Genomic DNA, 72,089 nt, shown 5'->3' on the forward strand with positions numbered 1-72,089 from the left:
AAAATGCTTCTTCAGTACTCCATTTGAGCGGTGGTGTTTTGCTTTTGGCGCCACCGGAACTGTTGGTTTTTCTTCGTTGGTATTCTTGAACGGTATTTGCGGCAGTGCCCCCACTCGGCACTGTGCTGCAACTACACTTAGAGTGCAGCCTAAGGATGAAAATAAACACTGCATCAGGGGAGCTTTTTCTCATGCATATTGAAAAAGTCAAGGTATGCAGGGGCCATTTTGATGTATTTTTATTTAATAGAAAAATGCTAGAAAAAATATATTTATTTAAAGACAACACTTTATCAGCGTTGAGCTATAAGTGACAAATGATAATATTATTAATAATTAGTATCAACATGTCATCTTTTTCACATTGCATTGCATCTTTTTGTGTTTTTCCAATTATATGTTGTGAGCCTTTTCCTGTAAGAATACAACATAATAATGTTAATAACAATATTTTAATTGTGTAACCAAACTAAAAATCACTTAGAAATGAAAATTAACCACAATACTAGTGTTCAGTTATAATGTTAAAATTGTCGTAATGTAAGTTCTTCAAAATTCATTATGTCATTAGTAATAGTATTCTTTTGTGTATCACATTTTTTAAATGTATGCTTGTGTGATAATGTTATTTTGTTAGCAGCGCTATGGTCACATATCTCAGACATTATATGGCAGTAATGACACACTTTTGCAACAATAACTTAGACTTAGATAAACGTTATTGATACACAATGATACATATTTACACATATATATGCATCATATATACATACAGATAAACATTGATTACATGCTATGGTATGATTTTATTGCATGATTTTTGTGTATCCCTATAATTTAGGTAGCCAGGGACTGCAGATGGAAATGAGCTATTTAGCTATAATCTGGCACAGAACATATCTGTCTTTGAGCTTAATGTTTCTCTGCATTGTCCCTTCAAATAAAGTGTAAACAATACATACACAAACAGATATACATATGCACACACACACACACACACACACACACACACACACACACACACACACACACACACACACACACACACATATATATAGACATACATACTGTATATACACACATACATATATATACAACGGGGTTCTATTAACACTGACACGATTGTATATACGGCGGATACTGCCCTCCAAAATACTTTCTCTCGTTTTGAGGAAATAACATTAGAGGAATTGTTACAACGTGTAAATGGAATAAAACAGACAACATGTTTACTTGACCCTCTTCCTGGGAAACTGATCAAGGAGCTCTTTGTATTATTAGGTCCATCAGTGCTAAATATTATAAACTTATCACTCTCCTCGGGCACTGTTCCCCTAGCATTCAAAAAAGCGGTTATTCATCCTCTTCTTAAAAGACCTAACCTCGATCCTGACCTCATGGTAAACTACCGACCGGTGTCTCACCTTCCCTTTATTTCAAAAATCCTTGAAAAAATTGTTGCGGAGCAGTTAAATGAACACTTAGCGTCTAACAATCTATGTGAAACCTTTCAATCCGGTTTCAGGGCAAATCACTCCACGGAGACAGCCCTCGCAAAAATGACTAATGATCTATTGCTAACGATGGATTCTGATGCGTCATCTATGTTGCTGCTCCTCGATCTTAGCGCTGCTTTCGATACCGTCGATCATAATATTTTATTAGAACGTATCAAAACACGAATTGGTATGTCAGACTTAGCCCTGTCTTGGTTTAACTCTTATCTTACTGATAGGATGCAGTGTGTCTCCCATAACAATGTGACCTCGGACTACGTTAAGGTAACGTGTGGAGTTCCCCAGGGTTCGGTCCTTGGCCCTGCACTCTTCAGCATCTACATGCTGCCGCTAGGTGACATCATACGCAAATACGGTATTAGCTTTCACTGTTATGCTGATGACACCCAACTCTACATGCCCCTAAAGCTGACCAACACGCCGGATTGTAGTCAGCTGGAGGCGTGTCTTAATGAAATTAAACAATGGATGTCCGCTAACTTTTTGCAACTCAACGCCAAAAAAACGGAAATGCTGATTATCGGTCCTGCTAGACACCGAACTCTATTTAATAATACAACTCTAACATTTGACAACCAAACAATTAAACAAGGCGACACGGTAAAGAATCTGGGTATTATCTTCGACCCAACTCTCTCCTTTGAGGCACACATTAAAAGCGTTACTAAAACGGCCTTCTTTCATCTCCGTAATATCGCTAAAATTCGCTCCATTCTGTCCACTAAAGACGCTGAGATCATTATCCATGCGTTTGTTACGTCTCGCCTCGACTACTGTAACGTATTATTTTCGGGTCTCCCCATGTCTAGCATTAAAAGATTACAGTTGGTACAAAATGCGGCTGCTAGACTTTTGACAAGAACAAGAAAGTTTGATCACATTACGCCTGTACTGGCTCACCTGCACTGGCTTCCTGTGCACTTAAGATGTGACTTTAAGGTTTTACTACTTACGTATAAAATACTACACGGTCTAGCTCCATCTTATCTTGCCGATTGTATTGTACCATATGTCCCGGCAAGAAATCTGCGTTCAAAGGACTCCGGCTTATTAGTGATTCCCAAAGCCCAAAAAAAGTCTGCGGGCTATAGAGCATTTTCCGTTCGGGCTCCAGTACTCTGGAATGCCCTCCCGGTAACAGTTCGCGATGCCACCTCAGTAGAAGCATTTAAGTCTCACCTTAAAACTCATTTGTATACTCTAGCCTTTAAATAGACTCCCTTTTTAGACCAGTTGATCTGCCGTTTCTTTTCTTTTTCTTCTATGTCCCACTCTCCCGTGTGGAGGGGGTCCGGTCCGATCCGGTGGCCATGTACTGCTCGCCTGTGTATCGGCTGGGGACATCTCTGCGCTGCTGGTCCGCCTACGCTTGGGATGGTTTCCTGCTGGCTCCGCTGTGAACGGGACTCTCGCTGCTGTGTCTTGGATCCTCTTTGGACTGGACTCTCGCGACTGTGTTGTATCCATTGTGGATTGAACTTTCACAGTATCATGTTAGACCCGCTCGACATCCATTGCTTTCCTCCTCTCTAAGGTTCTCATAGTCATCATTGTCACCGACGTCCCACTGGGTCATTATTGTCACCAATGTCATTATTGTCACCAATGTCCCACTGGGTGTGAGTTTTCCTACCGAGGATGTCGTGGTGGTTTGTGCAGCCCTTTGAGACACTAGTGATTTAGGGCTATATAAGTAAACATTGATTGATTGATTGATATAAACACATACATACATACATATGCATACAGATATACATATACATATGTACATACATATACATACAAACATACATATTATATATATATATATATATATATATATAATATAAAAATTAAGAACACATTTTTAAAAAATGTTTTTAGGCCATCGCCATGCTTATTTTATGTGTGTTTACTTCCTATGTCAGCAACCAAAAGGAGGTTCTAAATATTTTTTTTTACCATTCCCAAATGCACCAAATCAATTAATTTCAATAAAGAAAGTGTTTCAATGTTGTTTGTATCCAACATGATGTGTTATAATAACTGATATTTTTTGTCATGAACTGTACTTTTGTAATATTGCCCTATATGTCTACACAATATGGTGACACCAGAATATGGAGTGAATGATTACATTTGAAGTGTGTTTAATCAAAATGAACCCACAGCCAAAAACAAAAACAGCAACAATAAAGACAAAAAGTGGGAATTTATATGTTTATATACATTTTATATTAAATATAAATATAATATATTTATATACATATACTTTATTTTCTTTGAATTGCCGCAGGGCATATAGTATGTGCCTGCCTTGAATTACTGCCGGGTCAAACTCGTGACGTCACAAGTGACACTTCCCCTGTCATCATTTTCAAAATGGAGGAGGCTGATTTCAATACGGTAATTGGAAATCGCATAAAGGGAAGAAGATTAAGAGCTAGGTGGCTAGGCTTCACGGTGGCAGAGGGGTTAGTGCGTCTGCCTCACAATACGAAGGTCCTGCAGTCCTGGGTTCAAATCCAGGCTTGGGATCTTTCTGTGTGGAGTTTGCATGTTCTCCCCGTGAATGTGTGGGTTCCCTCCGGGTACTCCGGCTTCCTCCCACTTCCAAAGACATGCACCTGGGGATAGGTTGATTGGCAACACTAAATTGGCCCTAGTGTGTGAATGTGAGTGTGAATGTTGTCTGTCTATCTGTGTTGGCCCTGCGATGAGGTGGCGACTTGTCCAGGGTGTACCCCGCCTTCCGCCCGATTGTAGCTGAGATAGGCGTCAGCGCCCCCCGCGACCCCGAAAGGGAATAAGCGGTAGAAAATGGATGGATAGATTAAGAGCTATTCGGTAGGATTCAAGGTGCAAGCTTACATCACACTCAAATTTTTACTGCATACCTTTGGTAAGTGCCGGAGTGAGAAGAGGTTTTAAAATAATTAGCTCATGCTTACTTTTACCGCATGCCTTTGGTAAGTGCAGGAGTGAGAGGAGGTTTTAAATGAATTAGCGCCCCGGCGGCAATTCAAGGAAATACGGTAAATATATTTTTATATTTATATGTATATAGTTTTAGTATACGTGGGGGAAAATAAGTATTTCCGGTTTTTAAAACACAGCTTTCTCTGTATTTGTACGCGTGGACGCGCAGTAGTCTGTGTGCGCCTTTAAGAGCATCCTCCTCCTCTGTCGTGCACGCGCCTCCATCATCAGAGAATCACGCCAAAGCCTCGCTTTTTTTCCTCCTCCCGCTTCGGTCGACACCAGCTGACATTGCGCCAACACGCCTCGCGTTATCGGACACTTGAATTTTTCTCCCACGGGACATTGATGCATTTTCCCGCACGGGCGCCCTCGTCCTCGTGATTGTCGTCCCGCGCGCATCCCGATCCTGCTGCTCCACGCTGCAAGATGGCCGAGCTCAATCTGGGGAAGGGGCTGACCGCGGGGAAGGTGGCGAGCAACGTCCAGAAGAAGCTGACCAGAGCCCAGGAGAAGGTAAGGAGGCATGAGGCCCGCAGGTGGCAAGTGGCGCACCCCCCCGGCCCGGCCTCCCCACCCCCCCCCACCGCCGAGGCGCAATGACGCGTCACGACCTCCTCGCAGCTCCGATGATGCGTTCAAGGAGGACTCGTCAATTTCCGTGCTCTTCAACATAGGCAACAATGTTATCATCGTGAAAATAATGTAGTAGTAGTAGTTAGTAGTAGTAGTTAGTAATAGTAGTTAGTAGTAGTAGGCCGCTTCTCACGTACTCTGCGTGTGAGGGATGCCGTGGATGTACACCAGAGGGCGCCATAATGTCTCCACTACTATTTACAGCACTGAATACTGTTTTTTTGCTGTTGTTTCAGTGTGCATATTCCACATATTACATGTTGTTATGAAGGTGTCTGTTACTACACTATATATATACTTGCAGTGTGTATATTGTACATATTACATGTTGTTATGAAGGTGTCTGTTACTACACTACATATATACTTGCAGTGTGTATATTGCACATATTGCATGTTGTTATGAAGGTGTCTGTTACTACACTATATATATACTTGCAGTGTGTATATTGTACATATTACATCTTGTTATGAAGGTGTCTGTTACTACACTATATATATACTTGCAGTGTGTATATTGTACATATTACATGTTGTTATGAAGGTGTCTGTTACTACACTATATATATACTTGCAGTGTGTATATTGTACATATTACATCTTGTTATGAAGGTGTCTGTTACTACATTATATATATACTTGCAGTGTGCATATTGTACATATTACATCTTGTTATGAAGGTGTCTGTTACTACACTATATATATACTTGCAATGTGTATATTGCACATATTACATGTTGTTATGAAGGTGTCTGTTACTACACTATATATATACTTGCAGTGTGTAAATTGCACATATTACATGTTGTTATGAAGGTGTCTGTTACTACACTATATATATACTTGCAGTGTGCATATTGCACATATTACATGTTGTTATGAAGGTGTCTGTTACTACACTATATATATACTTGCAGTGTGTATATTGTACATATTACATGTTGTTATGAAGGTGTCTGTTACTACACTATAAACATACTTGCAGTGTGTATATTGTACATATTACATGTTGTTATGAAGGTGTCTGTTACTACACTATATATATACTTGCAGTGTGTATATTGTACATATTACATGTTGTTATGAAGGTGTCTGTTACTACACTATATATATACTTGCAGTGTGTATATTGTACATATTACATGTTGTTATGAAGGTGTCTGTTACTACACTATATATATACTTGCAGTGTGTATATTGTACATATTACATGTTGTTATGAAGGTGTCTGTTACTACACTATATATATACTTGCAGTGTGTATATTGTACATATTACATGTTGTTATGAAGGTGTCTGTTACTACACTATATATATACTTGCAGTGTGTATATTGTACATATTACATGTTGTTATGAAGGTGTCTGTTACTACATGATATATATACTTGCAGTGTGTATATTGTACATATTACATGTTGTTATGAAGGTGTCTGTTACTACACTATATATATACTTGCAGTGTGTATATTGTACATATTACATGTTGTTATGAAGGTGTCTGTTACTACACTACATATATACTTGCAGTGTGTATATTGTACATATTACATGTTGTTATGAAGGTGTCTGTTACTACACTATATATATACTTGCAGTGTGTATATTGTACATATTACATGTTGTTATGAAGGTGTCTGTTACTACACTATATATATACTTGCAGTGTGTATATTGTACATATTACATGTTGTTATGAAGGTGTCTGTTACTACACTACATATATACTTGCAGTGTGTATATTGTACATATTACATGTTGTTATTAGGTGTCTGCTACTGCATTATAAACATACTTGCAGTGTGTATATTGTACATAATACATGTTGTTATGAAGGTGTCTGTTACTATACTATATATATATACTTGCAGTGTGTATATTGTACATATTACATGTTGTTATGAAGGTGTCTGTTACTACACTATATATCTACTTGCTGTGTGTATATTGTACATATTACATATTGTTATGAAGGTGTCTGTTACTACATTGTGTGTGTGTATATATATATATATATATATATATATATTATATATATATATATATATATATATATATACATATACATATACTTGCAGTGTGTATATTCTACATATTACATATTGTTATGAAGATGTCTGTTACTACAATATATACAATATGTACTTGCAGTGTGTATATAAAACATACTACAAATTGTTATGAAGGTGTCTATTACTACATTATATATATACTTGCAGTGTGTATATTGTACATATTACATATTGTTATGAAGGTGTCTGTCACCACATTTTATATATATGTATATATATATATATATATATATATATATATATATATATATATATATATATATATACACACACACACACATATATATATAAATATATATATACACACACACACACATATATATATAAATATATATATAACCACATTATATATATATATATATATATATATATATATATATATATATATAATGTGGTTATATATATATTTATATATATGTGTGTGTGTGTGTATATATATATATATATATATACATATATATATATATATATATATATATATATATATACTTACAGTGTGTATATAAAACATAAACAACGTAAAAGACGTATACAATGAATACTATGCATCGATGAGAGAACTTTCTCCGACTATTATTCATGTCGTGTTGTGTTGTACTTGACAGGTTCTACAGAAGCTTGGCAAAGCTGACGAGACCAAAGACGTTGCTTTCGAGGAGGGAGTCATTAACTTCAACAAGCAATATGTGAGGATCCAGCGAAGGATATCACCTCATTCCCAACATGTGGCACTCGGAGCTGATCCATCAGTCTTCTCATCCTTCTGTTATTTTTCAGACTGAAGGCAGCAAACTCCAGCGGGACCTCAGGGCTTACCTGGAGGCCGTGAAAGGTGAGGAACACACACAACTCATGCGCACCTTGTCCCATCCTCGCTGACGTGTGACGTTTGTGTCCTCAGCCATGCACGAGTCCTCCAAGAACGTGCAGTCCTGTTTGGCCGACATGTACGAGCCAGAGTGGTACGGCAAGAACGAAGTCGATTCCATCGTGGAGGTCAGACACATCTTTCAGTATTGGTATCTTTGAAGTGCTCTTATTGGCAACTGCATGAGATACCAAGTTCCCAGTCACACCAGAACCAATGTAAAGGTTCTGTTTTATGTTCCGTACTTAGGCTAAGAGCGTACAAGAACATTTACATCGCGTTGGACTGGGACGTATTTCTCCTCCAGGCTAGTTAATGAAGAGATGAATGTGTTTCCATGGCTGTAGTCGCCTTGTCCACAAACGGGGCATTGCAAGTTTGTCACTTCAATCAATGATTTGTTGTTCATTATTCTCTTGTAGTAGTAGTGGGGCAGCACGGTGAAACAGGGCTTAGTGCATTTGCCTCACAATACGAAGGTCCTGAGTTCGATCCCGGGCTCAGGGTCTTTCTGTGTAGAGTTTGTATGTTCTCCCCGTGACTGCGTGGGTTCCCTTCGGGTACTCCGGCTTCCTCCCACCTCCAAAGACATGCACCTGGGGATAGGCCCCTCCCACCTCCAGAGACATGCACCTGGGGATAGGTTGATTGGCAACACTAAATGGTTCCTAGTGTGTGAATGTGAGTGTGAATGTTGTCTGTCTATCAGTGTTGGCCCTGTGATGAGGTGGTGACTTGTCCAGGGTGTACCCCGCCTTCTGCCCAAATGCACTCCCCCTCCCCCTCCCCGTCTCCGGTCAACCAGAAAGGGACAAGCGGTAGGAAATGGATGGATGGATAGTTCGTCACCTGAACTCATGACTTAGTCGTTCTAGAGTAGGGAAGGGACTCATATGGCTCCATTCCTGGGTGTATCTCGCGAAAGAGGAAGAGGGGGGTTCATCATTTTGTAGCGCAGTCTGCTAAAACATGCCACTCAACATACCAAAGTCGGAATTGCCACAAAACCCGTTTTAAGATATTTAACATTCACCTTTACATCCGAACTTTATCCATCCAGCCATCCGAGTCTGGGTCGCGGGGGCAGCAGTCTAAGCAGGGAAGTCCCGTCGACCCTGTCCCCGGCCACCTCCTCTAGTTCCACAGGGGGGACACCGAGGCGTTCCCGGGCCAGCTGTCAGACATAGTCCCTCCAGCGTGTCCTAGGTCTGGACAGACCCGAAATACCTCACCAGGGAGGAGTCCAGGAGGCTTCCGTAGTAGATGCCCAAGCCACCAAGGCGTGATGGAACAGCGGCCCTACTCTGAGCCTCTCCCGGGTGACCGAGGTTCTCACTGTATTTCTGAGGGAGATCCCAGACATCCTGCGGAGAAATCTAATTTCTCCCGCTTGTATTCACGACCTTGTCTTTCGTTCATTATCCAAATTCTGTGACCATATATAAGTGTAGGAAAGTAGACTGACCTGTAAATCGAGAGATTCGCCTTCTAGCTCAGCTTTCTCTGCCGATAATGCACCACTCCCTTTGTCAATCCCGCGTTCCATTCTTCCCTCACTCGTGAACAAGACCCTGAGATACTTGAACTCCTCCACTTGAGGCAGAACTTCACTCCCGACCCGGGGGGTGCAGTCCACTGTGGTCTCAGCTTCACACTCGGCTGCAAACCGCCCCAGTAGAACTTGATCCAGCCATCCATTCAAAGCAGTCCAAAGTCTCGTCGACCCTGTCCCCAGCCACCTTCTCTAGTTCCACAGGGGGAAAAACCGAGGCATTCCTGGGCCAGCTGTCAGACATAGTCCCGCCAGCGTGTCCTAGGTCTGGACAGGCCCAAAACACCTCACCAGGGAGGCACCCAACAGGCATCCGTAGTAGATGCCCGGACCACCTAGTTTGGCTCCTCTCCACTCTACTCTGACCGAGCTCCTCACCTTATCTCTGAGGGTGATCCCAGACATCCTGTGGAGAAATCTCATTTCTCCCCCTTGTATTCATGACCTTGTCCTTAGTCATTACCCGGTCACTAAATCTTGTGACCATAAGTAAGGGTAGGAACGTAGACTGACCTGTAAATCGAGAGCTTCGCCTTTCGGCTTAGCTCCCTCTTCACCACAACAGACCAGTACGGTGACCGCATCCCTGCACCAATCTCTCTGTCAATCCCGCATTCCAGTCCTCCCTCACTCGTGAATAAGACCCTGAGATATTTGAACTCCTCCACTTGAGGCAGAACTTCACTCCCGACCCAGGGGGTGCAGTCCACTGTGGTCTCAGCTTCACACTCGGCTGCAAACCGCCCCAGTAGAACTTGATCCAGCCATCCATCCAAAGCAGTCCAAAGTCTCGTCGACCCTGTCCCCAGCCACCTTCTCTAGTTCCACAGGGGGAAAAACCGAGGCGTTCCCCGGCCAGCTGTCAGACATAGTCCCGCCAGCGTGTCCTAGGTCTGGACAGGCCCAAAACACCTCACCAGGGAGGCACCCAACAGGCATCCGTAGTAGATGCCCGGACCACCTAGTTTGGCTCCTCTCCACTCTACTCTGACCGAGCTCCTCACCTTATCTCTGAGGGTGATCCCAGACATCCTGTGGAGAAATCTAATTTCTCTTCCTTGTATTCGTGACCTTGTCCTTAGTCATTACCCGGTCATTAAATCTTGTGACCATAGGTAAGGGTAGGAACGTAGACTGACCTGTAAATCGAGAGCTTCGCCTTTCGGCTTGGCTCCCTCTTCACCACAACAGACCAGTACGGTGACCGCATCCCTGCACCAATCTCTCTGTCAATCCCGCATTCCAGTCCTCCCTCACTCTTAATACTTGAAATCATCCACTTGAGACTGAACCGACCCGGGAGGTGCAGTCCCACATGGCTTCAGCTTCACACTCGGCTGAAAACCGCCCCGGTAGAACTTGATCTCCAAGAATATCTCCAGAAGTTCGACAAAGCTGCCATGAACTCAGCAAAAGTATTTTCACTTTGTATAAGTATAGCATGTTATGACTACAGGCTTGCTTTATGTTCCAGGACTGTGACGAGCTCTGGACTGACTACCACCAGAAGTTGGTCGATCATGCTCTCATCTCCATGGATACATACTTAGGACAGTTTCCTGATATCAAAGTACCTGGCCTGCTCAGTATTGTAGGATGAAATGAAATGACACAAACGCTTATCCGCCATCTCGGTTGTGGCTTTGTTGTTCAGGCTCGTATCGCCAAGAGGGACAGGAAGTTGGTGGATTTTGACAGTGCTAGACACAACTACGCCACTACTCATAAGTCGAAGAAAAAGGACGGCGGTATTAAGATCACCAAGGTAATTGCTTCACAATATTGCACATTCTGTGCCAAACGGTTGTGTTTCTTACTGGCAGCCCTCGTCTTTGTTGGAGAGAGCAACCCCCGGCTGGGCTCAAGGCATCCTGTCTGCACACAACGTTGCCCAGAGCAGCTTGTCCCGGAGCCAGGTACGCCACGCGTGTGTACTTCGAGATGCTTGCAAACATTGAAATATTGGGTGAAAATGTCTGCATCTTTACTTTAGGCCGAAGAGGAGTTGGAGAGAGCTCAGAAGGTGTTTGAGGAAATAAATATTGACTTACAGGAGGAATTACCTTCACTCTGGAACAGGTATTGGGCTTCATTCACAATCCTTCTTAAATACCGACCAGAGAACTGCATGAAACAAATATGCAAAGAGAGTTGTTAGAAGTGTATCACAAAGATGGAATGGAAGAACTTCATTGTCATTGCACCTGAAAAGTACCACCAAACTTTGTTTACAGTACATCCCGTCCAAGGGCGTATATGCAACATGTCCTTGTACTTGGGCAATGACAAGAAAGATCCATCCACACAGTGACAGGGTAGACAGAACAGGGAAGCCTCGTGACAAAGGGTAGTAAAATAGGTAAAGGAGGTGGAAAAAAGCAAAACCCCAACTAAGCTCCTACGGGGACAAGGGGCTCAGTTTGAGACCAGGAAAAAAAAAAACCTTGAACAAAGCATATTAACATATTGCGACCAATGTTCCCTCTGGTTTTTCATGTGTCTGAGCAAACACAAAAACTTCCAGATCCCAGTGTGAACAGACTGTGGCCACACCAGCGTCACACCTGTCCCATAACTAGTTCAATCTTTTATCAGAATAATCTAATAACAGCCGTCATTGTCATTAGATTATTTTCTAATTTAAATGATTTACAATGAAAAAAAAAAAAAAATCTTGTTTTTCATGACCTACAGTATAGGCCAAAAGTTTGGAAACACCTTCTTATTCAATGTTTTGTCTTTATTTCCATGACTATTTACCTTGTAGATTGTCACATCAAAACTATGAATGAACTCAAGTGGAGTTATGTACTACACCAAAAAAGGTGAAATAACTGAAAACAAGTTTTATATTCTACTTTCTTCAAAATAGCCACCCTTTGCTCGGATTACTTTTTTTGCACACTCTTGGCATTCTCTCCATGAGCTTCAAGAGGTAGTCACCTGAAATGGTTTTCACTTCACAGGTGTGCTTGAAGCTCATGAAGAGAATGCCAAGAGTGTAGCATTTTGTGATTAATATCCATAAATGAACATTCTTCATAAATGACAGTAGAATTATCACACTTCCGATTGAGGAGTTTTACTGTAACGAGCTTGCATTTACACTTTGTGTGTAGTGTCGGAGTTGTCCCACTTTTTGTGTGGCCCTAAACGCATCGGTGACAGACGACTAAGAGTTGGTCTTGGCCCAGTTTGTACCACACAAAATGACCAGTTTTGCTAGACGGATGTTTTTTTCTGCTGATGTTTTTGTTGTGGTTACGGCCGAAAATAAAAACGTGTTTTGCTCCGTAAAAGTGATCGATGGAATCGATGTCCTCTTGAAAGCTCTGGAAAGACGTTACGATGAACAGTGTTGAGGATCATTGTTTCATCTGTCACAGGATGGGCGGGGGTGTGTACGTGTGCGGTTTTGTGTAGACGTAGTCCACGGGTGCGTTTGTCCATTGTTCTGGAAGTTGCTCCATTTTTCATCAGCAGAGTGGGTGTTCCAGGTGTCTTTGAAAAGGGGGAAGCGATTCTGTCATTTTCAAACACCGAACTATCTATTAAACAAGACAAGGAGCAAGGAATCAAACAGAGATATGATTTAGTTTAGCTCATGAGGAGAGCGCTTGGTCCCGCACCCTAGTACGGTGTCACCCCACCGCTCTAAGGATGGAGCTCCACGCCTTCTCTTTTATTTGGGCATTTCCTGATTACATAGCAGCAGCTAACGGGAGAGAACTCATTAAGAGCAGTTGCATTGGGTCATAAACAGTTTTTTAAAAAAGTGCTTGGAGCGGTGTCAGGTTTGCCCCCTCTCTGCTCGTAGATTTCGGATCATGATAAGGTCCTTCCTGTGGCTGTCCAAGATCTGAGAAACCGACAAGCCGTCTACCTTTTGCTTAATAAGATCAAAGACAGCTTTTGTCTTCACGCAGGGCAACCTGAACTCATAGCAAACAAGTTGTGTGATAACTTATATACAATTATTCTGACAGATTCAGAGCGTCTTTCGCTGCAATGGTCTCACTGGGGTGTTCCCTGCATGACCAAGCCACGACCATTGCAGAGGGAGCCGAACTGTAGATAAGAACTGTTTTGGTTAGGGTGCGCAAACACGTTCTAATGATTTATGTGCTCTAGTTGTCCCTTCTGGCTGTAAAATTGATCATAATTTCGCCTTGTAGAGCGGAAAGCTTTTCCAAGATGTATTCCAGTTTGCGATTTTGTCCAGAAACCACAGAAAGTCTGCGAGCCCCACATCTTTGCCTGCCCTTCAATCATTGGTAGCAGCTTTAGGGTACCTTGAACGGCTGTCGGCGTCTTCCAATTTGCCCGTACACCAGGGCAACACTTATTCCAAACAACAGGTGTCCAGGTGTAATACCCTAAACCAGGGGTAGGGAACCTATGGCTCGTGAGCCAGATGTGGCTCTTTTGATGACTGCATCTGGCTCTCGGATAAATCTGAGCTGACATTGCTTAACATGATAAGTAATGAATAATTCCACTTGTAATAAGTGTTAAAAATAATGTTCAAAACATAAAACATTCTCATGCATTTTTACTCCATCCATCCGTTTACTACCGCACCTGTTCAAGAAGTTGCGTTAAGAAGTTATTTATTTATTAAACGTTAGTGCGGGGCTTGTCCTCCTGGGGGTTCTTCAGACCACCAAGCACCGACATGAGAGCCCGTTTCAGGGTTACAATATTGTTTTTTTTTCTATAAGTCTCTCAGTTGCTTTCCAGCAATTGTATTTTTCTCTTTTGTTCTCGCTCGCGCTCTGGCTCCAGCCCCAACCCCGTCTCTCCTCCTGGCTGCTGCATATAACAGAGCGACAGGTGATTAGATAACAAGGCTCAGGTGGAGCATCTACGCAGCTCTCGCTGATTTCGAGGCCGGTCCTGGCACATCCCAGCTTGCTGCAGGCCCGCGGGCCACGCCCCCGCCACAGTTAGCTTCAGAATAACAATGTTATTACAAAGAATAAGAGACCCATTATACTCTAGAAATGTTGGTCATACTTAAAAATGCACGTGTTTAGTTGTGTTCAGTGTTAAAGAAAATATTATATGGCTCTTACGGAAATACATTTTAAAATATTTGGCTTTTTGGCTCTCTCAGCCAAAAAGGTTCCCGACCCCTGCCCTAAACCTTTGGAACTGGAGGAAGAAAATACATTCATCATTTATTTTGCCCACACAAGTAAATATGTGTGCTGTCGTGCTAGCTGAGAGGACGCAGAGAAAATGATGACAATTTCAAATGTGACAAAGGCTTATTGTCTTCAAATCTATTCTTGGCAGGGAACAAAATCTGCAATTGCATTGAATTTCCAACTTTTTCTCTCCTTATCTCTGTTGTGCAGTCGTGTGGGGTTTTATGTCAGCACTTTCCAGAGTTTGGCGGGTTTTGAGGAGAAATTTCACAAGGAAATGAGCCGGGTGAGTACCTGTTCCAAAGTACACATGCAACGCAAGTTTTAGTACACACATTAATTGGAAAAATAATTGATCGGCTATTCGTTTGGGCTTACTCAAACCTACCATCCCCTGCTTTCACACTCTTCTGCTGTTTTACTGCAATTTCCTAGACTTTTTCCAGTCGTTAGTATCATTTATTTACAGCATGTGTATTGTCCATGACTCTCAATACCTTCACAATAACAACGTGGGTGTCAACTCTAACGTCTGCCTTTTCCCCCGCTCTGGGCAGTTGGATCAGGATCTACACGACGTCTTGGAGAAACTCGAAGAAACGGACACGGACACGAGCAGGTTAGTGAGAAAAGCAGTTTTTCCCCCCTTTCTGAGTGTCTCCTACTACCAAAGATGTACAGTAGGAAGGGGATTCATACAGCCCTATGCGTGGCAATTTACCTGACACATGAAACGTGATGTATTTTCGCCGCCAAATGGCAGTAGAGTGTTGAAAATCTTAACCTGTCTTTTGTGGGTATTAAAAGCTCGGACCACAGCGTCAGTTAGACTCGGTGTGGTTAATTAATTACCTGAGAAGGGGCGTGTCTCGGCGCGCTGCCAACGGAGGTGCTGGCAGACCCAGCTGCCGGAGAAAAGCGGGTGCCAGCCCTTGCCGTGATGAATAAGTTAAGAATGGTAACTTTTAGATTGACTAAGGTCTGACATGTTTAGTAACTTTACCAGTGGCGGAAGCCAGACCAAGATGGCGGTGCGTAACTGACAAGCTGGATGTAACACACTCCCGGACTTTGTAATTGGTCAAAACAGTGGAAGGCGGGGCTTCGAAATAAAAACAATAACAAGATTTCGGGGCTGTAAATGTAATTTTGAAATGATGATATCCTGGCTGATCTACCGTTATCAGTTATAGAGGTACTGGAAAAGAAGATGATTTATTCATGCCTTTTGACATATCAGGGCCATTTAATGATGACTTGACATGAAATTAATACATATGGCTCCTTTAAAGTATACTGTACAATCTTTCAATTAGACATAGTAATGATACTGTACATTTTACATTATTTGTAAGCTTGTGTTTGCAAATGCATTGTAATTGTTTATTATTTTCAGCATAAAGTCCTGTGTTTTCTACGTATTACAACCATAGTTATTTAGGTTATCTACCGATTTTTGTGGTTTGTACTGCATTTGCTACTGTGATCAACTGTTTTTCATTTTACGCTGTTTTTTAACAATTGCATGTCGTGGTTTTTACGCTGATTTCATACAAATCCCTTCCCTACTGTACTATAATGGATTTGTACCGAAGGTCTTCATCTATATTTGATGCATAAGTACATTTGAATAATGAGATAGTTTAGTTTTTCCACTTTGAAGCACATTTCTTTCCCCAAATCAGGTTTTGTCTCTTTATTTATGATGGCCGGACCAATACACCACATTTTACAAAAGGTGTTCGGCGTATTTGCAAACCCAGTGACATGCATGAATTAATCTGAGGCCACCCCTGAACCTCCGTTGCAGAAAGACAGGTAGCAGCTTATCGGCAGCGGCAAATAGGAGGTAACCAGCAAGGAAGGTGGTAACCATGGTGACATGTCTGTTGTCTGTCTGTCCACATGTCTGTACTGTATGTCAGGTTCTGACAGAATCCTGGCTTGGTTCACACACACCTGCTTGTTGGAAAGAGCGTGGCGCACTCAGAGCTGTAAATATCAACAAGTTGGACATGGACTTACATCATTTTGGTGGAATTCCTTCAAAAAGCAACTAAAGTGACGTTATACACACACACACACACACACACACACACACACACACACACACACACACACACACACATATACATATATATACACACATATATATATATACACACACATGTATACATATATACCCACATGTATATGCACACATATATATACACACGTATATATATATACACACACACACGCATATAAATACACACACACACACACACACACATATATATATATATACACATATATACACATAAACACACACACATATATACATGTATACACACATATATACACACATGTATATGTATGTATATACATACACTCATAAGTACACCCATATATACATATATATATAGATATACACATATACTGTATATACACACATATATACATGTATACACACATATATACACACATACATATATATACATATATACACACATATATATGTATACACACACATATATACATATATACACACACATATATACACACATACATATATATACATATATACACACATATATATGTATACACACATATATATACACACACATATATGTATATGTATACATATATATATACATATATATTTACACATACACACATAAATACACCCATATATACATATATACACACACATATATATACCCATATATACATACATATACTGTATATACACACATATGTACATGTATACACACACAATAATACACACACCTATTCTGTATATACACATATATACATATATACACACATATATAAACACACATATATATATATATATATATATATATATACACACACATATACACATATATACACACACATGTATGTATATATATATATTCATATATACACACACACATATATATGCACACACACACACACACACACACAAACACACACACACACACACACACACACACACACACACAAACACACACACACACACACACACACAGATATATATATATACACATACTGTATATACACACAATTTTTCATATATACACACATATACTGTATATACAAACATATATACATATACACACACATATATACATACACATAATTATACGTATATACACATTAACACACATATATACACACATGTTTTTATATACATATACACACACATATACTGTATATACACACATATATGCATATATATGTACACACACATAAATACATATATACACACATATATATACATATATACACATATGCTGTATATATATACACACATATATATAATATATATATTATATATATTATATAAATATATATACAATATATTATGTTAAGCCGTTGCTGTAGCTTGTTTACTCGTGGTGTTCCTCAAGGCTCCTTTTAAATCCCATTTTTGTTCTTCTATTTAATTCTAAAGGGGACCTGCACTTGTAATTTTATTTTTTGGAATTGTGTCCATCATACACAAACCTTATGTGAGACAAGAACACATGTTTTTCTTATTTTTTTTTGAGAACTTCTTACTTGTACTTAAACGCTAGCAAACGTCAGGTAACAAGGGAGCTAATTGGATTCACTCTATTCTGCCTACTCAGATCTAGACTATGAAATACACATATTTTCAAATAATTACTTGCTTGTAACGCAGGTGACAAAGTCAACTGTTTATCTGCACCAGGTAGCTCATTTTGACCGGAATTTAACTTGACAAAATGTTCAGTGCATGCTCAGTGGCGCTGGGTATGCCGAGCGTGCTAGCTACCGAGCTAAAAGCCCAGGCTATAGAAATGAATGAATTAATTTATATTATGTTCTACATATGGTGAATGTTTACATTCACCTTGGAGAAAGCAAACCACCAGGTTTAGTTAAATAATGGTTGAGCTCATATTTGAGTTGAGCTCCAGAGATTCGGCAATAAATTCAGACTTCGGAATGCAAAAGTGATAGCTCTATCCTGGAGGAGAGAGTCCGTGCTTATCTTAACGTCAACTTCCAAGTTATGGTATACATCTGTTGTCATCCAAGCCCCCTACACACAAACATCTCTTTACACGGTCAGGTTGTACTCTCCTGAATTAACACACACCCAGACAGAGAAAGAAGGAATATAAGCCTGTGGTTCGGCTCCTCCAAGTTAGGAGTGCCTCATTTTTTTTGTACCTGACCTCCTCCAGGTACTGCAGTCCTGTATAAGGACACTAGCTTGTAATAAAGCAACTTTTGGATCTGTAAAGCGTTCAAAGAGTAAAGCGTTCGAAAGAGACGTTCTCCGACATCTCTTTTGATCCAGCTGCACTGCCGTGTCGCCCTTTTGTCCGGACGAGGATGACAAGACCAGAAATATACATCACTTATCAACCCGATGTAGAGATTTATGTCGACCACAATGGAGTATTTTAAACGTAGATCAGAGTCATAAGTTAGGAGTGCCTCATTATTTTTGACCTGACCTCCTCCAGGTACTGCAGTCCTGTATAATGACACTCGCTTGTAATAAAGCAACTTTTGGTTGCCGTGTCACCCTTCTGTCCAGACGAGGATGACAAGACCAGAAATATACATCACTTATCAACCCGATGTAGAGATTTATGTCGACCACAATGGAGTATTTTAAACGTAGATCAGAGTCATAAGCTAGGAGTGCCTCATTATTTTTGACCTGACCTCCTCCAGGTACTGCAGTCCTGTATAATGACACTCGCTTGTAATAAAGCAACTTTTGGTTGCCGTGTCACCCTTCTGTCCGGACGAGGATGACAAGACCAGAAATATACATCACTTATCAACCCGATGTAGAGATTTATGTCGACCACAATGGAGTATTTTAAACGTAGATCAGAGTCATAAGTTAGGAGTGCCTCATTATTTTTGACCTGACCTCCTCCAGGTACTGCAGTCCTGTGTAATGACACTCGCTTGTAATAAAGCAACTTTTGGTTGCCGTGTCACCCTTCTGTCCAGACAAGGATGACAAGACCAGAAATATACATCACTTATCACCCCGATGTAGAGATTTATGTCGACCACAATGGAGTATTTTAAACGTAGATCAGAGTCATAAGTTAGGAGTGCCTCATTATTTTTGACCTGACCTCCTCCAGGTACTGCAGTCCTGTATAATGACACTCGCTTGTAATAAAGCAACTTTTGGATCAGTAAAGCGTTCAAAGAGTAAAGCATTCAAAAGAGACGATCTCCGACATATCTTCTGATCCAGCTACACTGCCGTGTCGCCCTTCTGTCCGGACGAGGATGACAAGACCAGAAATATACATCACTTATCAACCCAATGTAGAGATTTATGTCGACCACAATGGAGTATTTTAAACGTAGATCAGAGTCATAAGTTAGGAGTGCCTCATTATTTTTGACCTGACCTCCTCCAGGTACTGCAGTCCTGTATAATGACACTCGCTTGTAATAAAGCAACTTTTGGATCAGTAAAGCGTTCAAAGAGTAAAGCGTTCGAAAGAGACGTTCTCCGACATCTCTTTTGATCCAGCTGCACTGCCGTGTCACCCTTCTGTCCGGACGAGGATGACAAAACTAGAAATATACATCACTTATCAACCCGATGCAGAGATTTATGTCGACCACAATGGAGTATTTTAAACGTAAATCGGAGTCATAAGTTAGGAGTGCCTCATTATTTTTGACCTGACCTCCTCCAGGTACTGCAGTCCTGTATAATGACACTCGCTTGTAATAAAGCAACTTTTGGATCAGTAAAGCGTTCAAAGAGTAAAGCATTCAAAAGAGACGATCTCCGACATATCTTCTGATCCAGCTACACTGCCGTGTCGCCCTTCTGTCCGGACGAGGATGACAAGACCAGAAATATACATCACTTATCAACCCGATGTAGAGATTTATGTCGACCACAATGGAGTATTTTAAACGTAGATCACAGTCATAAGTTAGGAGTGCCTCATTATTTTTGACCTGACCTCCTCCAGGTACTGCAGTCCTGTGTAATGACACTCGCTTGTAATAAAGCAACTTTTGGTTGCCGTGTCACCCTTCTGTCCGGACGAGGATGACAAGACCAGAAATACACATCACTATCAACCCGATGTCGAGATTTATGTCGACCACAATGGAGTATTTTAAACACAGATCAGTGTCATAAGTTAGGAGTGCCTCATTATTTTGACCTGACCTCCTCCAGGTACTGCAGTCCTGTATAATGACACTCGCTTGTAATAAAGCAACTTTTGGTTGCCGTGTCACCCTTCTGTCCGGACGAGGATGACAATCAATCAATCAATCAATGTTTATTTATATATCCCCAAATCACAAATGTCTCAAAGGACTGCACAAATCATTACGACTACAACATCCTCGGAAGAACCCACAAAAGGGCAAGGAAAACTCACACCCAGTGGGCAGGGAGAATTCACATTCAGTGGGACGCCAGCGACAATGCTGACTATGAGAAACCTTGGAGAGGACCTCAGATGTGGGCAACCCCCCCCCTCTAGGGGACCGAAAGCAATGGATGTCGAGCGGGTCTAACATGATACTGTGAAAGTTCAATCCATAGTGGCTCCAAGACAGCAGTGAGAGTCCCGTCCACAGGAAACCATCTCAAGCGGATCAGCAGCGTAGAGATGTCCCCAACCGATACAGGCGAGCGGTCCATCCTGGGTCCCGACGAGCGGTCCATCCTGGGTCTCGACTCTGGACAGTCAGTACTTCATCCATGGTCATCGGACCGGACCCCCTCCACAAGGGAGGGGGGGACATAGGAGGAAGAAAAGAAGCGGCAGATCAACTGGTCTAAAAAGGAGGTCTATTTAAAGGCTAGAGTATACAGATGAGTTTTAAGATGAGACTTAAATGCACAGAAATACACATCACTATCAACCCGATGTCGAGATTTATGTCGACCACAATGGAGTTTTTGAAACGCAGATCAGAGTCATTTTAACAGTTGGTTTGTTTGGACCTAGCTTTGGTTTGGGATGGTTACATTATTCATGTTCCCAGTGCGTGTGAACAGTACGTCCATCTCTTTCAATATCTGCAGCTCTGAGGCGTCTGTCCGCTTTCTGTGTTCTTTACGACGGATTATGCCGCTCACGCTGCACTTTTTGCGCGGATTAACCGCGGCACGCGCGTAGCCTGCTTGCATGGGAGGGCGAGAATGGAGGAAGGGACGGAGGCTCACTTCTCTTGCATGCCAGCTCTCGCGGGAACAGCCTCATGCATGCGTGGCAACTCTCTCGGTGGCTTTTCGCTCACTTGCGTCTCACTCTGTGATCTGTTTCTCTCCTCTGCCCGCCCAGTGGCGCCGATGACTCCAACCACACTCTCAAACCAGGACCGCCCCCGATTCCGAAATCCCCGTCCAAAGTAAAACATTTTTTTCGTGTTGCCAATACTCAAGAGTTGCAAAGGAATGTGTTTAAAATGTTTTCCTTGCAGCTAAGGCCGGCGGTGCCTCCTCCACCCAAGGTCACCCCGTCCAAGGAGATGAAGACGGAGAACATCATCGGCCTGTTCGGTTCTGCAGCAAACCCTGATATTAGCGTCACATCCCCGACAGAGGTTTGTGTCTATTGTGTCAACAAAGTGCTTCGATTTGACTGACGTCACGTCCCGCCCATTGAATGCGTGTGGTGGTCAAGCTAGCTCTGTTCTCAATGGGTACTTGGCGCCATTTATGTCATGAACCGTTGCCCGGAACATGTTTTCTTTAGTTTTGGACTCCCTCAGTTCCTGTTTTGGTTTGTGTTTTAGTTGCCATGACTGTAGATTTTTTTCACCTGCCTCTGATTATTGTTCGGGACGCTCACCTGCTCCCGGGCACTAATCCATTGCACCAGTCGCCCACATCTGCGGTCCTATGCAAGGTTTCTCATTGTCCCATTGGGTGGAGTTTTTCCTTGTCCTGATGTGGGATCTGAGCCGAGGACGTGGAGGATGGTCTTTGTGGCTTGTGCAGCCCTTTGAGACAGTCGTGATTTAGGGCTATATAAGTAAACATCGATTGATTGATTGATTGATAATCAGAGAGCTACTTATTCCCGTTGTTCGTGCAACACATCACGTTGCGTATTCCTGATTCCTGATCTAAGCTTTGCCTTTTGTTTTCTCGCTCATATGCTTAGTGTTCAAGGGCCTCACGGTGGCAGAGGGGTTAGTGCGTCTGCCTCACAATACGAAGTTCCTGCAGTCCTGGGTTCAAATCCAGGCTCGGGATCTTTCTGTGTGGAGTTTGCATGTTCTCCCCGTGAATCCGTGGGTTCCCTCCGGGTACTCCGGCTTCCTCTCACCTCCAAAGACATGCACCTGGGGATAGGCTCCTCCCACCTGCAAAGACATGCACCTGGGGATAGGCCCCTCCCACCTCCAAAGACATGCACCTGGGGATAGGTTGATTGGCAACACTAAATTGGCCCTAGTGTGTGAATGTTGTCTGTCTATCTGTGTTGGCCCTGTGATGAGGTGGTGACTTGTCCAGGGTGTACCCCGCCTTCCGCCCGATTGTAGCTGAGATAGGCGCCAGCGCCCCCCGCGACCCCAAAAGGGAATAAGCGGTAGAAAATGGATGGATGGATGCTTAGCGTTCCTTGTTAGCTATTCCGTTAGCTTCCCGTGCTATAGGCACGCTTGTTTTATTTGTATCCCGCGCGATTTATGGAAAATAAACCACCTTGCCTTAGGGAGTTCCGTCTGCATCCTGGGAGAACTATCCCAATCGGGAAAATGTAGCCTTTCTTACAGAAAAAAATGCCAAATGCCCATGTTTTTTGGGGCCGTACGATTCGTTCAAAACGAGAAAAGGATAAACATTTCTTCAGAGTTCTTTGAGAGGTAATCGAAAAGGGCGTTAAGAGTGCAAGATTTTACCAGACGACGACAAGAAAATCATGCAACTCACAATCCGGAGTCAACGAACGCACGAGTTTGCAGTGATCACTCCGTTAAAAAGTTTGTTTGACATACTTTTTACTATCTTTTATCTTGATATTATTTGTATTTCTTAAACAAGTGTTTGCTTCGAATGTTTCGAAAAGCACCAACACGCCGAGTCTAAATAAAATAAATCGAATGTGAGCAAAACCTAAAAGGGTTAAGTTTTTACCAAAGTCAACCAATGATCCGTTCAGCACGTACACAATATTTGACTATAGTTTGGTTTTTATTGTCATCTATAGTTATATTTTGATTTAAAATAAATCATAAATGAATTTTCAGCATGTACACAATGTTGGCATTTTTAATTATATTTTGATAATTGAACTAAATGAAACCTTCAGCACATACACAATGTGAACATATGTAGGTATATTTTGATAAACAATCATAAATAAATCTTTCCGCACAAACACAATGATGACATCAATAGTCAAATTTTTGTTGACATCTAAAGTTATATTTTGATAATTGAACCAAATGAAACCTTCAGCACATACACAATGATAAATAAATGATAAATGGGTTGTACTTGTATGGCGCTTTTCTACCTTCAAGGTACTCAAAGCGCTTTGACACTACTTCCACATTTACCCATTCACACACTGATGGAGGGAGCTGCCATGCAAGGCGCCAACCAGCACCCATCAGGAGCAAGGGTGAAGTGTCTTGCTCAGGACACAACGGACGTGACGAGGTTGGTACTAGGTGGGATTTGATGCAGGGACCCTCGGGTTGCACACGGCCACTCCCCCACTGCGCCACGCCGTGTATGATGACATCTATAGTCAAATTTTTGTTGACATCTAAAGTTATATTTTGATAAACAATCATAAATGAATCTTTCAGCACGTACACAATGTTGACATCTATAGTTATATTTTGATAATTGAACCAAATGAAACCTTCAGCACATACAAAATGTGAACATATACAGTTTTATTTTGATAAACAATCATAAATGAATCTTTCAGCACGTACACAATGTTCAATCAATCAATCAATGTTTATTTATATAGCCCTAAATCACAAGTGTCTCAAAGGGCTGCACAAGCCACAACGACATCCGCGGTACAGAGCGCACATTAGAGCAAGGAAAAACTCACCCCAGTGGGACGTCGATGTGAATGACTAAGAGAAACCTTGGAGAGGACCGCATACGTGAGACCGTACGCAATGGACGTCGAGTGGGTCTGACATAATATTGTGTTGTTGACATCTATAGTTACATTTTGATAAACAATCATAAAAGAATCTTTCAGCACGTACACAATGTTGACATCTATTGTTATATTTTGATAAATAATCATAAAATAATCTTTCAGCACGTACACAATGTTGACATCTATAGGATCAATTGGATGATGTCTTCTCACGCTGTCTCTCTCTTTTCTGTTTCCCCTGCAGCCGACCAACTGGGACTCCTGGGTAAGCCAATCAACTCCAACAACAACAACTGCATATTAATGTTAAAGAGTGGCCATTTTGTTTTGTACCCATTGTGTAAGCGCCATTGCCATACTTTTACCCAGCATGTTTCCCCCGAGCATGATGCCATATTGCTCCATATTTCTTTAGTTTTCATTTGCGTTTCCCAAATCTCTTTGTGCATTATCTGCAATGTTTGATGTCCGAGCACTAAAACCATTGCGTATTTCCTTGAATTGCCGCCGGGGCGTTAATTCATTTATAACCTCTTCTCACTCCGGCGCTTACCAAAGGCATGCGGTAAATTTAGGCCTGCCCTTATAAATTTGAGTGTGATGTAAGGATACCATCATGAAAAGCACATTTAATAAAAAAAACATTATTATGGTCTTACCTTTACTTATAAATGAAGTCCATGCGCAGCTCCTTCTGATCAAAAGCATCCATAACTTGTTTATAGAAGTCTTCCTTATCTTTCTTCAGTTTTAAAAGTCTCTCTGTCTCGATGGAGATCTTCCTTTATTACCTCCTGCTTCCATTGAAAGTCCAGTTTAGAAAACTGTTTTATTTTAGATATGTAATCCTCCATGTTAAAAGTGCAAGCGAGAGGAAAAACTAAAGGATCGCTGCTCACTCTTGCTGCTTGTTGTCACTTCTTCTGCAGCCGAGTAGTCGCAAGAAGGATCACTAGCGCCCTCTACCACCAGGAGGCGGGAGTCATTTAATGACTCATATTTGACACACGCAGCTACGGTATATTAATAAAACATAGCTGCTTACTGTTCTTTTTAGCATATTCAATAGCTCTTAATCTTCTTCCCTTTATGCGATTTCAAATGATTGAAATCGGCCTCCTCCATTTTGAAAATGATGACAGGTGAAGTGTCACTCGTGACGTGACGAGTTTGACCCGGCGGAAATTCTAGACGTGCTAATTATTTGGCGAAACGAGTTTGATCCGGTGGAAATTCTAGACATGCGTCAATAAAAATAATATTTTGCGAAACGAGTTTGACCCGGCGTTAATCCTGAGCCGGCGGTAATGCTAAGCATGCGCTAATTAATTCTAGGCAGGTGCATACTATATACCCGGCGGCAATTCAAGGAAATACGGTAGCACAAATAGAGCTTGGGAATAAGTCAATTCAGTTTCAAACATTTAGTTTTTTATCATTGAGTGTACTATTCAGCTATAAATGTCCACAAATGCAAATATTTGGAACTGAATTGAGCTTATGTTTGAGTCCCTGTTGGTTACGCTGAGGTAGCACACAGGGAACGGTTGCAATCAAGGGAAGTTGCTCATCTTTTTCGGGCCATGAAAGGAGAACATTGTGGGCAGCTTCACCGAGCCTTGCTTGCAACGCAGCCCGACTGTCACTTCTGTAAGAGCCATGTGTCTCCAAGACCTTCTCCAGGCAAACATTTCACCATGGAATGACACCTCTGCTCTTACAAAGTCCCGCCCCCGCCCCCGTCCTCCATGTGACCATAGAATAGAACCATGCCGATCTCACGCAGAAGAGCCAGCATCCAGCTTCTGATGAAAAAAGTCTTCCTCTTCCTTTGCTTTTTTTCCTAACCTCTTCAACCCTCGACCTGTTTTTCACAAGTTTACAACACATTTAAATTTTGGGTAAAATAGCTTTGTTGGATCTTTTTGTACATCATATGCATTAAAAAGTCCCACGTAGGCCACCAGAGATCCTAGCTATGGGAAATGAGCCAAACACGTTAAGCTTGGTCTTGACCACAGGATGCAGAGAGAGGAGGCGATGTGCTGGTTAAATAAAATATTTTAAGGGGGACTACACTTTAAAAAAAAAAACGTTTGCCTATCATTCACAATCCTTATGTGAGATGAGAACACATATGTTTTTCTTCTTTTTTGAAATAAATTCTAACGTGTAAATTAATGCTAGCAAAGTTCAAGGAACAATGTAGTGAAGGGGATTCGCTCTATAAATTGCTCTTTTTTATATACACGCTGTAAGTATATATGTCATGTAGTAACATTCATAATAACATGTAATATATACATAATGTAAGTATATATGTCATGTAGTAACATTCATAATAACATGTAATATATACATGATGTAAGTACAGTATATATTTCATTTAGTCACATTAATAATAACATGTAATATATACATGATGTAAGTATATATGTAGTATCTAGTAACATTCATAATAACATGTAATATATACATGATGTAAGTATATATGTCATGAAGTAACATTCATAATAACATGTAATATATACATGATGTAAGTACTGTATATATGTAGTATCTAGTAACATTCATAATAACATGTAATATATACATGATGTAAGTATATATGTCATGTAGTAACATTCACAATAACATGTAATATATTCATGATGTAAGTAAATATGTAGTATCTAGTAACATTCATAATAACATGTAATATATACATGATGTAAGTATATATGTAGTATCTAGTAACATTCATAATAACATGTAATATATACATGATGTAAGTATATATGTCATGTAGTAACATTCATAATAACATGTAATATATACATGATGTAAGTATATATGTCATGTAGTAACATTCACAATAACATGTAATATATTCATGATGTAAGTAAATATGTAGTATCTAGTAACATTCATAATAACATGTAATATATACATGATGTAAGTATATATGTCATGTAGTAACATTCATAATAACATGTAATATATACATGATGTAAGTATATATGTAGTATCTAGTAACATTCATAATAACATGTAATATATACATGATGTAAGTATATATGTAGTATCTAGTAACATTCATAATAACATGTAATATATACATGATGTACTATAACAGAAAAAAATTCATAGATTTTTGCTGTTTTTGAATCGATTAATAATCGTTTCAAATAAAAATCGCGATTAATCTGAAAATCCTTTTTTTTTTTTTACACCCAGCATACCTTAACTACATTGCTTTATTCTTTAACATTACCCTAATCATTTCACAACAACATTCGATTTAATTATAAGACTTAAGCCAGGGGTCCCCAAACTCTTTGACTCGGGGGCCGCATTGGGTTAAAAAAATTTGGCTGGGGTCGAGCTATATATATATATATACATATATATATATATATATATATACATATACATACATACATATATATATATATATATATGTATGTATATATATATATATATACATACATACATACATATATATATATATATATATATATATATATATATATATATATATAATCTGGCAAGCTTCTGACCACTCTTCTTTACAAAATTAGTGCAGTTCAGCCAAATGTGTTGGTTTTCTGACATGAACTTGTTTCTTCAGCATTGTCCACACGTTTAAGTCAGGACTTTGGGAAGGCCATTCTAAAACCTTCATTCTAGCCTGATTTAGCCATTCCTTTATCACTTTTGACCTGTGTTTGGGGGTCATTGTCCTGTTGTAAAATAAAAAATAATGAAAAAATAAATAAATAAAATTAAATAAAAAAGTAATCTAATTTTTTTTTTTTAACTTGGGACTTCCCGCAGGCCGGGTTTTGGACGCTGGCGGGCCGTATGCGTATTTTGGGGACCCCTGATCTACATCAACAATAGGATTTGTCTGAGTGGCGGGACAGGAAAGATAAAAAAAAAAAAAGTAAAAAAAATTACGTAGAATTTAGCTTTTTTTGAATCGATGAAAATTCATTCAAAATAAAAATCGGCATTGATCTGAAAATCTTTTTGTTTGACACCCAGCATACTCTACCTAGTTTGCTTTACTCTTTAACATTCCCCTAATGATTTACCAACCCAGCCTCGAGGTACAAAAATGTCTAATGACCTCTGACCCCTCAAAACCCGACCCCCGCCCCTTAGCCAGAGGACGGCAGTGCCCAGGAAGAAGAGCCCGCCCAGGTGCGCTATGACCCCGTGGCGGCCGCTACGGAGGCCTGGGATGACGACGGCGCCGAGCCCGTCCGCTACGACCCCATAGCCGCAGCCTCGGAGGGCTGGGGCGACGACGGAAGCCAAGCGGCCCCCTACCACCACCACCACGAGGAATGGGGCGATGACGAGGTCCGTGACCACCGGGAGGGCGCGGTGGAGGACGGGGGTACGCCCGTGGCGGAGGACGAGCCTAGCGAGAGTCCCGCGGAGGCTCCGGTCGACGCTGGCGAAGAGGAAGCGCCCCCGGCTAATGAAGAGGATCAGGTAACCCGGGAGATGCATCTGGATGGATGAAGGAGGGCGGATGCATCAGATCTGGAGGAGGTTTGGGGCGGTAACAAAAAGGCAAAAAAATGCGAGCGGTGCCAACGTCGACTTTGTCTGACAGCTAAGCACACCTTGCTATTGAAAATGCTTATTCTGCATCCTCTGCTTGTCTCGTCGTCTGTCTCGTCTCTCGCCTAATCTTCCGGAAAGAATAAAATGAAAGAAATAAATCTTCCGTGGGCTGGGATCACGTGTGAACTCTGGTGTGTTTGTGGTCTCAGGGAGAGGAGGCGGAGGAAGCAGCCCCCGCCGAGGAATCAGCGGCGGCGGCCGCAGAAGAAGAGACGGCGTCGGAGGAGGTGAGTACGGCGGAACTGATCTTGGACGACAAGAAAGATGAGCGGCATGTGGTGAGCACGCCCATCTCAGTGTGGATTTGGCATGCTCTTGTGCTTGATTGTTTTTTTGGGGGGGTTGTGTACTCCATTCTGCACCCACAGTCCAAAATCATACTCAAGTATTTGATGTGTTGAAGGTGGAATGGTTTGACTCGGTTGAAAAATGTGGAAATGGTGGAAGTTTGAAAAATGGCCAATTCATCTTGAATGGGAAAAATCTCCCGGAAAACCTGGAAGTCTGGGGAAATCTGGAAATTTTCGGAATTTATTAAGGGGAAAAACCGCGATGTATGCCCCTAGTGGAGGAGTTCAAGTACCTCGGAGTCTTGTTCATGAGTGAGGGAAGACTGGATGGTGAGATGGAGAGGCGGATCGGTGCGGCGTCTTCAGTAATGCGGACGCTGTATCGATCGGTGGTGGTGAGGAAGTGTCAGAGTGATTTTGTGACGAACCCCAAAATGCAGAGAAGGAGGCAGGCATCGAGTAAGAAAACATGATTTAATTAAAATACTAAGACAAAACCGAACAAAGGGGTACAAACAAAAAGTGCGCAGCAGGCGGGTAACAAACTAAACGAGCTAGCATGGGAGCTAGAAGATAACAAGCAGGAAACAGAAGTCATTACTGGAAGCAGGGAACAAAAAACAGTAAGCTACAAACAGCTACCGAAATATAGCTTACCGCTACGTCGCAAAGACACGACACGACAGGAGCGACAATACAATAATCCAGTCCTGACTGGAGGACAAAAGCAGGTAAAAATAAGAGCGGGCTGATTGACGCCAGGTGTGGCCAGGTGCCAATTGGCCGCAGCTGAGGAGAAACAGCGCTCAGGGAGAAAGACAGGAAACCAACAAAATAAGAGCGCTGACAGAGAAATACTACACACACAGAGGAAAAAAACAGAACACAAACAAACTGTCAGGGGCAAGCCTGACAAGAAGGAGCTGAGCCGGAAGGCAAAGCTCTCAATTTACCGGTCGATCTACGTTCCCATCCTCGCCTATGGTCATGAGCTTTGGGTTATGACCGAAAGGACAAGATCACGGGTACAAGCGGCCCAAAGGAGTTTCTTCCGCCTGGTGGCGGTTCTCTCCCTTAGAGATAGGGTGAGAAGCTCAAAGTAAAGCCGCTGCTCCTCCACATGGAGAGGAGCCAGATGAGGTGGTTCGGGTATCTGGTCAGGATGCCACCTGAACACCTCCCTGGGGAAGTGGTTCGGGCACGTCCGACCGGCAGGAGGCCACGGGGAAGACCCAGGACACGTTGCGATGACTATGTCTCCCGGCTAGCCTGGGAACGCCTCGGGATCCCCCGGGAGGAGCTGGACCAAGTGGCTGAGGTCAGGAAAGTCTGGGCTTCCCTGCTTAGGCTGCTTCCCCCGCACCCCGACCTCGGATAAGCGGAAGAAGATGGACGGATGGATGGAAAACCACGATTACCGAATAGGCTGAACAGTTTGAAGTTGGAACGCTTTGAATCGGATGAAAAAATGTGGAAGGTAGAACGTACCAAAATCTGGAGAAGAACAAGTAGAAGAAATAGATTAAATTTGGCATTTGTGTGAATGTTTTGCAGCATTCACACAATCAAGTTCAACGGAATATGTCTTTTCCCGTGCAGACACCTGCAGTCCAAGAGGCACCAGCAGAGGCAGCGTCGACAGACATACCCCCCGGGTTCCTGTTCAAGGTAAGACCAGACCTGACAGAGGGCGAGAGTTGATTCCCAACAATGGAATATTCTGTGTTTCTGTGTAAAAAGGTCCAGGTGATGCATGACTATGCAGCCAACGATACTGACGAACTGGAGATGAAGGCAGGAGATGTGGTGCTTGTCATTCCTTTTGACAATCCAGACGAACAGGTACGGATATGCACTCGGGACCCTGAAAAGTCCAAGATGGTTCAGTATTACCTGTTCTCACATGCCGAGACGAGGTATTAGTTTGAGCACACTGCAGCTAGTCCGAGATAAACCAACCACAATGCTTCACGGGAACCAGGCAAAGGCTAACCCGGAGACACTGTAGCTAAATAGACTCATTACATCAAGAATCCACGTATAAAATGAGTATTTCTTGACAAATATGCATCAGTCACGGATTCCAGTTGATTTAGTTCTTATTTCCAACTGAACACGGGGCCCTGTGTTGTTGTACTCCAAGTGGTTTAACAACATTGTTAGGTTCGAGTCGGTTACAGGGGGTCTGGGTTGATTTTTGCCTCATCCTCCGAGAATGCACTAGCAACCCTGAAAAGTCCAAGATAGCACAGTATTGCCAGCTAGCCCGAGATAAACCAACCACAATGCTTCACGGGAACGAGGCAAAGGCTAACCCGGAGACACTGTAGCTAAATAGCCTCATTACATCAAGAATCCACATAGAAAATGAGCATTTCTTGACAAATATGCATCAGTAACGGATTCCAGTTGATTTAGTTCTTATTTCCAACTGAACACGGGCCCCTGTGTTGTTGTACTCCAAGTGGTTTAACAAGATTGTTAGGTTCGAGTCGGTTACAGGGGGTCCGGGTTGATTTTTGCCTCGTCCTCCGAGAACGCACTAGCGACCCTGAAAAGTCCAAGACGGCACAGTATTACCAGCTAGTCCGAGATAAACCAACCACAATGCTTCACGGGAACGAGGCAAAGGCTAACCCGGAGACACTGTATTATGCGTTACAGAAATAGCCTCATAACATCACGAATCCACATAGAAAATGAGCATTTCTTGACAAATATGCATCAGTCACGGATTCCAGTTGATTTAGTTCTTATTTCCAACTGAACACGGGCCCCTGTGTTGTTGTACTCCAAGTGGTTTTACGGGGTTGTTATGTTCAAGTCGGTTACAGCCGATCTGGGTTGAATGAAGCAACATTACAACATCGCTTACTGTAAAGCACTTTTTTGTGGCCGCTGGCCCGTGCATGAAAAGTGCTATATAAATAAGACTGGATTGATTGATGGATGCAGGATGACGGCTGGCTGATGGGAATGAAGCAGGAGGACTGGCTGCAGAACCAGGACAAGGCCCCCAAAGGAGTCTTCCCGGAAAACTTCACCCAGAGGCTGTGAACGATCTTCATCACCTTCCTCGTCTCATCCCACCCCCTGGTCCTTTTGTCTTGTCACCTGGACTTTGTCCACAGGAGCAGAGCTGACACACCCCCTTACTGAAATCGCCCGTAGTCGTGACGTCTGCCGCTCAGGCGAAACTTCTGCAAAAAAAAAAAAGACAAATCACAGCCATTTCGACTAAGTGCTATCGCTGAGGGACTGATGACAGAATCCTGCAGGGTTAAAGCAGCCGTCACTGTAACTGACTCTAGCAGAGTGTTAAATCTCTGTTCTGGTACAGTAGGTAAAGGATTCATATGGCCCCATTCCTGGGGGCGGGGTCTCGCGTAAGAGGGCGAGGTGCCATTAACTATTTTGTAATGCAATCTGATGAAAATGATGGGAAGATATTCAACACTCTGTTGAGCCATTTGTGGACAGTATAAGTTATTCAGGTCCTTGCCCACAGCATTTATTTATATGACCCCATGCAAACAAACTTCCCTAGTCAAAAAAATCTCACCGACACAAAAGGGCAGCAAACATGGTTACACATAACACAGTATGTGACTATTTTAAAAACACGTCAATGCATCATACAGAAACTTGAGTGTAAGTCATTCAGGTCTCTGACCACTTGTGCTTTGAATGCATTCAAGCGCAGCATTTATTTATATGACGCAATGCAGACAACCTTCCCTAGTCATGGAGCAAAAAAAAATGAATAAAAATATATATATATATATAAAAGTTATTCAGATTATTCAGGTCTCTGTCCACTTGTGATTTGAATGGCCTCAAGTGCAGCATTTATTTATTTGACCCAGTGCAAACAACCTTTCCTAGTCATGGTGCCAAAACATAATTTTTGTAACCAACACAAAATGCCAACATATGTGGTCGGACATAACACAACTTATGGCTATTTAAAAAAAAAAGTCCATGCACCATACAGAAATATCAGAATGACACCCATTTAAATCCTGTACAAAGCATGATGGGAAAAATGCAAAATACTTTTTTATTTCTGAGGAATTGCAAAACTTTAAGGAGGTCGTGACAGAAGTAGACAATGTAGGAGTCCAACTTTCACATACTCTTAATATCCAATCATTACATTTTAATTATAAATCCATTATATAATATGTAAACACATACACATCTATATATATACATATATATATATATACATATATATATATATATATATATATATATATATATATATATATATATATACATACACACACACACACACACACATACAAATTTTAGTCCATTGGGGCAAAAGGTTTGGACACTCCTGCTCTACTGCCATCAGGTGGCTAAAGTGGATGGTGCACCTCCCCAATTCGTCACGTTTCACGCGTCAGGTAAACCGTGACAAATGAGGCCATATGAATCCCCTCCCAACTGTATGTTTTTGTCACATGTAGCAAGTGGAACTGAAATGTCCTTCAAAGGTTATTCGGGCCTGACGGATTCCAGTTGATTTAGTTCTTATTTCCAACTGAACACGGGGCCCTGTGTTGTTGTACTCCAAGTGGTTTAACAACATTGTTAGGTTTGAGTCGGTTACAGCGGATCCGCGTTGACTTTAGCCTCGTCCCCCAAGAACGCGTTAGCGACCCTGAAAAGTCCAAGATCCCGCAGTATTACTTGCTAGTCCGTGATAAACCAACCACAATGCTTCACGGGAACGAGGCAAATGCTAACCCGGAGACACTGTATTATGCGTTACAGAAATAGCCTCATAATATCAACAATCCACGAAGAAAAATAAGATTTAGTGACAAATGAGCATCAGACACAGATTCCAGTTGATTTAGTTCTTATTTCCAACTGAACACGGAGCCCTGTGTTGTTGTACTCCAAGTGGTTTAACAGCGTCATTAGGTTCGAGTCGGTTACAGTGGGTCTGGGTGGATTTTTGCGTCGTCCCTCAAGAACACACTCGGGACCCTGAAAAGTCCAAGATGGCACAGTATTACCAGCTAGTCCAAGATAAACCAACCACAATTCTTCACGGGAACGAGGCAAAGGCTAATCCGGAGACACTAGCGAAACAGCCTCATAACATCAAGAATCCACGTGGAAAACGAGCATTTATTGACAAATATGCATCAGTCACGGATTCCAGTTGATTTAGTTCTTATTTCCAACTGAACACGGGGCCCTGTGTTGTTGTACTCCAAGTGGTTTAACAAGATTGTTAGGTTCGAGTCGGTTACAGCGGGTCTGGGTTGATTTTTGCGTCGTCCCCCAAGAACGCACTCGGGACCCTGAAAAGTCCAAGACGGCACAGTATTACCAGCTAGTCCGAGATAAACCAACCACAATTCTTCACGGGAACGAGGCAAAGGCTAATCCGGAGACACTAGCGAAACAGCCTCATAACATCAAGAATCCACGTGGAAAACGAGCATTTATTGACAAATATGCATCAGTCACGGATTCCAGTTGATTTAGTTCTTATTTCCAACTGAACACGGGGCCCTGTGTTGTTGTACTCCAAGTGGTTTAACAAGATTGTTAGGTTCGAGTCGGTTACAGCGGGTCTGGGTTGATTTTTGCGTCGTCCCCCAAGAACGCACTCGGGACCCTGAAAAGTCCAAGACGGCACAGTATTACCAGCTAGTCCGAGATAAACCAACCACAATTCTTCACGGGAACGAGGCAAAGGCTAACCCGGAGACGCTGTAGCGAAACAGCCTCATAACATCAAGAATCCACGTGGAAAACGAGCATTTCTTGACAAATATGCATCTGTCAAGGATTCCATTTGATTTAGTTCTTATTTCCAACTGAACACGGGACCCTGTGTTGTTGTACTCCAAGTGGTTTAACAAGATTGTTAGGTTCGAGTCGGTTACAGCGGGTCTGGGTTGATTTTTGCGTCGGCCCTCAAGAACGCACTCGGGACCCTGAAAAGTCCAAGACGGCACAGTATTACCAGCTAGTCCGAGATAAACCACCCACAATGCTTCACGGGAACGAGGCAAAGGCTAACCCGGAGACACTGTAGCGAAACAGCCTCATAACATCAAGAATCCACGTGGAAAACGAGCATTTCTTGACAAATATGCATCTGTCAAGGATTCCAGTTGATTTAGTTCTTATTTCCAACTGAACACGGGGCCCTGTGTTGTTGTACTCCAAGTGGTTTAACAAGATTGTTAGGTTCGAGTCGGTTACAGCGGGTCCGGGTGATTTCTGCCTTGTCCCCCAAGAACGCACTCGGGACCCTGAAAAGTCCAAGAAGGCACAGTATTACCAGCTAGTCCGAGATAAACCAACCACAATGCTTCACAGGAACGAGGCAAAGGCTAACCCGGAGACACTGTAGCAAAATAGCCTCATTACATCAAGAATCCATGTAGAAAATGAGCATTTCTTGACAAATATGCATCAGTCACGGATTCCAGTTGCTTTAGTTCTTATTTCCAACTGAACACGGGGCTCTGTGTTGTTGTACTACGTGACTGATGCTTATTCGTCAATAAATGCTCATTTTCTACTTGGATTTTTGATGTAATGAGGCTATTTCGCTACAGTGTCTCCGGGTTAGCCTTTGCCTCGTTCCCGTGAAGCATTGTGGTTGGTTTATCTCGGACTAGCTGGTAATACTGTGCTATCTTGGACTGTTCAGGGTCGCGAGTGCGTTCTTTGAGGATGAGGTGAGTGATGCTTATTTGGCTCCGGGTGGATTTTTGCCTCGTCCCCCAAGAACGCACTCGGGACCCTGAAAAGTACAAGACGGCACAGTATTACCAGCTAGTCCGAGATAAACCAACCACAATGCTTCACGGAAACGAGGCAAAGGCTAACCCGGAGACGCTGTAGTAAAATAGCCTCATAACATCAAGAATCCACGTAGAAAATGAGCATTTCTTGACAAATCTGCATCAGTCAGGCCAACAGACGCTGCTCCTGGTACTAAAACACTCCAATCAAACACACCAACTGAGCCACATTCAGCAACTTTGAAAAGATCAACTCCTCCCCCTTTTTGCGTCGATACGACTCTGCTCGAAAAAAGGGCGACTCTTTCCAAATATGCACCAGAGCTACCTGTTTTATTTTTGTATGCTTCCGAGCAAATGAGGACGTGCAGCCTCGCGGTCCACATATTGGCCACCAGAGGGTGCTGGCGAGGCTTTTCTAGTTCAGTCAGGTTTTTCTGCAAAGTCCTAAACACACAAAGCGGATCGACATCTCTCTCAATGTTCATGCATCCAACTGAAAATATACATGTGTGTGTTTGAGTGTGTGTGTGTGTGTGTGGGGGGGGATTCTCTTATCTCCGGGCTGATGTTACTGGACAATATGAAGGACACGATTACAGACGTTATTGTGCATTTGTGGTGTGTAAGTGTAATTTTGCCAAGTGGTGACATATTCTATGACGACATATCCGTGTGTGAGTTCACGTGAGCATGCTGACTTCCCGCCTCTTGTTGTGAGAAAGCCATCTTTAAAGCGAGGAGTTTGAGTTTTGGTGTTTCTTCCATTGATTTGTTGTTTAAAGGGTACCTGCACTTTTTTTTTTAAATGTTGACCATCATTCACCATCCTTATGTGAGACAAAAACATTTCTGTTATCTTTATTTTTTGTGTGCATACTAAGTCGTAAAATACAGCAAGTAAGAAGCGGCTAACAGGAGTACGCTATTACACCCTTAAAGCTCTCTAAAAAACATCCAAAAGTTGCCAACAATACCTCATTTATGACCTGAATACTAACAAGTATTTGTCAGGTTGAGTTTGTGACGAACCCCAAGATGCAGAGAAGGCGGCAGCCATTGAGTAAGAAAACATGATTTAATTTAAACACTAAAACAAGAACAAACAAAAGTGTACTAAAAAAATAGGCGCGCACAAGGCGGAGAACAAACTTGGCTATGAACAAAAACACTTACTGTGACACGAAGGAACTATGGCATGAGCAGAGTGAACAGAAGTAGACGCAGCTACAACGATAAGTAATAATGACATTGACAGGTAGTGGTGACAATAATCCAGCCCTGACTGGAGGGGAAGGCAGCTTTAAATAGTACCTATTTAAAGCTTTGTGGGTTCTTCCGAGGATGTCGTAGTCGTAATGATTTGTGCAGTCCTTTGAGACATTTGTGATTTGGAGCTATATAAATAAACATTGATTGATTGATTGATACCTGGCTGATTGACACCAGGTGTGGCCAGGTGCCAATCAGCCACAGCTGGGGAGACACAGCACTCAGGGAGACAAACAGGAAACGGACAAAATAAGAGCGCTGACAGGAAACTTAGACAAACGCAAAGGAAAACCTAAAACAAAACCAAACTGTCAGGGACAAGCCTGACAGTATTAGCAATATTTTTATTATAAGAGCTAACGCAAACCAGCTGTTTTTTTTTTGCAACGCCGTGATCACACGCTGCTATATTGCCATGTTGAGCTGCTGCATCGCCTCTGAGATGGTGACAGTTCATTCCAGATGATAAAGCATGCCTCTCACCTGGATAGTAGAAGTTTGTGGACATAAACCCACAAGTTGGTCAACTTTGACATCCAACTTACCAACTTAGACCCGGTGTTAGCGTGAAAGACACAGAAAAAAACGCTCGTTTGTGGTAAGGATTATGAGGAATTCTTCGCCTGAACGGGAAGACATAAACATGCCATCAGTCTTTATCCCAGTGAGAGCAGACATTGTACAGTAAGTGATAGTTTTGTATATCTTGTTTAGCCCTCTAAAACTCACCCAAATGCTTGCAACAATTCTCCACTTACATGTTGTGACCTGAATAATAACAACTATACTATAAGAGGGACATTGTTATTATAAGCGCTAATGCAGACAAGCTATTTTTAGCATATGCTGCTTTACTGACAAATCGAGCTGCTGCATCTCCTCCTAGTTGGTGAAAGTTAATTCTAGATGATAAATCATGCCTCTCTCCTGGATAGTAGAAGGTTGTGGACATGAACCCACAAGTTGGTCAACTTTGACATCCACCGCACGAAAAGACCCTTTATGAGGATTAAGATGAAAGGGGAAGATATAAACATGCCTTCAGTCATTATCCCAGTGAGAGCAAACATTGTACAGTAAGTGATTGTTTTATTATGTTTGCATATGTTGTTTAGCACTTGGCAATACTGCTACATGATGCTTAAGGTTTGACTAAAGTTCCATCTGTTTAGCACACAGCTTCTAAAACCTGTATATCACCCTCCTTATTTTCAGGCTCAAAATGAGAAGCTTCTGGATCATCATTTGTCCCAAAGTCATCTTTGTTGTCTCTCATCAAGTCTGCCATGATTAATAGCGGTGTTCAAAGGGAATAGTGAATGGTGTGATGCGCCTATAATCAGAAAAAATGGTAAATACTACATGTTATTATTAATGTTACTACGTTATATATGTCCTTAAAGTGTGTCTTTAAAACATTGATAGAGTTTATTTCGAGCGATTTAAGGCTAAATAGGGTACTCCCATTAGCTGGATTGTTAGCCACCTCATACTTGCCATATTTTACGACTTAGAAATGCATGCACGAAGCAAAAACACATATTAGTGAATGAACGACAAAATCTAAACAAGTGCAGTTCCCCTCGAAAGGGGCCGAGTGAACAGATTTATTCTCCATTCTCAGCCCTTCATGGTCTCCATAAACCTCGCCTCAAACATTGCCAGCGTATTTTGCTCCAAAGAATTTAAATTTTGATTAATTAATACTTACAGAGACAAACCTCAACACTCTATTTTTTTTAAAAATACTGTCAGTTTTGTATCTTTTTTTTAATTTCTGTTTTGTTTTTCAAAGCAAATGTTACATCAAGAAAGGGTCTCTACTTGTCTTAAATCAATCTCCTGTGATGAGTTATGGGCTAAGACGTTATCTTCCGCACCTACCTGACCAATATATATATAAAAAAGACTCCAAACCGTCTTAAGTTTGACTTTCCTGTCTTTTATTTTTGAAGTCCATTTTCTTTTGTTGGGATTGAGAAACACTCCCCTCTGCCGGCTGTTTTAGTTATTGCAGCGAGACCATATTAGATTTTCCCTCCTTTCCTGCAATGACTGAAACCACCAGCAGGTTGTGTTGTTTCTTAGAAAACAAAAGTATGGGAAAGGGTAAAAAAAAAAAAAACACCAAACCCAAAACAATATGACAATTGCTGTCCGTGGTCCTGAAAGCAGCCCGCCGTGACGTCACGTCACCTTGACGTCATCAGCTGCTTGTGTTTCACTAAATCAAATAATTCTGAATGAACACGATATTGCGTGACGTGATCCAATCAAAAACACATCCTTGTTTGTAATAAAAGCAACTTTATATTCAAACAACAACACAAATGCACACCACCCGTCAAAAAAGATAAGACATTTACATGATATTCTAAAAAATAGATCTTTAAATAATTTCTCAGAAAATAGCTTAATATACACATTTGACAAATATTTCTAGTATTGGTGTGTAATATGGAGCATTTGTGTCCTCGCGGTTGGACATTTCGTAACAATAAGAAAGAGAATGTGCGTTTGTTTACAAGTGAAGACGTCCGTGGGTGGAATGGTCATGCAGAGGAGACCCACAGGAGGACACAAACACCGACTGTACAGTAGTTGTGTACAGTAGTTGTGTACAGAAGTTGTGTACAGTAGTTGTGTACAGAAGAGTGGCCATACTGGCATCATTGATGGAAATAAACGTAAAAACAAAAAAGGCATAAATGAACCGTACAACATTTATGGAAGCAGATGATAAACATGTGGCATCGTTCAGAATATTCCCTGATCTTAGGCTGAATGCAAATACTGTATGTACAGTAAGTCTGGAGTTGTGTTTTTTTATTTTTTTTAGTGTGAAGAGTGGCGTTTCCTGGTGGTAAGTCGGAAAGAGAAAGAGATGATACAGCAGGGGTCACCAACCTTTTTGAAAGCAAGAGCTATTCTTGGGTACTGATTCATGCCAAGGGCTACCAGTTTGATACACACTTAAATAAATTGTATTTATTCCGTCGTACATTTTTTTTCGTTTTACGGAAGGTTTTTTTGTGGAGAATGAATGATGAAAAAAACACTTAATTCAGGGTTAGGGAACCTATGGCTCTAGAGCCAGATGTGGCTCTTTTGATGACTGCATCTGGCTCTCAGACAAATCTTAGCTGACATTGTTTAAAAAAAGTAATGAATAATTCTGCCGGTAGTCACAGTGTCAAAAATAACGTTCAAAATATAAAACATTCTCATGCATTTTAATCCATCCATCTGGTTTCTACCGCACCTGTTCAATAAGTCACATTAATGGTAAGAAGTATTTTATTTATTATTGGTTAGCTTCAGAATAACCGTGTTATTAAAAAGAATAAAAGAATAGACTTATTTTATTGTACTCTAAAAATGTTGGTTTTACTTAAAAACACACGCATTTAGTTGTGGTCAGTCTTTAAAAAATATGATATGGCTCTCACGGAAGTACTTTTTAAAATATTTGGCTTGTATGGCTCTCTCAGCCAAAAAGGTTCCCGACCCCTGACTTAAGTGAACAGTTTTAAAGAGGAGAAAACACTAAAAAAATGAAAATTAAATTTTGAAGCATAGTTTATCTTCAATTTCGACTCTTTAAAAATCAAAATTCTACCAAAAAAGAAGAAAAAAACAATATTTTTGAAAAAAATGTTAAAAATAATTTATGGAACATCGTTAGTAATTTTTCCTGATTAAAATGAATTTTAAAATTTTGATGACATGTTTTAAATAGGTTAAAATCCAATCTGCACTTTGTTAGAATATATAACAAATTGGACTAAGCTATATTTCTAACAAAGACAAATCATTATTTCTTCTTGATTTTCCAGAACAAAAATTTCAAAAGAAATGCAAAAGACTTTGAAATAAGATTTAAATTTGATTCTACAGATTTTCTAGATTTGCCAGAATATTTTTTTTAAATTTTAATCATAATAAGTTTGAAGAAATATTTCACAAATATTCTTCGTCTAAAAAATAGAAGCTTAAATGAAGAATTAAATTAAAATGTATTTATTATTCCATCCATCCATCCATTTTCTACCGCTTATTCCCTTTCGGGGTTGCGGGGGGCGCTGGCGCCTATCTCAGCTACAATCGGGCGGAAGGCGGGGTACACCCTGGACAAGTAGCCACCTCATCGCAGGGCCAACACAGATAGACAGACAACATTCACACTCACATTCACACATATTTATTATTCTTTACAATAAAAAAAAAAAAAAAAAAAAATGTACTTGAACATTGATTTAAATTGTCAGGAAAGAAGAGGAAGGAATTTAAAAGGTAAAAACGTATATGTGTTTAAAAATCGTAAAATCATTTTTAAGGTTATATATTTTCTCTAAAATTGTCTTTCTGAAAGTTCTAAGAAGCGAAGTAAAAAAATAAATGAATTTATTTAAACAAGTGAAGACCAAGTCTTTAGAATATTTTCTTGGAATTCTATTTGAGTTTTGTCTCTCTTAGAATTAAAAATGTTAAGCAAAGCCAGACCAGCTTGCTAGTAAATAAATACAATTAAAAAAAATAGAGGCAGCTCACTGGTAAGTGCTGCTATTTGAGCTATTTTTAGAACAGGCCAGCGGGCGACTCATCTGGTCCTTACGGGCGACCTGGTGCCCGCGTTGGTGACCCCTGGTTTACAGCATAATCCGCTCACAGATGCTAGCTAGCGGTGGGTTGAACACGTCCTGGATAAATGAACCTATCTAATGCTTCAGTCACATGCAGGATTCTCACAGGAATGAGGCCAAAATGAATCTGGGTCTACTTTTCATGGCCGACCAAAGCGAGTTAATCCAAAGCAGAGCGAAGGCAACAAATCTGAGCTGAATAAGAAGAAGATCCCTGAGGCACTGATTTTTGTGAAGTGGATTTCATGAGTCGACTCATTTCCTTGGCCAGTCCCAGCTGGGGAATACAAACAAACTGACATATTTGTCAGGCTGTTGCAAATGGAATGACAATCAAATCAAATACATCTTGACCAAATATCATTTAAAAGGTATTTTTTAGGCATGATTGTTGTGTGAATGCCATCCGTTTAACGCAAGGAATTTGAGTTTTAGTGTTTTTCCATTCATTTATTATTTAAAGTTTATTTTTAAATGTTGTCTTTCATTCACAATCCTTCTGTGAGAAAAAAATATGTTTTTTTTTTTTGTGTTTTTCTGACTCGAAAAATACAGCAAGTAAGAGGCGGCTCACTAAAAAAACAAAAAACATTCAAAACCCGCCAAAAATACCCCGTTTACATTTCCTGACCTGAATATTAACAAGTATTAGCGATATTTTTATTATAAGAGCTAACACGGACCAACTATTTTTTCGCAACAATATGATTACATGCTGCTATATTGTCATATTGAGCTGCTGCATCGCCTCTGAGTTGGTGATAGTTAATTTTAGATGATATATGTATATATATATATATATATATATATATATATATATATATATATATATATATATATATATACATATATATATATATATATATATATATATATATATATGTATATATGTATATATTTTTTTTTCAAACATCGATTTAAAAAAATAAATATAAAAATATATATATATATATATATTTATATATATATATATATTAGATTTTTTTTTTTGAATGGATGTTTGAAAATTATGAATTGATTTCGAATCGAGATTTGGATTTCTTAAAAAAAATTAAATATGACAAAAAAACAAAACAAAAGAATAAATAAAAATAAATTGATTTCGAATCGAGATATGGATTACCATAAAAAAACAAAAAAAACATATATATATATATATATATGTATATCACCCCAAAAATTATAAATAAAAAAACAATTAACATACATATATGTATATATATAAATTATTATATATATTATATTTTGTAATGTATTAATTCTCGTATATATATATATATATATATATATATATATATATATATATATATATATATATATATATATACATATATGTATTTACACATCTAAATTCGGATTTCCATCCAGAAATTAAATAAAAATAATAATATGCTAACAGAAGGAGCTTTTCAAGCCTCTAACCTGTTTTGAAAACGTTTATTATAATTGTTCCAGCAAATAATTAAGGCTGTCAAAGTTAAAGGTTCAGCTCATGTGATTAATCACAAAATAGTTCATAATCCGACTGGTTTGCTCATTGGCAAATTTCACTCCAAGCTACGTCCTGAGAGAATTTGAGCTAAAACTGTTACGAGGTTTTGTGCAAATAAATGACTTGCATTCAAGTAAAATCTTCCTGGATGACATTGGAAGAATAGAATTGTGCTTGTGTACAAATATTGGGGTCCTTTCTTAAATGTATTTATTATTTTAATTCATGATTTTCAAAAATCAGTTAAAAAAACATAAATATACTGTATACATTTTATTTATTTATTTATGCAAGCAAGTTATCGCCGGTGATTAATCATAAGAAATCCAAATTTAAAAATGTGATTGATCCGATTTGAAAAATCGTTCATTTGACAGCCCTACTAACGATATATTGCAAGAATCGGTTTCATTTAAGGATCGAATCGGTACCCCAGGAATCGGAACCGGATCAGATCGTTAGGCGCCCGAAGATTCATACCTCTACTTAACACAGGGTGGCGGTATCGCCCATTTTTTCCTCATCTCAATGGATGTTTCCAGGTGTCTCTTAAAATCTTTTTAGTCGTTTTCTGGAAAATAATTGAATTTTGTGTGCGTCCATTGCACCCAAACTTTAAGCGCAATATAATGTTTCACCCCACAGGGGCGCTGGACTTATTACAGCCTCAGGGCAAAGTGATTTAGGTCGATAGGCCAGATTAGAAAGTGAACGCCCAAATTTAAGGGTTGCTCCACCTAAAGTGCGCATCTTGGATGAAGGTGACAGACTTGGGTCCAGTGGGAGCAGCCAGAATCTAGCAGTTTTTCCACTTTGAGCACATGTTAGGAAGGGCCCTATGTCAGCATTGCTGCTTACGACATGTGTGCTTGATTGGCACACGTCAATAATCTCTTGAAAAGGAATATTTCTTGTGTTTTACAGTAAATACAGACAAGGAATGGAGTGGAGTCAAGACTTATTCTTTGCTGGAAAGCTGCTTCCGTGCTCCTGTGTTCGTAAATACAAAGAAAGGGGCAAAGCCACCACTTCTCTGTCGTCAGTTTTCGTCTGTCAGAGTCCTTGCTCAATTCCTAAGGGGTGGAAGTGTTTGGGGTCCAGTAGCATTGCCCCGACCCGTTGCAGAAGCCAAGGGTACCAGTGCACTCCATCGGTTTGTTGTTCTGCTGGACCCATCAGGGTGTAGAAGAAACGAAGCGGGGCAAGAACCCCATGGGCCAAATGGTGCTTGTCCACAGCTGCGTAGCAGGATGCTAGAACGCTGTTGACCACGACGGAGCCGTGCTGGGTGAGCGGGGCGTACAAGCCAGTGCTCGGCCTCTCCTCTACAAAAGTCACAACAGCGCGTGTTGCCTCGGTTCCTTGTGAGGTTAGTATGCATTGACCCGGCCGGACCTCGCTGGCAAAACTTGTCCTCGGCACGTCCCTGTTTGGTCCGCCCCAACAGTCTGTGACGAAGATGAGGTGTGCCGACGTCAGCGTGATATTGTGTCCAGTGCTGGTTCCGATGATGGTGAAGATCTTCGTGACGTTGGGCCGGAGATCCAGAAACGATAAGACTGGACTGTAGACAAGGCGGTGGCGACCGTCAGAAGTGGAGGACGCCAGAACCCGCTCGCCGGGTCGGAGGTCACGCATCTTTTTAGTGGCGCCGCCTTCAAGGGTGACTTCGGCGTCGGCAGGGAAACAGCCTCCCGTTTTGGCTGCAACGGAATGCTCTGAAATGAAAATGAACAGGAAGATCAATCGAGTTGCAGCTCGTATTTCCTGTCAAGATCTAAGGTGTCTATGGATGTTGTCATTCTTCCAGGTCATTGTGTTCTCGGGACATGCAATCGGTCACAACTGGACTGCTCAGTTTGTCTAAGAAGACGTTTCACCTCTCAACAAAGACCTAGATTGGGCGGATCTAGTCCACTTGCCCCAACTGTTTATCCTCCAACATTAGTTGGGGCTTTGGCACTAGATCTGGACTAAGGCTCAATCTGAATTCTCACTCATCCCCCTTTGTCTTAACCCTCTCTCCTGACCATTAGAATCTAGTGCCATTGCAAATTGGACGTATGCACCCAGGAATAGTGACGTCGCTTGAGTCTCACTACGTCATCGACACTTGTCCTTTGCGGGCAGTGAGGTCAAGCAGTTACGACAAATGTTTGTTTACTTTCAAGTTGCCATCAGGCGCAATGTCCGACTTTGCTTGGGCTCTTTTAATTTATTTCGCCTGTCAAGAAGAAGACAATTAAGAAGACGATTTTTCTGGGAAATATGCAAGTGCCGGTACATAACTGACACTTGTGATTCATTTTTTAGCGCTCTTTACCTAGGGAGGTACCTGAGCTCACTTCGTTTCGAGGGCTGTGAGACCCTAACACTAGGTCCTCTCCACTTACCTGACGGAGAAATCAGACACCACTTGATTGAAGTGAACATGCAAAACCAATTGTTAAGGTTTAAGACAAAGGGGCAAGGGGTCACATTGGAGATGAGCCTATATCTAATCAAAGTCTATGAGCATGACCTGATGAAGACTGTTGGTTGAGAGTCAGACATCTTCTAAGACAAACTGAACAGTCCAGTTGCCATCATTTGAATGCCTTGACAACCTCACCTTTTTTGCTGCAAAGGAAATTTAAATGGATAGGAAAATCATTCCAGGTGCAGCTCATATTTCTTGTCAAGATTTAAGATGTCGTTGGATGTTCTCAGTCATCCAGGTCTTTGTCATCTCAGGGCAGTCAATTGATCGCAACTGAGCTGTTCAGTTCGTCTTAAACAGATTTCATCAGTTCATGATCATAGACTTAGATGAGACTGAGACTAGTTCTGATGCTGGTGCCAAAGCCCCAAGTATGGTTGGGGTTTTGGCACCAGCATCTGGACTAGTCTCAGTCTCATCTAAGTCTATGATCATGAAATGATGTAGCCTGGTTGGATGAGAGGTGAAACATTTTCTAAGACAAACTGAACATCATTTGAATGCCTTGAGAACCTTTTGAATTTGGTGCAAAGGAAGTTAAAATGAATAGGAAACTCAATCAAGGGCAGCGCATGTTTACTGTCAAGATTTAAGATGTCTTTGGATGTTCTCAGTCATCCAGGTCATTGTAGTCTCAGGGCATCCAATCGATCGCAACTGAGCTGTTCAGTTCGTCTTAAACAGATTTCATCAGTTCATGCTCATAGACTTAAATTATACCGAGACTAGTTTAGATTCTGTAGCCTAAGCCCCAACTATTGTAGGGGGATAAATAGTCGGGCTTTGGCACCAGCATCTAGACTGAACTGATGAAGCTTGCTTGGATGAGAGTGGAAACATCATTTGAGACAAACTGAGCAGTTGCGATCGATTGAAAGCCTTGAATCCTTGAGAAAGTTTACCAAGGTGAAGATGAACAGGACTTCTTATAGGAGCTGCACATGGACTTCAACATGTGTTAGTTAGTCCAGACCTCCAGTTCCCCATAAATCAAGTCAGACTTTGACACCGACTGAAGGCCAATATTATCTCAGTGGCTTAGAGGCAGACGGTTTTATAACCTCTGAAACGTCTTTTCAGTCAGCGTTCCTGCAAAAGATAACGTCTTTGTTGACTTTTCCAAACGCAGCCACACAACAAGTCATGGAAACTTTACTCACTGAAATTAATTCAAATGTGTTCATCTACAAACTGGGTGATCTGACTTCCTTAACGCATATTGCTTCCTTTGAGAATGGTCATGTCTTGTACCAAAAAAAAAAACCCAACCTCTGACTAACAAAAAATAAATATCGGATCACTTTTATGGGGATTGATTTATGCGTTTGAATTTTGTGAACTGGATTTTTATTACATCAAATTATGCTGACATTTTCAATGGAAAAATAGTTTAAAAATAACTTTTAGAAAAATTCTGTGTATACAAATTAAAGAAAAAAAATTTAATTAAAAATTGTTCATAAAATTCAGTGTAAAAAAATGAAGTGTATTAAAATTTTTTGTAAAAAAAATTGAATGTGTGACTTGGGCTTCACGGTGGCAGAGGGGTTAGTGCGTCTGCCTCACAATACGAAGGTCCTGAGGAGTCAGGGTTCAATCCCGGGCTCGGGATCTTTCTGTGTGGAGTTTGCATGTTCTCCCCGTGACTGCGTGGGTTCCCTCCGGGTACTCCGGCTTCCTCCCACCTCCAAAGACATGCACCTGGGGATAGGCCCCTCCCACTTCCAAAGACATGCACCTGGGGATAGGTTGATTGGCAACACTAAATTGGCCCTAGTGTGTGAATGTGAGTGTGAATGTTGTCTGTCTATCTGTGATGGCCCTGCGATGAGGTGGCGACTTGTCCAGGGTGTACCCTGACTTCCGCCCGATTGTAGCTGAGATAGGCACCAGCGCCCCCCGCGACCCCAAAGGGAATAAACAGTAGAAAATGGATGGATGGATGGAAGATTGACTTTACAAAAATTCAGTGTATACAAAATTAAAGTAAAACAAATCAGTGTGTAAATTTTCTATTCATAAAAATGCAGTATAAAAATCAGTGTCTGAAAATTCAAGTGTAAAACATTTTTTTACATTGAATATTTATACACAAATTTTTATACAGAAATTTTTTTACACTGATTTTTTAACACTGAATTTGCATATTCTCCTTTTTTTTTTTTACACTGAATGGTTTTGGAATTGGATTTGTTTTATTATTAGACTTACACTTAGGCAAACTTTAATGATCCACAAAGGAAATTGTTCAACACAGTAGCTCAGTTACAAAGGATGGAAAGGGTAAGGATGGAAAGGATGGTGTCAACAGGGGCACAAAAAGAGGGCGAAAACAAAAGGTATAAAGTAGACTAAAAATGTGCAAAAAATGTAAGCGTATTGCGTTATTATTTTGTTGGACTGATTAATAAAAAAAACTGTTCAATACATTTTACTTTGTATTATTTTGTTGGACTGATTAATTTAAATAAATAAATAAATAAAATTCACATACATAAATTCAGTGTAAACAAAAAAAAAAAGCTGTCACAATAAAGACACAAATGAACCTCCGTAAACTTGACCAAAATAAAGAGGATCCATCTGTAAATATATTTAGCGCCGTCCTAGTGGATCTCTGGAGCTTTTTCAAAAATATATGAAAAATGGAAAAAGATGAGAGGAAAAAAATATATAAAAAATATATTATTTGTTATAATATAGTTTCTGTAAGACGACAAACATGATAAAACCTCCCTAATTGTTATAAATCACACTGTTTATATCAAACGTGCTTCACTGTTTCCAGTATTTGGCGAGCGCCGATTTGTCCTATTAATTGAACTCACCCTAGTTTGTTTACATGTACAACTTTCTCCCGACTTTCTAAGACGTGTTTTATGCCACTTTTTTTTTCCGTCTCATTTTGTCCACCAAACTTTTAACGCTGTGCATGAATACACAAAGGTGAGTTTTGTTGATGTTATTGACTTGTGTGGAGTGCTAATCAGACATATTTAGTCACTGCAAGCTAACAATGCTAACATGCTATTTAGGCCAGCTATATGTACATATTGCATCGTTATTGTTGCGATCCGCTGCTTGTATCTAGACATATTAGTTATTTTTCCTTTCTGGTATCACTCTCCGTCAAGTGACTGTTTATTTCCTGTTTAGCCCGTCACCATGATAACTCATCAGTCCACCTGCCAATCCCGGTCCACACACACCTGTTTTGTCTAATCACCCTCCTATTTAAGACAGCCTCTTTGTTCTTTTCTTCCTGGGTTCATAAATTGCTCTCATGCAACAAGTGACGACTGCTACTTTTTCTACTTTTATTCTCGCTAGCTCTCACGCTATACCACTTGATTATTCCAGTTTTCATACTGATGATTTGTTTTCTCGTTTGTGCTTTCATGCCAAGTTTAGTTTTCTGTTTGTATTTCCTAGATTTCATACTAGCGTTTTTGGTTTGCCTTTTTATTAGCTCCAGCATTTCTGTTCAGAGCTCTCTTTTTGTTAAATCAATCAATCAATCAATCAATCAATGTTTATTTATATAGCCCCAAATCACAAATGTCTCAAAGGACTGCACAAATCATTACGACTACAACATCCTCGGAAGAACCCACAAAAGGGCAAGGAAAACTCACACCCAGTGGGCAGGGAGAATTCACATCCAGTGGGACGCCAGTGACAATGCTGACTATGAGAAACCTTGGAGAGGACCTCAGATGTGGGCAACCCCCCCCCTCTAGGGGACCGAAAGCAATGGATGTCGAGCGGGTCTAACATGATACTGTGAAAGTTCAATCCATAGTGGCTCCAAGACAGCAGTGAGAGTCCCGTTCACAGGAAACCATCTCAAGCGGATCAGCAGCGTAGAGATGTCCCCAACCGATACAGGCGAGCGGTCCATCCTGGGTCCCGACGAGCGGTCCATCCTGGGTCTCGACTCTGGACAGTCAGTACTTCATCCATGGTCATCGGACCGGACCCCCTCCACAAGGGAGGGGGGGACATAAATAAATATTTTAAGATCCTACCTTTTGTTGTGTTCACGTCATCGCATCTACGGAGGGACAAACCCGGCATTACCATGCCCACCAGTCCTCACAATTATGCCTCATTTGTAGCTATATTTGAGCTCATTTAGTTTCCTTTCAGTCCTCCTAATTCAATTTATATCTCATGACACACTATCTGTATGTAATATGGCTTTTATTTTTTTTGCGGCTCCAGACGGATTTGTTTTTGTATTTTTGCTCCAATATGGCTCTTTCAACGTTTAAGGTTGCCGACCCCTGTTCTAGTAAGTCACGGAAGACTATTAGGAGCGGTAAAACGGCCTTGACTTCCTCGTGCTTGTGAGTAAGGTGGCGGTTGAAGACGCGGAGAGCAGAGGCAGCCAGCAGGAGCTAATGGATAACCAGCTGATTGCATCTGAGCACAGCCTGAGGTCAGGAAGACAGCAAAGTAGGTTTGGGGGGGAAAAGCCAGTGAAAGGTGAGCAAAGCATGACAGAAAATAGAATGGAGTCATTTCGCTTGGACGTGGACGGAATTTAGTGGGTGGCAGAGAACCAGCAGAACCCACTTTACCCACGATGCACCTGCTGCATCACGTGTGTCTTAAGTCAGGTCCCAAATATTTGTCCAAGGTGTGCAGGTCTGTAGGTATGAGGCTTGCAGAAAGGAGGCCTGCCAGCAAGGAGGCGATAAGGCTGAGATAAGAGATCTGAGAGAAACCTCCTGAAGGAAAAGCAGCAGCGAGTTAATCATCTCACAGCCACAATGGAGTTTGGCATCCCATAGCTGGCGGTACCAGACATGGATCCTTCACACCTCCTGGAATGTCTTCCACTTCATATTCTTGCTACCACCATTCCAATCAGCCTCACATCTTAGGTCAGACGACAACATTTGTGTACGTTCCCAAGACTCAAAATGCTAGCAATAATGCAGCTGACCACGCAGACAGAGGGATTCACCCCAAAAAGTTTTATACACACTGCAAGTATTTATATTATGTAGTAATAGACATCTTGATAACAATATGTACTATATACACACTGTAAATATGTATATATATATATATTAGGGGTGGGCAGATTAGTGCGTTAATTACGAGTTAACTCATCAATCTATTAACGCCGACAATTATTTTATCGCACATTTGCGTATGTTGTTTACATGCTTTTATTTTGTTAACGCCTTTTCTTAACAAGATGGCGTCACCCGGCGTGGAGGGGCTCTTGGTAAAGATGGAACATTTGGCAAAAACACCGGACAATTCTGCAAATGTCCTGGCTGGCTTACAGCGTGGTCACTCCGGGATCACTTACGACCGCCAGACAATTCTGGATGTGGATAGATCGGGCCGTTTTGGACTGAATGAGGCGTGCTTGCTAGAGCGGCTAGCTAGCATGGGAATACTTTGCCGGCTACATCCAGCGGCCTGTGAAGCAGCGGAGTATATGTGTTGTCTGTCTATTTATGAATAATGCAGACCAGGAGTGTTGGCTGAGTTCTTAACGTTTGCTTTCAGAGCGTGCATATCACAACATACAAGATGTCGTCATGGCGACACAACCTATACATGCTCCTCACTCCTGTTGCATGCTGGGTAGGGTAGTTCTTTTATTCCCTGGCTCATACCATCACAATATAGTACCATGTATATGATGCCTTCAGTTTATCAAAGCACCAAGCAAACAATCGGAAAATTCCCATCATATCAATTCCTAGATATGGTCATAATTATTTTAAGTGCACTACGCAGAATAAACACAACATTATTAATATTGCTACTACGGATAATTTGATCCAAAATTCCCTAAAACAGCCCACTACCTATAATATAGGTTTTTTAAACATAAGATCCCTGATAAAAAAAATGTTCCTGCTCTTACCTCAGAAATTGCCTGTTCAGATGTTATGATTGCGGCTCAGAGATTTGTATGTAGATTATATTTATTTTCCATAACAAACAGGATAACTTAAATACCCTGGCAGTGGCAATAAGCTTAAATGTTTGTATTTACATTTTTGGAGTTGATTTTCATAAAATTTGCTATTTAACTGCTACTGTTTAACAAGGACTGATTTAAATTGTGTTTGCACAACAAATGTTTTGGCGCTTTTGTTCATGTGGGAGAATATTCCAATAAAGGTGCACTACACACTACTTTTGAATTCATTATTGGGCTTTGTGTATACAATGCAGTTAATCGCGATTAATCTGAGAAATAGTGCGATTAACTTCGATTAAAAATTTTAATCGTTGCCCAGCCGTAATATATATATATATATATATATATATATATATATACACACATATATACCTATTTATTATTTATATATATATATATATATATATATATATATATATATATATATATATATATATATATATATATAAATAATCCAGAGACATATTCATCCATTATTTCTGGCATGTGGCCCTCAATGAAAATGATTTAAAGCCTCAATGCATATTTTTAACAGTTGAAATAAACCACAATTTTACCTTCATTTTTTCCTAACCAATGCACATCATCGACATTTTGACAGTGCGGAAATACGACCATATCACACCAACTCTCAAATCCCGTCACTGGCTTCCTGTTCCACTCAGGATTCAAGACAAAGTCTCCCTACTAACTCACCAGTGTCTCCATGGAAATACCCTCCTCTACCTCAAAGAACTACTCACCCCCAAATCCTCCACACGACACCTCCGATCCAAACAGGTTAACCTCCTCCAACCTCCAAGGACAGAGCTACGAACAAAGCTCCAATTCGGTGGAACGCTCTCCCTGACCACCTGAGGGCACCACAGACTGTGGATGCTTTTAAAAAAGGCTTAAAAACCCTTCTTTAAAAATAGATGTATGCATACTAGTTCTAGCTACTAGGCTGTTCTAGTTTTTCTTTAGTTTATTTGATTGTATTATCTTTTATTATTATTATTATAATTATTATTATTATCATCGTTTCTTTTTTTTAATACACTGTAGCACTTTGAGGTTGTTTGCTCAATGTAAAGTTTTTTTTTTTTTTACAAAAAAAATCTATTATTATTATTTTAACTTGTGTGCTTTGATGAAAAAAAATAATAACACAACATTTAAAAACACACGCCACCGCTCTCATGTACACTCAATTTCAGAGGACATGTGGAATTTATGTCCGCATGTTTTCAAGTTCTGGGCACCCTTTGCCGTCTGGATTTGATTAGTTGCAGAGGTTAGACGATTAATCGATCAAGCCAATGGATGAATGGTTGCCGCCCTAACCAAGGGACACTGACACTAAGTGTGGCTTACCTGACTTGACGCTGCAATGGACATGTGCCTTGGACTCATAGTAGACCCAATCGAATCCTGCCTCCACAGCAAGCCGAGCCAACATGGCGTACTTGTTTCTGTCTCTGTGAATACCAAATGGAGTTTTATTAGAGAGACTTTCTACTGGAAAGATCTGTATAAGATGCACTCTTTGTATAATCAATACTGTGACTGTATGAACTCATGCTCACTTCATCATCCTTTTGGTTTTGCCTCTATTCATCACCGCACGGTCATCTATTAGCCTTGCACACATGAGAGATTGGAGTACTTTTGTCGTTTTTTTGGTAATCCTCAACATATCATTAACTACGGCCCGCTCATGTCGACAAATTAGCCTGCGAGATCTCATTAGTAAGGACTTTTTGTCCACGGGGAGATTGCATTCATTTTAAAAGTACAACTTTTGTGATGCTGCTTATTTAGTCGTCACCTGGTGGACAACATGAGTCTTTCCTGGCCGACGACCTTTTAGCACGCAGTAAATGCGCAACATTTATCTATTCGACCGAATGCAAACAACCTCCCCTAGTCAAGGTGCAAAAAAATAAAGTACACATTTCAACCGAAACAAAATGTCAACGGACATGGTCACTGAACTTTGTGGATTTGATTAAAAAACAAAACAAAAACAAAAAAACATTTAAAAAAAAAATTCTGTATACACCTATTTACATCCATTACAAAGCATGATGGAAAAAATGCAAAACTTATCCATGTCTGGTGCATTTTAGCTGATTGATATTTCTGATATTTTTGATATACATATACCTACATACATACTAGGGGTGTGGGGAAAAAATCGAGTCGAATTTAAATCTCAATTCTCATGTAGTGCGATTCAGAATCGATTATTAGTTATACTAACATATAAATAATATAGCTAATATTGATACTGTTCTTGATAATATTCATTTTTGCTTCTCTACTTTTGGTGTGTTCTGTGTTGTGTTTGTGTCTTGTCAATTGGTCTGTTTATTGCAGTTCTGAGTTTTACTGGGTCAAGTTTGGTTTTGGAATTGGATTGCATTGTTATGGTATTGCTGTGTATTGTTCTGTTGGATTGCTAAGAAAAAAAAATCGATTTAAAAAAAATGAGAATCGATTCTGAATCGCACAACGTGAGAATTGCGATTCGTATTTGAATAGATTTTTCCCCACACCCCTAATATATACACATATATACATATACATATATACATATATATATATATATATATGTATATATATATATATATATATATATATATATATATATATATATATATATATATATATATATATATGCATCCATACATATATACATACATGAATACATATATATGTGCATATACATACATATACATGCATACATACATATACATATATAAATATATATATATATACCTGCAATGAGGTGGCCACTTGTCCAGGGTGTACCCCGCTTTCCGCCCAATTGTAGCTGAGATAGGCACCAGCGCCCCCCGCAACCCCAAAAGGGACAAGCGGTTGAAAATAGATGGATGGATGTATATATAAATATATATGCATCTATACATATATACATACATACATACAAACATATAAATACATATAATCCTTGTGTTAAACATAAATAAAGCTGAATTAGGTTGTGAGTAATATGATTTGAGGAAGAGGATGTTAAAGTCCGGTAGTTCCTGTGACTTTAGAAGTCATGTCTGCTGCGGGCCGCCCACCTGTCTGAGGTGGTGATATCCACTGCCCGGCCCTCGTAGTGCAGCGAGTCCTCCGAGTGATGGCCGTCCTCGTCCCAGCCCTCGGTGACTCTCAGCTTCAAGCTGGGCCACATGTTCATCACGGAGATGGCCAGGGAGTTCAGCTTGTCTTTGCAGCGCTGAGGTCGGAGGACACACAAGAGCGGGGAAACTTTATGAGGCCGTCCTTTTCTGGCCAGACGTAGCAAAGACATAATGACACATTTCTCTTTTTTTTATACACTTTACTTCTTATTGATTTTTGTACAATGGTTTTAATAACACAGTCAATGAAGTCCCTCATCGGCTGATTCTGAGTCTGGATCCATTGTTTCAGTCTTATTTGTAAATGATTACAAAGTGAACTTTGTAATATAGTATAGCTCGGTTGGTAGAGTGGCCGTGCTAGCAACTTGAGGGTTGCAGGTTCGATTCCCGCTTCCGCCATCCTAGTCACTGCCGTTGTGTCCTTGGGCAATACACTTTACCCACCTGCTCCCAGTGCCACCCACACTGGTTTAAATGTAACTTAGATATTGGGTTTCGCTATGAATCACTAGAGAAAAGCGCTATATAAATACAATTCACTTCACTTCACACCTTTTTACACAGATTTTTTTATACACTGACTTTTTTTTTACATTAAATTATGCAAAAAAAATCAGTGTTAAAACAACAAACAAACAAAACAAAAAAAAAACTTAACCGGAAGGGATTTGAAGCAAAGTATATTCCCGCACTAATTTTTTTTTTTTTTAATTTAACTTTAACACACTCGTTTTTGCACACTGTTTTTAAAAAAAAAAAAAAATTGCACACTTTTGCACAGCATAATTTGATGTAAAAATATATAAAAATAAAAGTGTATAAAATTTCAGTGCAAAAATGTAATTTTGTTATAATTTTGTGTAAAAATTCAGTGTAAAATAATGGAAGTGATTTCTGTTCTGAATTTTTTTTTGTTTTACACTTAACTTTTTCATGCACTGATTTCTTAAAAAAAATGAACTTTTGCACACATTTTTATTGAAAATGAATTTGTAAATTATTACAAAGTGAAATTTTTACACTGAATTTTTATACACTGTTTTTTTTTTTTTTTACATTAAATTATGCTAGAAAATTCAGTGTTTAAAAAAACAAAAACTTAACCGGAAGTGATTTGAAGCTCTCATTTTTTTTAAACTGAACTTTTACACACTGAAGTTCTGCACACTTTATTCTTCAAAAAAAAAAACGTTTGCACACATTTTTCTTGAAATTGAAATTTTCAGCATAATTTGATGTAAAAATATATAAATTAAAAGTATATAACATTTAAGTGTAAAAAAAAATGGAAGTGATTTCTGCACTGAATTTTTTCACACTTAACTTTTTCCTACACTGATTTCTTCCTAAAAATATAAACTTTTGCACAAATTTTTTTGAAAATGAATTTGTAAATTATTACAAAGTGAACTTTTTGTACTGAATTTTTATACACTGTTTTTTTGCACATATTTTTATTGAAAATAAATGTGTAAATTATAAACAAGTGAATTTTTTTGGATTGAATTTTTATACACTGTTTTTTTTTTTAAACGTTAAATAATGCCAGAAAATTCACTGTTAAAAAACCAAAACTTAACCGGGAGTTATTTGAAGCCACGAATATTTACGGACTGATTTTTTTTTTTTTTTTTAACTGAACTTTTACACACTCAATTTTGCACACTGTATTTAAAAAAAAAAAAAAAAGCTTTTGCACACATTTGTATTGAAAATGAAATTGTCAGCATAATTTGATGTAAAATACATAAAAATAAAGTATATAAAAATTCTGTGTAAAAATTTCATTTTGTAATAATTTTGTGTAAAAATGGAAGTGATTTCTGAACTGAATTTTTTTTTTACAGGTACATTTTTCATACACTGATTTCCTCCAAAAATATGAACACACACTTTTTATTGAAAATAAATTTGTCAACATAGTTTAAAGTAAAAAAAAAATCAGTGTATAAATATTCAGTGTAAAAACTTCACTTTGTAGTAATTTACTGTTGAAAATTCAGCGTAAAAAAACCCCAAAAACATAACCGGAGGTGATTTGAAGCAACAAATATTTCTGCACTCGATTTTTTTTACACTTTACTTTTTATAAAATATGAACATTTGCACATATTTTTATTGAAAATTCATTTGTAAATTATTACCAAGTAAACTTTTTACACTGAATTTTTATACAGTTTTTTTTTTTACATTAAATTACTGTAGAATATTCTGTGTTGAAAAAAAACTAAATTTAACCGGAAGTGATTTGAAGCAGTGAATATTTACGCACTGATATTTATTTTAAACTGAACTTTTACACACTCATTTTTGCACACTGTTTTGTTTTTTACATTAAATCACGCTAGAAAATTCAGTGTTAAAAAAACAGTGAATATTTACTTATTGATTTTTATTTTAAACTGAACTTTTACACACTCATTTTTGCACACTTTTTTTTTTTATTTTTTTTTTTACATTAAATTATGGTAGAAAATTCAGTGTTAAGAATAAAAAACTTAACCGGAAGTGATTTGCAGCAACACATATTTCTGCACTTGCACTCAATTTTTTTTACACTTAACTTTTTATTAAATATGAACTTTTGCACGTATTTTTTTTTATTGAAAATGAATTTGTATATTATAAACAAGTGAACTTTTTTTACACTGAATTTTTATACACTGTTTTTTTTTCAATTTATTTTTTACATTAAATCATGCTAGAAAATTCAGTGTTAAAAAAACAAACAACTTAACCGGAAGTGATTTGAAGCAACGAATATTTACGCACTGATTTTTTTAAAACTTAACTTTTACACCCTCATTTATGCACACCGTATTCTTCCAAAAATAACTTTTGCACACATATTTTAATTAAAAAAATGGACGTAAAAATTTTTCAGTTTAAATTATTCAAAAAATATATAATAAGAATATAACGGCAAGTATATTTCGGCGCAAAGTGTGAAGTTTTTCCTGGACAGGGCGACCCGGACCCGGACCAGGACTTGGAGCACATGCCGGCGCGCGCAGGTGGTCGCAGCATCATCATCATCATCATCCTCCTCCTCCTCCTCATCCTCTCACCTGCGTCATGAGCCTGTCCGCACCTGTGTCCTCCTCGTCCTTGAAGATGATGTCCGTGTTGTAGTTGGGCGTCAGCTCCTTGAAGCGCTCCGAGCTGCGCGTGATTTTGCCCTCCGGCCGCCCGCTGGCCCCCAGGGTCTTCTCGGCCACGTTGGGGCTGAACTGCTTGAGGGCCAGCGGGATGAGCTTCTTGGGGAGCCGCCTCTTGCCGTACCCCCTCCCCGGCCCGCAGCCCTCCGAGGCAGGTGCGAGGAGGAGGAGGAGGAGGAGAAGGAGGAGCACCACGGCGGGGAGAAGGCGCCAGGGGGTCCGCATCTCTCCCCGGCCCAGGGGGGGTTCCTTCAGCGCGTCTCCGGCTCACCTGGCCGGGCCATGGTCGCGGGACATCCGCGGGCGCTTCTTCCAGGAACACACACAAATAAAAACCTCCTTTACTCCTAAAGTGGTGTGGCTGCAGAGGAACAGGCGTGGGTGCGCGCGCTTTAAAGTCCGTGGGTTGCAAACAAACAGGTTCAAAGTCGAGAGTGAGCGAGCGAGGGAGAGAGAGAGAGAAAGAGAGGGGGAGAGAGAGAGAGAGAGAGTCCAAGTCCACCTTTTGAAAAAGTTGCCCTGCTTTAAGTTCCGTGGAAAGTGAGTGACACCCGTGGCGTGTGCGCCTCTCCCCGGTCTGCAGCTTTCCACTTGAATGGAGTTCCACTTGAGTGATCCACGGAGTCCAGACCGCACCCATGCCAGTCGTGCCCGCCTCTCCCTCTCCTGTCCCCGCCGTGCCACCCGCCCCCGCCCCCGCCCCGCCTGGGCACCAGAGGCCACGGAGACTGCGCGCGCACAAGTACCGCACCAAATTGTGGGACACCCCCCCCGCCCCCCCATACCCGAGGGTCCCCCATTCCACAGCACTCGGTATATTTACAAACACTAATAAAATAATTATTACACACATAGAAAACCTTGTCCTGGTTCTAGACTCCACTTTAGGGGTTCTCCAGAATGTCAACTGTAATTTTGATCTAATTGATTCAATTTATCCACCAATTAGTGGAGTATTATCTAATAACCATTAACTGTACATTGAAATGTCTTTTGCTTAACATATGACCTAGTCCAAAGTCATGGTGCAAATAAACTAACACAGGAAGTCAACACACTTCACACAACCTGCTCATTGAACTTTGTGGATGTTATTAAAGAAAATGTCCAAGCATAACACATAATTCACATTTTTTAATTCAATTTAAATCCATTACAATGCATGATGGTAAAATGCAAAACGCTCTCCACACTTATCCATGTTCGACGCATTTTAGTCCAACACATGCTCTTCATATCCAATTTTAATAATTATATATACATTATACATATATATATATATATATATATATATATATGTATACATACATTTATATATATATATATATACCCACTCTACATAATTTAGTATATATATATATATATATATATATATATATATATATATATATATATATATATATATATATATATACATATATACATATAGATATACATGTACAGTGGGGCAAAAAAGTATTTAGTCAGCCAGCGATGGTGCAAGTTCTCCCACTTCAAATGATGACAGAGGTCTGTCATTTTCATCATAGGTACACTTCAACTGTGAGAGACAGAATGTGAAAAAAAAATCCAGGAATTCTCATTGTAGGAATTTTAAAGAATTTATTTGTAAATGATGGTGGAAAATAAGTATTTGGTCAACCATTCAAAGCTCTCACTGATGGAAGGAGGTTTTGGTTCAAAATCTCACGATACATGGCCCCATTCATTCTTTCCTTAACATGGATCAATCGTCCTGTCCCCTTAGCAGAAAAACAGCCACAAAGCATGATGTTTCCACCCCCATGCTTCACAGTAGGTTTGGTGTTCTTGGGATGCAACTCAGTATTCTTCTTCCTGCAAACACGACAAGTTAGTGTGGTCAGTGATCTCACAACAAAAAAGGTCATCAGTTGCATGAAGACTTTCAAGTCATCTCTTCGGCAGTCACAACCCTCCCTTTTGGTCCAGTTCTGTTTGGTCCTGGACTGCAGACCTTGGTCTGTCTCAACTGGATCCAAACAGTATAAACGCACACTAAGATAAACTGGGTTTTGGCCCGCCTGTGAGGGTACTTGGTACTTTACCAGTGGACATCTTGTCACCACAACCTTTTGTTTTCTTGTCCATCACAGTAAATGTGATCCATGGGCTGAATTTCAAAATAAAGTGCAGTTCCCCTTGAACCAAAGCGCACTACATTGACCACCAAGTTGTACTTTTCTTTATCCTTACGACACAACAAGTGTTACTTCCACACACCAGTTGGCTTTTTCAGTCCTGGTTCTGCATTCACCCTCCATCTCAGAACCGTCCTAACCAAGGCAAACTCGAGTTAATTTCAACTGGAACCAAAAATAACACTTGTGAACTCTCCCTAAGAGTTGTTACTTCCTGTTTTATTTTTAATTTAGGTCTTGAGCAGAGCACCAGACTCCAAGTATGAATGCTCCCTTATAAACATAGCGTCAGTTCTTGGATTCTCCTGGGAAGACCTTCCATAAAACTTTGGAGTGCGTCCGTCATAATTCTTGTGCATTCATCCAGAAGAACATTAACGGAGGCCAGAGATCGCCGATGTTGGACTTGTTCTAGTCCGGTCTTGTCTTTAAAGACCAGTCGAGCAGTTCCAAAGGAACTCGCAATAAAATGTCAACAGTCGTCCGTTGAACGCCGATGGGACCGCATTGAGGGCTGGCTTCACACATGCCTGGTTGGGTCTGGTGTTCTGGAGAGACCGGCTCCACTATGGAATCCATGAGTTTGAGTCCGAGGAATGCGAAAATGTGATTGAGCACTGAAGGACTCTTTCATTCAATGTAAAAAACAGAAAACGTGTTTTAAAATACTTCTCTCACGATGCAAATAATGGATACCTGGTTAGGTTACGGATTTATGTGAAGATGTCAAAAAACCACAAAACACTACTAAATCTTGTATTTGATCGTGTGAAACATGTACCATATTTTTCGGACTATAAGGTGCACTTAAAATCCTTTCATTTTCTCGAAACTCGACACTGCGCCTTTTAACCCGGTGCGCCTAATGTACGAAGTCATTGTGGTTGTGCTCACCGACCTCGAAGAAATTTTACTTGGTACATAGTGAAATGATAAGTGCGACCAGTAGATGGCAGTCACACATAAGAGACAGGTGTGGACTGCAATATGATGGAGTCAAACATTAAAGATATGTGTAGATTGCCTGTAGAGATTACATGTAGATACCTGTAGACTGCAATATGATGGCAGTTACACATAAGAGACAGGTGTAGACTGCAATATGATGGCAGTCACACATAAAAGATGCGTGTAGACTGCAATATAATGGCAGTCACACATAAGAGATACGTGTAGACTGCAATTTGATGGCAGTCACACATAAGAGATACGTGTAGACTGCAATTTGATGGCAGTCACACATAAGAGATACGTGTAGACTGCAATTTGATGGCAGTCACACATAAGAGATACGTGTAGACTGCAATTTGATGGCAGTCACACATAAGAGATGCGTGTAGACTGCAATATGATGGCAGTCACAAATAAGAGATACATGTAAACTCCAATATGATGGCAGTCAGACATTAGAGATATGTGTAGACTGCAGTATGATAGCAGTCACACATAAGAGATAGGTGTAGACTGCAATATGATGGCAGTCACACATAAGAGATACGTGTAGACTGCAATATGATAGCAGTCACACATAAGAGATAGGTGTAGACTGCAATATGATGGCAGTCACACATAAGAGATACGTGTAGACTGCAATATGATGGCAGTCACACATTAGAGATACGTGTAGACTGCAATATGATGGCAGTCACACATAAGAGATACCTGTAGACTGCAACATGATGGCAGTCACACATTAGAGATACGTGTAGACTGCAATATGATGGCAGTCACACATAAGAGATACCTGTAGACTGCAATATGATGCCAGTCACACATAAGAGATACCTGTAGACTGCAATATGATGGCAGTCACACATAAGAGATATGGGTAGATTGCAATATGACTCAAGTAAACAACACCAACATTTTGTACGTTCCGTTGAAAATATATAACTTTACACACGGCTCTTAAAAATCCATTAAAATGTTAGAGTACTCGCCCTGAGACGGGTAGGTTGTGAGTGCAAACCCCGGCTGAGTCATACCAAAGACTATAAAAATGGGAGCCGTTACCTCCCTGCTTGGCACTCAGCTTCAAAGGTTGGAATTGGGGGTTTAATGACCAAAAATGATTCCCGGGCGTGGCCACTGCTGCTGCTCACTGCTTCTCTCACGTCCAATGGTTCAAGGGTGAGGGGTCAAATGCAGAGAATAATTTCGCCACACCTCGTGTGTGTGTGTGACTATCATTGGTACTTTAACTTAACTTTTTAGTAGGACTTTGGTAAGTTATGAAGCCACACCCCTTGATGGATCGTACTGTGCTTCAACATAGGAGTATTATTATGCTATGTGTATAAGGGAAGACATGTTATCTGGTGTTTTGTCTCACAATGTTATGCAAAAGCAACTTTTCTTACCTATATATGGTATGTGCATGAGTCCTGAAAACTTACGCCCGTCCGCTTTTGTAGTCCGTGCCTAAACCGTAGTCGATAAGCTTCTTCTTTGTCTCTGTGTTGCGATCTGTGACTCAGATCTTCACATGTTTATTTTTCCATCTTTGTTTCATTCTCTTCTGACCCACTTACTTCCTGTTTAGTCCGTTACCATGGTTACACATTGATTTCACCTGCTCCTCGTTTTCTACACACCTGGTTCTCCTTGATTTCTCCCTATATAAGCTTTCCTCTTTTCTTTGTTCAGTCTGGGTCCATAAATTTGCCTTTTAGCAACAGTATTGACTGACTTCATGTAAGTATATTCTCACTAGCTTTTCACGCTAAACCTTTGTTTTATTCCAGCTCTCACGCTGATGAATTGTTTTTCCTTTTTTGTGTGCCTTTGTGCCAGTCTTAGTTTTTATGTTTTTTATTCCTAGCTTTTATGCTAGCGCCCTTGGTTTATTTTGTCTGTTAGCTCCAGTATTTGTGTTCGTAGCCTGCTTTTGTTAAGTTTAATAAATCATTTAAACTTACCGTTGCTGTGTTCATGCCGACGCATCCACGAAGGGACCAATTTGGCATCACTATGCCAACCAGTCATTACACTCTGTCTTCTTATTATGTGACATTCATCTTCCACGGTTGCCATTTCTAATATAAAGTAGTGTAAAGTTCTTACTTATATCCGTCCGTAAACTCACTATGAAAGCACTAAAACATACCGGTGTAGTGCGTTTACATTATTCATCCAAGGAACTTTAGTTATTAGAAAGTTCCGGTCGGACGGTTTTTCACGTTCTTGTTGCACAAGTGAGCCACGGATGAGGAGACGCTGCTCCGTTATTGATTGAAGTAAAGTGTCAATGTCAGTAAAAAAATTAGCGCCATCTTTTGACACTTCTTCCACTCTCGTCCTTGCACGCTACACCGCTACAACAAAGATGACGGGGTGAAGACGCTATCCAAGTGGAGGCACATGAATAAGAGCGCCCAAAAAACGGCACATCCTGAAGAGAGTGTTAGAAAGCGACTTGAAGATGATGTGTAAAACATCAATCTATGCAACATTTTGAGCAAAGAAGCACCATCACATGTTATGTAGACCACAAGGAAGTCTTTGACATTGAGGAAGAAAATCATAATATGACCAATTTAATGTGTTTTATAATCCGGTGCGCCTTTTGTATGAAAATAGACTTGCTCACTGGCAGTGTGCCTCATAATCCGGTGCACACTATGGTCGGAAAAATACGGTACATCAACAGACGCAAAAGGAATTCTTAATGATACTAGAAGACTTTTTTCAATGTGCATTCCTTGGATGCCGACACATAAAGGTGCATGAATGCTATAGGGGAGCATGTCTCGCCAGAACACCGGTTTAAAGTTGCACTGCTCACTTGGCTCCGGCAGGATGGTTGGTTTGGTTAGGTTTAGGTTAGGTTTAGGTTAGGTTTAGGTTAGGTTTAGGTTAGGTTTAGGTTCAGTCCAAGCAAGACTGCTTTTAACTCTGAGTAAGCTTGGTTCACTCAGGATTACAGCAGGAAGCATGCGGAGATTACAAATAAGTAACAGAACACTCCTCCGCTCGCTTTCCTTGTACGTGCATGTGTGCTTGTGTGTGTACGTGCATGTGTGCTTGTGTGTGTGCGTGTGTGTGTGTGTGTGTGTGTGTGTGTACGAGACCTAAGGGGTCCTTAAAGGGAAACTGCGTTTTTTTTTTTTTTGTGGAATGTTGCCTATCATTCATAATCCTTATGTAAGACAAGAACACCTCCGTTTTTCTTTTTTAATGCATTGTAAATAGTAAATAAACACTAGCAAGAGTCAGCCAACAGTTGAAACAACAGGAGTCCCTCTATTCCATCTAAAATCATCCAAACTTTTATACACACTGTAAGTATATATGTATGTAACAACTTGTAGGGATGAAATAGCATCTATGTTTTTTCTGGACCTAACGTATATTCCGCTCTACCTCGGTACTGAGCACTGTATAACGGATAAACCACAGAAATATATATATATATACATATATATATATATATATATACATACAGATATCTGTATATATATACAAACAAAACAAAACAAAACAAAACAATAAAATATTTATATATATATATGTGTATATATATATATATATATAAATATATATATATATATATATATATATATATATATATATATATATATATATATAAATATATACACACATTAAGTCAGGAACAAATACAGAGACTATTTCATCCCTACAAGCCTGTTTAGCAGGTTTCCCGGTTCTTCAGGGGATTTTATAATACATAAAAAAGAAGAAAAAAATGAATAATACAGTAATAAAAAATAAATTAAAATACACGTAAAAATACCAAAATAAAATAAAATAAAATCCCCTGAAGGGGATTTTATAATACATAAAAAAGAAGAAAAAAAGAATAATACAGTAATAAAAAATAAATAAAAATACAAGTAAAAATACCAAAATAAAATAAAATAAAATCCCCTGAAGAGCAGGGAAACTTGCAAAACAGGCTTGTAGGGATGAAATAGCCACTGTGTTTTTTCCTCACCTAACATATATTCCGCCTAATGTAACCTCGGGCTTGAAACGTTTTGGACCTCTGCCTTAGAGCTTCAGTCACACGCAGGATTCTCACAGTAATGAGGCGAAAATACCACCTTACCTACTGTATGTATTATCATCACGATGAAAATAAAAATAAAAACAGGAGTAACATGAGGAGGTAGAAAAGTTGCTCCTTCACCGATGTGAAAAAGGCACAGGAGTCCTTTATCAAGCCGAGTCTGACACTTTGTTTAATCAACAATCTTTGGATGAACGAGCTGGACTGACTTCAACAATGATTGTAATGAATCATCCAGATTAATAGTTTGCATGTCCACACATCCACTCACACCTCTTCACACACACACACACACACACACACACACACACCAGCAAACAGCAGCCCGTCCAAATTAGCTCCTCAAATATTTGCCCGCAGAAGTCGGGCGGCCTCGGCCCTGAATGAGGCGGCCTGTGCACGAGGCCGCACACTTTACGCTTTGTCATCCGCCGGGGGTGAACGCCGTAAACCTATTTTGCCGGCGCCGCCGCCTTTCATGTCGCTCGACGGGGGAAACAACGAGAGATTCACGGGGGCGGCGGAGTCGTGTTTGCCAGCGAGCCGAAATAGAACATCAAGTGAGAGGAACATACTCCCCGATTGAGGGCAAGGAAATGCTGTCATAAAGGTGTTACTGTTTGGAAAGGAAGGCTCTGATTTGTAATTTTAGATTATTGATGCAGGCCGTGTGGACTTTGTGGCCACGCGAGCTCCGTCGTCAAGTCCAGCCGGACCTGGACTGCGTCCGTAGGAATACGTTTCGAGTTCGCACTTAGTGCTGCAGTTAAGGTAATCTGCTGGCTGTCCGAGTTTGGAAGTGTTTTTTGTCAGATTGATAGGAAGTGATTGAGAGCCAGGAAATGTTTTGGGTTGACGCGCGCTGATGGACTCAGATTCCATGCCTTCCTTTTTGTTTTTTGTTGCTTCTCATGGTTCCGTCACCGTCAGCGCTAGTTGGTGACGAACCCCAAGATGCAGAGAAGCAGGCAGGCAATGAGTAGGAAAACATGATATAATTAAAATACAAGAACAAGAACAAACAAAAGGGTACTTACAAAAAGCGCGCATGAGGCGGATAACAAACTAAAAGAGCTAGCATGGGAGCTAGAAAACAAAAGGAGCTTAGAATGGAAGCTAGCGGGTAGCGAGTAGGAAAACATGATTTAATTAAAATACAAGAACAAGAACAAACAAAAGGGTACTTACAAAAAGCACGCACGAGGAGGATAACAAACTAAAAGAGCTAGCATGGGAGCTTGAAAACAAAAGGAGCTTAGAATGGAAGCTAGCGGGTAGCGAGTAGGAAAACATGATTGAATTAAAATACAAGAACAAGAACAAACAAAAGGGTACTTACAAAAAGGCACGCACGAGGAGGATAACAAACTAAAAGAGCTAGCATGGGAGCTAAAAAACAAAAGGAGCTTAGAATGGAAGCTAGCGGGTAGCGAGTAGGAAAACATGATTTAATTAAAATACAAGAACAAGAACAAACAAAAGGGTACTTTCAAAAAGCGCGCACGAGGAGGATAACAGACTAAAAGAGCTAACATGGGAGCTAGAAAACAAAAGGAGCTTAGAATGGAAGCTAGCGGGTAGCGAGTAGGAAAACATGATTGAATTAAAATACAAGAACAAACAAAAGGGTACTTACAAAAAGCACGCACGAGGAGGATAACAAACTAAAAGAGCTAGCATGGGAGCTAGAAAACAAAAGGAGCTTAGAATGGAAGCTAGCGGGTAGCGAGCAGGAAAACAGAAGTCGTTACGTGTTTTACTAAGACAAATTGAAAGCAGGGAACAAAAGAAAGTAAGCTACAAACTGCTTGCAAAATATAGCTTACCGCTACGCTGCAATGACACGACACGACCCGACAGGAACGACAATACATGACAATAATCTAGCACTGACTGGAGGAACAAAGTAGGTAAAAATAGGAGCGGGCTGATTGACACCAGGTGTGGCCAGGTGCCAATCAGCCGCATCTGAGGGGAAACAACGCTCAGGGAAAAGCTTGACAGTCACCTATTTTCCAAATCTTAATGAACCTAAAGCACATTGTACGAATCTTTAATTGATTTATTGAAACTATTATTATTAGATCGCACAGTTCAGTCCATATTCTGTACAACTGACCACTAAATAGTAACACCCCAATAAGTTTTTCAACTTGTTTAAGTCGGGGTCCACGTTAATCAATTCATTCATCTAAAGCAGGGGTCACCAAGGCGGGCACCAGGTCGCCCGTAAGGACCAGATGAGTCGCCCGCTGGCCTGTTCTAAAAATAGCTCAAATAGCAGCACTTACCAGTGAGCTGCCTCTATTTTTTAAATTGTATTTATTTACTAGCAAGCTGGTCTCGCTTTGTTGGCCATTTTTAATTCTAAGAGAGACAAAACTCAAACAGAATTTGAAAATCCAAGAAAATATTTGAAAGACTTGGTCTTCACTTGTTTGAATAAATTCATAATTTTTTTTACTTTGCTTCTAGTAACTTTCAGAAAGACAATTTTAGAGAAAAAAATACAACCTTAAAAATGATTTTAGGATTTTTAAACACATACCTTTTTACCTTTTAAATTCCTTCCTCTTCTTTCCTGACAATTTAAATCAATGTTCAAGTACATTTTTTTTATTGTAAAGAATAATAAATACATTCTAATTAAATTCTTCATTTTAGCTTCTGTTTTTGCGACGAATAATATTTGTGAAATATTTCTTCAAACTTATTATGATTAAAATACAAATAAAAAATTATGGCAAATCTAAAAAAATCTGTAAAATCTAATTTAAATCTTATTTCAAGTATTTTGAATTTATTTTAAAATGTTTCTTCTGGAAAATCTAGAAGAAATAATGATTTGTCTTTGTTAGAAATATAGCTTGGTCCAATTTGTTATATATTCTAACAAAGTGCAGATTGGATTTTAACCGATTTAAAACATGTCATCAAAATTCAGAAATTAATTTTAATCAGGCAAAATTACTAAATAATTTTTTTAATTTTTCAAAAAGATTCGAATTAGCTATTTTTTCTCTTCTTTTTTTTGGTTGAATTTAGAATTTTAAAGAGTCAAAATTGAAGATAAACTGTGTTTCAAAATTTAATGTGTGTTTTCTCCTCTTTTAAACCGTTCAATTAAGTGTTTTTTTTTTTTATCATTCATTTTCTACAAAAAACCTTCCGTAAAAGGAAAAAAAAGGACGACGGAATGACAGACAGAAATATCAATTTAAAAAAAATATATACAGTATATAGATATATTTATTAAAGGTAAATTGAACAAATTGGCTATTTCTGGCATGTCAGAGTTATTATAAATAATAGAACAAGAACAAACAAAAAGCACGCACATGGGCGGAATAACAAACTAAGCGAGCTAGCACTGGAAGCTAGAAAACAAAAAGGAACTTTAGTATGGAAGCTAGTGGATAGCAAACAGAAAAACTGGAAATAACTAATGGCTAACAAGAACGGCTTACCGCTACGACGACCGGGACAAAATGTAGCATGACAGGTAATAGCTGAAAAGAATCACAGACACGACAAGAGCAACATATGGCAACGACAAGTCCGAATGACAATACAATGATCCAGCAACTGACACAAGACAAAGCAGGTACAAATAGGAGCAGGCTGATTGGCAACAGGTGTGGCCAGGTGCCAATCAGCTGCAGCTGAGGAGGAACACAGCACTCAGGGAACAAGACAGGAAGCTGACAAAATAAGAGCACTAGGCAGGAACTAAAGACAGGAGATACTAAACACAGAGGAAACAGAAAAATGTAGAGGAAAAAACTAAAACAGACAAACTGTCAGTGGAAAGCCTGACATGGCAATTTATTTAAGTGTGTATCAAACTGGTAGCCCTTCGCATTAATCAGTACCCAAGAAGTAGCTCTTGGTTTCAAAAAGGTTGGGGACCCCTGCTGTGGCCCCAATAAGAGTCAAAAGAAGTTGGGGGTATTTAACACATGGTTCAGTTTCAGTTTCAGTTAGTTTCCAACATGCATAAAATATATTGTATCGAGTGATGCATGAAGAATCCACGCCAGTAGGAACGCTATGGACGGCGAGAAGACAGAACGGGACTTCCGCTTCCGGTTAAAAGCACTAAATGGAAGGGCACTGCAATACATTAAAATAGCACGTACAAATCTGCATGAAAACACTCCTGCAGACATCACACACGGGGCAGTTATTAAGTAAGAATTGTTTTAGTTATATTGTAAAACTTACAAACGTTGCTTGGAGTGATGAATGAAGAATCCATATGAGTAGAAACGCTATGGACAGCGAGAAGACGGAACAGGGCTTCCACTTCTGGTTAAAAGCACTAAATGGAAGGACACTGCAACAACTGCAGTCAGCGAACTCGTCCAAAAGATGGCGCCGTAGCACAAACAATAACACACCTTTTCAGTGTTTTTGGTTGTTTGTTTTTTTTAAAGTCAGTTGCATTATGGCAGTCAGCGGAGAAACAATACCCAAATTAGCCACACACTTTTATAAGCCACAGGGTTCAAAGTGTAGGAAAAAAAATGAGTGGCTTACAGTTCAGAAATTACTGTATGTAGAAAATAGAATTAGTTCGATCAGGTGCTCTCTACGGTCCGTAAATGACAATACTAACACAAACACTCTTAAATGTGTTAGCATATTAACTAATGCTAATGACGCTAGCGTCAATATATCATGTTAACACAAATATGCATGAAAACATTCTTAGTAAGTAAGATTTGTTTTCGTTGTATTGTAAAACTTACAAACGTTGCTTGGAGTCATTAAATGAAAAATCCATACGAGTAGAAACGCTATGGACAGCGAGAGGACGGAAAGGCGCTTCCACTTCCGGTTAAAAGCACTAAATGGAAGGACACTGCAATAACTGCAGTCCGCGAACTCGTCCAACCGTCTCCCTTCGGCTATTTTAGGCTTCATAATGCACCACACATTTTCAATGGGAGACAGGTCTGGACTACAGGCAGGCCAGTCTAGTACCCGCACTCTTTTACTATGAAGCCACGCTGTTGTAACACGTGGCTCGGCATTGTCTTGCTGAAATAAGCAGGGGCGTCCATGATAACGTTGCTTGGATGACAACATATGTTGCTCCAAAAGCTGTATGTACCTTTCAGCATTAATGGTGCCTTCACAGATGTGTAAGCTACCCATGCCTTGGGCACTAATACACCCCCATACCATCACACATGCTGGCTTTTACACTTCCACAGTCTCCCCAAAAATTTGAAATGTGGCCTTGTTGGGGGCACTGCACTCTCTAAAACCCGTAGATGTTATCGTCACATATGCATGTACAGTAGATGGCAGTATTGTCCTGTTTAAGAGTATCACAACATTGCTGTTTACGGCAGACGAACTGCTTTACGGTAGACGAAAACGTGACTGCTGTTGTTGTGTGTTGTTACCGCGTTGGGAGGACGTTAATGAAACTGCCTAACAATAAACCCACATAAGAAACCAAGAACTCGCCCTCGATCATTCTAGTTATAACGTCATTGGAAAGAGACACGATGTTTATATCGTGGGAAAGCGGACGTGAAAACAGGCTGTCCTCACTCAGGTCCGCATGGATCTGGAGGTCACGCCCTCTCCAGCTCCGCCTAAATTTCGGGAGCTTTTCGGTGGTAAATTTGTCCCGGGAGGTTTTCGGGAGAGGCGCTGAATTTCAGGGGTCTCCCGGAAAATCCGGGAGGGTTGGCAAGTATGGTTTGATGAACGTTCCTCAACCTTCTCAGTCTTTTTTGCCACTTGTGCCAGCTTTTTTTAAAAACATGTCGCAGGCATCAAATTCCGAATGAGCCAATATTTGCAAAAAGTAAGAAAGTATCTCAGTGTGAACATGAAATATCTTGTCTTTGCTGTCTATTCAATTGAATATAAGTTGAAAAGGATTTGCACGCCTTTGTATTCTCTTTTTATTGAACATTTACACAAGGAGACAACCTCACTGGACCAGGTGGTTTATAGAAAGAGATGCTGGCCAGTCTCCGCTCCTTAATCCCACAGTCATGAGGCAAACATTCACTCTACAAACACACGTACATAATAAACATTTGCAGGATAAACAACATGTGGGATTCAAACTGCAGGGCCACTTCCAGACCTAAGTGTGGTGCGTTCAAGCGCCTGCATTCTGCATGCGAATGGTGTGAGCCGCACATGTTTTCCCGTCGATGTGCGTGAGCGTGTGTGCCATCCTTCCTTTG

General features: G+C 40.2%; 3 protein-coding genes across 5 annotated transcripts in view; 1 reads left to right on the forward strand and 2 right to left on the reverse strand.

The window, feature by feature from the left end:
* The window catches only part of ska3 (spindle and kinetochore associated complex subunit 3), a 17,269-nt gene extending 17,166 nt beyond the window's left edge, over nt 1-103 (reverse strand). Inside the window, exon 1 of the mRNA XM_061918272.1 lies at nt 1-103. This exon is cut by the window's left edge and continues 158 nt beyond it. The gene's annotated coding sequence lies outside the window, so the exon portion shown is untranslated.
* Nucleotides 104-4,684: 4,581 nt separating this feature from the next.
* Nucleotides 4,685-33,309, forward strand: LOC133564140 (myc box-dependent-interacting protein 1). Of its 3 annotated transcripts, XM_061918273.1 has the most exons (19): nt 4,685-4,991; nt 7,787-7,867; nt 7,959-8,013; nt 8,083-8,177; nt 11,076-11,171; nt 11,256-11,366; nt 11,425-11,517; nt 11,595-11,680; nt 14,962-15,037; nt 15,309-15,370; nt 16,562-16,600; nt 22,065-22,131; nt 22,204-22,326; nt 25,105-25,125; nt 29,007-29,342; nt 29,627-29,704; nt 31,367-31,435; nt 31,508-31,609; nt 32,723-33,309. In XM_061918273.1, exons 1-19 carry the CDS (start codon nt 4,905-4,907, stop codon nt 32,822-32,824), a joined length of 1,779 nt encoding a protein of 592 aa, XP_061774257.1. In that variant the 5' UTR covers nt 4,685-4,904; the 3' UTR covers nt 32,825-33,309. The 3 variants fall into 3 exon arrangements, with proteins under 3 accessions (XP_061774257.1, XP_061774259.1, XP_061774258.1); XM_061918275.1 differs by lacking the exon at nt 29,007-29,342; XM_061918274.1 differs by lacking the exon at nt 16,562-16,600.
* Nucleotides 33,310-43,809: 10,500 nt separating this feature from the next.
* On the reverse strand, nt 43,810-59,253 carry LOC133564141 (indian hedgehog B protein-like). The gene is made up of 4 exons (XM_061918276.1): nt 58,597-59,253; nt 55,463-55,620; nt 53,745-53,848; nt 43,810-45,674 (listed from the first exon to the last, which is right to left on the reverse strand). Exons 1-4 carry the CDS (start codon nt 58,909-58,911, stop codon nt 45,010-45,012), a joined length of 1,242 nt encoding a protein of 413 aa, XP_061774260.1. The 5' UTR covers nt 58,912-59,253; the 3' UTR covers nt 43,810-45,009.
* Nucleotides 59,254-72,089: the final 12,836 nt, after the last annotated feature.

Source organism: Nerophis ophidion, linkage group LG13 (assembly GCF_033978795.1).
Source record: "Nerophis ophidion isolate RoL-2023_Sa linkage group LG13, RoL_Noph_v1.0, whole genome shotgun sequence".
NCBI lineage: Eukaryota > Metazoa > Chordata > Actinopteri > Syngnathiformes > Syngnathidae > Nerophis > Nerophis ophidion.

Bases quoted from the DNA above. Each gene is read 5' to 3' on its own strand.
- LOC133564140 (XM_061918273.1), top strand. From the start codon at position 4,905: ATGGCCGAGCTCAATCTGGGGAAGGGGCTGACCGCGGGGAAGGTGGCG. The intron at 16,601-22,064 runs GTAACCAGCAAG...CTGCCCGCCCAG, and splicing joins TCGGCAGCGGCAAATAGGAG to TGGCGCCGATGACTCCAACC. The intron at 25,126-29,006 runs GTAAGCCAATCA...CCCGCCCCTTAG, and splicing joins CGACCAACTGGGACTCCTGG to CCAGAGGACGGCAGTGCCCA.
- LOC133564141 (XM_061918276.1), bottom strand. From the start codon at position 58,911: ATGCGGACCCCCTGGCGCCTTCTCCCCGCCGTGGTGCTCCTCCTTCTC. The intron at 53,849-55,462 runs GTGGGCGGCCCG...TGGTATTCACAG, and splicing joins GATATCACCACCTCAGACAG to AGACAGAAACAAGTACGCCA. The intron at 45,675-53,744 runs GTAAGCCACACT...TTTTCATTTCAG, and splicing joins CCATTGCAGCGTCAAGTCAG to AGCATTCCGTTGCAGCCAAA.